General features: G+C 37.0%; 1 pseudogene; it reads left to right on the plus strand.

Annotated features, from left to right (window-relative positions):
• The first annotated feature begins 35,796 nt into the window (after window positions 1–35,796).
• On the plus strand, window positions 35,797–36,892 carry LOC106831817 (proline-rich protein 11 pseudogene; annotated as a pseudogene).
• The last annotated feature ends 35,197 nt before the right edge of the window (window positions 36,893–72,089 follow it).

Genomic DNA, 72,089 nt, shown 5'->3' on the forward strand with positions numbered 1-72,089 from the left:
CCATGCTGAGGTGGCATCCTGCGTGCCACAACTAGAAGGACCCACAACTAAAAATGCACAGCTACGTACCAGGGGTCTTTGGGGAGAAAAAGGAAAAATAAAATCTTTAAAAAAAAGAAAGAAAGAAAGTAAGCATGTGTGTGTGCGATTTGCCATCCTGGTGATTGTTTATTTGATTTTATACTACCTCATCTTGAGGCAGTAAATAACCTTGAATTATACTCTAGGTACCAGAACTGTTAATATCCCTTACAAACTTTATCTTGCATCCTTCAGTCTCATTACACACAGTCATCAGGGTGAGTTACAATTAAAGGAGCATGATATTCTTAACTATACATTTTTTACAAAACTAGATGTAATTAATTTTTCCATTTGTTGGACAATGGCTAGTATTATAATGTACATAATAATGTATATGATAATATATATGAATAAACCTCTACTATAATGTCTAATTTTATAATTTAGTTTAAACGTGTTTTTAAACCTGAATTATTGGTATGCTTTCATTGACCATAATATAAAAACTTTATAATATATTTCTATCTGCTGTGGTTCCCAGGAAATTAGAACTTTAATGTTCATTGAAAAGTAAAAAGGAGAGATTTAAACTAATTATATTTTATAATCAGTCATTAAATAATCCTTCAAATAAGTATGTGAATTTAAGTTTTTTTGTAAAAAATCAGTATAAAAGCCCTATTACATATGTATATTTACTTATATACGTTTATATATTTATATGTACTAATACATATAAAAACCCACATATATATTACAGCATGGCAAAAGAAGGCCAGAAACTTGAGACCTAGATGATTTTATTCTTTTGTCAATCAGAAGAAAGAAAAGCTATAGGAAGCTACAGGGAAAAAGTAAATGTTATACAAGAATATGTTTAAAGAGAGAGAAAATTACAGCTTGTGACATAATTTTAATATGGAATATAAAAGAATCCTATTGAACATTCTCCTTTTCTTGGCCCATTTGTTTATTTATTCAAAAAGAAACAAGATTATAAACATGAAAGGTGCAATTCTTGTTTCTTGTGTCCTGTGCCAGGTGGATACCAAGAGATATTCAAGGTCACTCAGAAGCTTCTCTGCTGGGAGGGCCATGGGCTAGCCTGCAAGAGCTGAGTTTCTCCTAAAAGGGTTTTCACCATGAGCCCTTTTCTGAGTTGGTGGAATGTAACAGGAGGCTTTAAAGCTCTTCTCTGGTACAGCAATTCTCTCCTCCTATAAAACTGACAACAGTAATTTGAAGGAAGCCCAACAAACTATAGTATGTATCTAGAATGGAAGCCAGGGCGCATAGAAATTTAGGTTATGAAAGCTGGTGTCTGAAAGGAGTTTTATTTATTTATTTATTTAGATATTTTTTTTTCTGCTTTATCTCCCCAAACCCCCCCTGTACACAGTTGTATATATTAGTTGCGGGTCCTTCTAGTTGTGGGATGTGGGACGCCACCTCAACGTGGCCTGATGAGCAGTGCCATGTCCGTGCCCAGGATGCGAACCCTGGGCCGCCACAGCGGAGCACGCGAACTTAACCACTCAGCCACAGAGCCGGACCCTGAAAGGAGTTTTATTAACAGAGAAAGAAGAACTTACACAGAGCAGGATTTTCCCTCCTGGGACAATATTCATCTCAGATACTCCTCCTTTTCCCCAGACTCTAAGGCTTCATATCTGAACATAGATACCAATAGAGTGAGCAGATGTAAAGGTTATGCACTTATAATATTTAGGAGAAAAATATAAGGTGAGATGTTATCTCTTCATTAGAGAAAAAAGTAACAAGAGACTTATTAAAACTACTCTACAATATAAAAAAAAGACAAAGCATTTAAAAAGTGGATAAAGAGCACAGTTTCTAAAATCATATTAAACAAGAAATAAAAGTAAAAGGCAGAATCTGTTTTTTGCTCTAAGGAAATAAAGATACACATGATTTCCATGAAAAAGATTAAAATGCTTTGATATGACAATAAAAAGGGGGTTGGAAAAATTCAAGAAAGAAATGGGAAAATGTCATAGCAGAATTTTAAATTATATTAGAAATAGCACTGAAAGAATCAACCATGATAAAAACTGAAATCTGTGATGTAGGAAGTATATTTAAGAAGCTTTTCTGAGATGCAGAATAAAGGGTCACAGAAATGATAGAAGATCTGAGAGAATGTGATAATGAAGCTATGAAAGACATCCAACACCCAGATGGTCTATATTCCTGAAGAAAATACAGAACTAATGGAAACAAGCTAATAGTCAAGACGGAATAGAATAAAAAGTTCCTGGACACATAAGAGACGTGAGAATGCAAGTCAAGGAAGCGTAACAAGTGCTAGAGAAAATTAAGTTAAAGACAATATCAGCTCTAGGTCTGATAAAAGCAGAACTACCAGGCTTCTTTCAGGGCTGGTTTAGTCACAGTAGGATCGTTGTAGAGTTATGATAACAAATACCAACCACTGGGTGAAATACATTAATTGCATTTGAAACATCTTCATAATAGATTGTGCTAAAGATAGTCGACAAGAAAGAATGTACCACACAAAGCCATTTTTACAAATTATGTGTGCTAATAAGAGAACGCTATACAGTGAAAACATTAATAGTGATTTTCTATGGTAATGAGTAATGAGAGTACATTTTGCTTATTTCGTTTTTGGCTATATTTATTAAGTGTATAACAAAATACATATTTCATTTGTAGTGAGAGAAAAAATAGCTTATCTTAAAATAAATTGTCAGTCTGTGCAAAACTACTGCATCCAGGGAAGGACTATTTCAATCCAGATGAAGACGGATCTGTAGGAAAGTGAAAAGAGTTAGAAATGTGCTTGGGTTAGAAATGTGGTTTTGTCACTGTTACTAAGAGGAAACCATCACATGGCTGCAGCCAGTGTCTCTTGGACGTGAGTCTGTTATTTTTTCTGCAATTTGTTGTTTTTGCTGTCTGTATCTCATCTGATAAAAGAAAAGTGAAGAGTATTATTAGTTAAATAAAAGAAAATTAAATTAAGTATAATAATTTATTTTACTAAATCCTTTGATTTATTGCAAAAAGTTCTTGGCCTATAAAACAAAGTGCTTGAAGTATATGTAAACATAAATTAGTGTGCAACCAAACATGCACTATTTAACATAGACCAACAAACTTAACCTTGTTCATGAGGTTCATCAGTTACTTGCCTTGAGATTTTAAAATGAAATCGTTTTACACGATTTTTACTCGGAAGATAGAAATTTATATTTATAGGATTTTGCACATATCATCCCAAAACATTTATATCGTACCACATCTTATTTGCCTTGCTATTTTTCTTTTAGATGCAAGGAACATTCGAACACTTGGCAAGCTAATATAGCACAGGAAACTTTAAAGCTGGGGTGTAAAAAGAGATGTTTGCCAAATCTATGGATAACCCAAACGGTCACTGCAGCCACAGTAACACAGCTCCAAAATCTTTCTTTTTGCGAGTTTGATCTGTGCCGTCATAACTGGATAAAGTCAATGTCAAAATAAATTCAGTATTTATTGTAAGCTCACAAACTCAAGAAGAGATTCTAGGAAGCAAAAGATGAAATTAAATCTCAAATTTTGAAGTTTTCCAATGTGACAAAGACATAGAATAAGAATCCTAAGCTCCTTATTTGCTTATTTCTTGGAGCAAATTCAATTATTAAGGTGACTGACACATTGAGCAGTCCCTGAAAGAGTTGTTTAATTTGGAAATGCAATGAAAGTTTTAGCGAGGATCTGGAGGATTTCATTTATTCCAATATTAAACATTCATTTTTTTTTAATCAGGTGCCTTTTCATTGCCAGAATCCAAGACATTTATCTGAAAAAGTCCTTTCTCATTTGTTCTGAGAGCCTAGGAAAGCTTTCACTTTCTTTTTTGAGTGTTTCTTTTCCCCTTTACCCATTAAATTGTCATTGAGAACTAATTTGGTAAATGAGGAAAAACAATTTTCTAACTCAGAAGTTATGGACTCAGTTATAGTTTACATAATTCATTCATCACTTTGGAATGAGCAGGCATTCTGGGTTTTAAGTGAAATAGAGTCTAGTTATTCAACATTCATATTTCAAATTTAGCTGTGAAACTGAAAATAAGTAGAGAACTCACTGTGCAATCCTTAAATCATTGAACTTATTTTATTTTGTCAACAAATATTTGATAAACCACCTGGTAATAGCTGATATCACATTTGGTCTGGTCTGCAGCATGGTTGAATTTTGCCGGATTGTTCTGCGTGTATCCAAAAAGATTATTAAAATGCACAGAGGGAATAAACCATTGGCATTATGTTATTACAAAAAATATGTTATCTAAAGCCAAAGGTAAAAAACATGTTTCTCAGGCAATTATTCTATATTCTTTGGCTTTCTTAGTCTTCTGAGGCAGTCACTTCTTGCAGACATATCAACAGGGAGAAGGGGGAGGAGGCAATGCAACGTGGATCTGCTACCACTGATATAATCACACTCCTTAGCGACTAGGTCAGTGGTAAATGCAAGTCAACACCAGCAGACCTCAGGTATCCATGCATGCACTTACATAATTATAGAAAACCTCAAACCTCTTCTTTCTTTATTCTTTTGATCGATACGGGCATTACTAATAACTCAGACTGAAGTCAACTGGGCTTCTAGGTTCAGACATATTGCATCAAGTAATATAAGGGAAAAAAGTGGATGATATTCACATCTAACTTCAAGCACGATCGAGTAAATTAAGAATCTAAAACATCTTAAAAGCTGTCATAATTTAGAAAAAAAAGGATTTCATATTTACATAAGCCTAAAGACCTCAGAAAAAAAGCAGGTTAGATTCCAGCAGCAAATTTTGAAAAATAAAATGAATCAGCAACATATGATTATGTCCAGAGACATTTGCCAGATAAAATAAAACAATGCACATAGAAATACTGTGCAAATATGCAATATCATTTCTATGTCACCCTACTGTTCAAGAACTATATGACAATTCGTCTCATCTCTTGACTATACTTACTGAGTAGTAGTAATATTTTAAAGTGCATGGAACTTCCAAAACTGTACTTGAATTGGGAATCTGAAATACAAGTCTGCTAAGAGTTGTCATAATTAATGGCTAAGTGAATAATAATACTAGTGACATGCATGTCTCTTTGAGACTGTGTTCACATATGTCACAGAACAGCTATAGCAGGTGTGGCCTTTGATCTCTACTAAGTGGGAACACATTTAGCCCGGCCTGTAAGTTAAAACAAGCTTGAGATTTTGATGAGGCAATTTAAAATAGCAGCAAGACAGTCGGTTATTTATTTACCACCAAAAATGTGCCAGGTAGGGTTTTGTGCCAAAGAGCCCGCATCGAACAAGAAAGAAGGTAGCTGCCCTTCAAGAAATTAGATTTTACTTGGGGAGAGAAGCAGCCAATAACAACAAAAGTGGTAATAAATGTCGACAGTTTTAAATAGTGACTGGTTCTCTGAAGAAAGAAAATTAGAGTAATGATGAAGCGTGATTCGAGGAAGGGGAATCTTTATGGTTGTCGGTTGTGGTGTGTGAGCTGAAACTGAGACTCAGACTAGCTTTTCTCTGCTATGCACCTTATATTTTAAAAATATTCCTAACACGTGTAAGAGAACTCTCATTGTTTGAGAATCTCAGTAGAATCTTCTGCTGGAACTGTCTTCTTTCTTGAGCATGGTAAATGAATAAAATGAAATGATATATGATAGTAATTCTGCACACACTCCAAGCTAAGTGTTTTGTAAGGTCCTTTGTATACATTTTGTCTAATCTTTACAGAGTCACATGAGATAGATCTTATTATCATTGTTTCCCAGAAGACAAAACAGAGACGAGAGGCGTAGTGACCTGCCGGGGGTAACACAGGCAAAATTGGGATTTGAATTGGTTGTCTGGCTCTAAACTTGAGCTCTTTCTCATATTCCACATTAATCATTCTATTCCACATGAGTCATTATCCACAATACTTTGGAGAATGGGTCTGCATTTATTTTCTGAGGTCACACTGCTGTTAGCCTATCCAGGTCCCTCTCCTGGGCCCGTGCACCCACCCCACGGTTGCTCTGAGTGATGACCGCTAATTTCGTGTAAATGTACCCCTCTCCAGAGACTTGCTGAACAGACCTAGCTGTCTTGCTTGGGAATGTCTGGGATTTTTTTATGATCCCCCTTTTCCCAGGAGGCCCACAGCTAATAATGGAATAATGTAGGGTACAGAAGGCCAACCCTCTTGCCTCAAGAGAGAACAACTCTGGGGCGTCCCTCAGACTCCAGAGCTACCCCGGGATCAGCCAAGGCAAGACCTCAGCTGGTCACATATTTGCTCAGTTCCTTTCCCTGCTTCCTATCCTACTTCCCTCGCTTACTCACAGTTTCTCCAGAGAGCTCTCCCTCAATAAATCATTGAGAAAGAATTTCCTTCTCAGGCTCAGCTTCTAAGGAACCCGATCTAAGACATTTATTCAACAAATATTTATTGAATACCTACTTTGTGTCAGGTTTTGGGCTAAACTCCAGGGATTCAGAAATCAATATACTATAATTCTTTCTTTCTGGGAATAGGTTTGTGGGAGGGACCGTGTGTAGACAGCTAATGAAATATGAAAAAGACCATAGTAGAGGTGCTTTATCAAAAAGTAACGCCACAGGATCAAAGAAAAGAGCAAAGCTATCTCTGCTTGGAATGGACAGAACGGTGAGCAATAATGAACGACTTCGCAAAGCAGATCAGAAATGACAAATACGAATTCTTCAAGTTGATAAGTGTAGGAAGAGTTTAATAGGAAGAGAGACAGTCTTGTGAAAAGATGCAATGAAATGAGAGAACAAGGCAAGATTGAAAGAATTTCAAGACATTTTGTATGACTATATAGGTAAAATACTGTTTTACATGAGACAGTAATGGTTATCTGACAATCCATTACAAAAGATATGACGTGCTAAAGAGTTTGGACTGCTCACACTAAAAATTATTAAAGGTACAAAGGAAAAGGCAAAAATTATTGCAGGGGACCAGAATTTGCCACCCCAAAATATGTATCTTTGGTTTGATTTTTAAAAACAAAAGACTCAGGAAGAAATTTTGACCTTCCTCCTAATTACCTAAAAGAATTTAAGATGGAAGGCCTATTTCAAGAAGGAGCTCATATTATAGATAATTATAGTAGAATACAAACTAGGTGTGGTAGACAGGGAGGCATCTAGTCAGGCCCTCTCCATGTCTCATTGTCTTTGAAGGCACGGCAAACATTTTTTCACTAAACATTTGCTTTTCCATCTCCATGTGAACTGCTTTCCTCCCCTTTAAAGTCCCAAATCACTATCCCCAACGTCTTCCTTTGTCTTTAGCTGAAAATGGTATTTAAGGTGGTGGCTTTGGCCATTTTGGTGAGTCACTCAGTTTTCCTGGGTTTCTCTCATGTAATACATATTATTAAACTTTGGTTTTCTCCTGTTATTCTGTCTCATATTGATTTAATTCTTACACCACCCAGAAGAACCTAGAGAGTAGAGCAATATTTCTTCCTCCTCTATACTATAAAGCTGACATGCATGCAATATGTCTTATGAATATTAGATCTTCCACTTGTGTGAATTCTGTTGCTAACTTAAGATATAACAGTATTTTATAAAGTATAATTGATTAATAAAGTAGATTTACATTTCCCAACTCTGTAGTGAGACCAGAATTCTATTAATCAGAGGCCTTCGAACTTTCCCCTTTATTGTTGAGTAGACTGCATTTTCTGAGTGTTCTAGTTGAGGACTGAGCCTGCTACTTCTTCAACATCTGTGTAGAAGTTTGCCATTGTAGGTCTACAGTAAGATGCTTTTATGGAGTCAGCACAAAATCATGCAGTTGCTAACTGGGCACAGTTCGAATGATCTGTCATGTTCAGTTATTTTTATAGTCAAGTGTGCGTGATTTGACCATATGAATCAGGCAGTGATTTGATTCGCTCATTACAAAGGCTAAAAATAACCTGTCTGATCTGCAGTGAACCATTTACCTTAGTCATTAAATTATGACCATTGTTTCATTGCTGGTTTTCATTTTGTATATAAAGCAAGGTCAGGACTGGGAAAAAGAAATGTTAAGTATGCAATATCCTCCCTCTCCTCCCCGCCTCCAGTAATCTTTAACCAGGCAGCTAGTTGTTCCGAAATTTTTCATTTCCCTCTACTTTCATCCAAATACCATGCCCAAGCTTCATGAGCAGACAAGGAAAACCTGTCAGACTGACACCAATGTGTGAAGGACTGATAAGCCGGGAGGTTGTCCTCCCAGGGATAGGTGGGATGGGTGTGGTACAGTGTGCCTCAGAGTGCTCTGGGGTAGGAAGAAATTGAAGCTGCTTCACATTCGGAGACCACAAGGAAAATTCCACATTTACTCGTGGTAAGGCCATGGGTGCTCTTTGATAAGTGTGTTGCATTTAGTTGACAAAAATCTTGCAAAATGCAAAGCCCACACAACAAAAGGCAAAAAGCAGGGATGGTAAAAAGGTTGAGAAAAACTTGTATAATAGAAAGATTGTTAATCCAGTAGCCTGAAGAATGGGTGTCTTATCCCAGCTAAGTCACTTATCAGATCCATGACTTTAGGTAAATCACATAATGTCCCCACACCTCATTTTTGCCCCTTATTGGTAACATGAAGACAGTAGCACTCATCTAACCTGTCCCATTGAGTTATTCTAAGGACTAAATGAACTGAAGTGCATGTATTTTGTATACTGAAAATCTCAGGGAAATTATGATCCGTCCAAGGTCGTAACTTTGCCTGCAGTTCTCACTTAAAGAAGACCCTTTGTGCCTGTGACAGAGTTCACTGCAGTCCAGTCTGCACCCTGCCCACCGTGTCTTAGGTGACTACATAAGCCACCAAAGTCATAGGTTAGCCCTGCTGGAGGTTTATGAGGATCAATGTTTAAGTTGTTTAAAAACTCTTGCCCATATGTACAAGGAGACATTATATTAAAAAAATTCAATGGGAATATGCATCCAAATTTTCTTTTATCCAACATTTATTTAAAGTAACAGTTCTGTATAATTCATATAAACATCCTTTTTGGCAAAAAGGTGAGTACATTTGAATATTCCATTGTTTTGCTCTATTATTTTATCAGTATACCCAGAGGAACAATGATAAGTAAAGCCTGACCATATACAATTCTTAAAACAGAAAATGAATATTTTTTTTGAGGTTAATTTCAAGCATAAGTGTCTGAATGAACCTCATGCGATTAATCTCCACAAGTGTCAGATATTGGAAGATTTTAACACATCTCTCCTTCCCTTGGGTCTGTTTTATGTGATTTCAGATATCCTCCTGACTTTTTGTGTTGCTTTGACAAGAGGAATAAAATGCACTTTATGACCAAATCCATGTATGTTTTGGAGTGCTTCACTCAGAGATGCTTGGGGGAACTTAATCAAGAGAGCTTTCATAGAGTTTAATATAGAAAATAAAGCTGAGAAAGTAAGCATGGAAAATAAATTACCTTGAAAATGGAGTAAATCCTTTTTATCTGTCTGTCTATATTTAATTTCTCTCATTTTCACATGAAAGAGGATGTTGCTTTGTAGAAAGGGATTGTATCTCAAGGTTTAACATATTTATTCTGATTTCCCAAGCACTGGGTTAATGTCATTGCTGCCATCATTATGGTCTTTTATTATTCGCCACCCGAATCATTACTTCTGCCTTAGTTATTTTTAAATGTTTGCTGTAGAATTGCTCATATTTTCAGTAAATTGCCAATATTTATGAACCACACCATCTAGGTTGTGTGCACAAATTAGAATATGTAGACAAAAAAAGTCAGTTGGAGTGTCTGGTATTCACAAATAGGTTACCAAATGCTTGGCTCTGAGAACTAAATCTAAGAAGAAAGCCATGATGGTGATAGAATTTGAAAGCAATAAGCCAAAAAGGAAACTAGCCACAGCCTTTGTTTTTCTAGAAATAATTCCAAAAAATTTCAAACCTACTTCTTCCCAGATATGTTACTTTTATTCTTCTTATCTTTGAGCAAAAACTACAGCTATTGTTAAAGTTCTGAAAATCCAGAGCAACTTTTAATCTTTGTCCTTCTTTTAGAAAAGAAGGACTGTTTCATAGAACCATCATCAAATTAGGGCTCAGACTCCCAGTACAGCTCCACCTGGGTTTGGAAATAAAGCATTGCCACACTGTAGGATTTTGTACAGTTTTAGCTCATTTGGTACTGTAAAGTTCCTCGATAGTTCCTTTTATCTCTATAGCCGGGGTCTGCAGCTTTGGGTCCACTTCTCTTTCCCTACCAACACTTTCAGTCCTAGCTGATTCCCAGACTCTTAAACACTCACCAGAGGAGGCAGCATGGCAGCATTTAGATGAGAAGCACTTCCTTGACTTTGAGGCAGGTGCTTAATAAATTTCAAGCCACATAAAATGGCAAAGGAGGTAATTCAAGAAACCAGCTCTTCCCCAAAACGAGCTTCATCAGGGAATAGTTCAGCACTGTTGTTGTAATTTACACCCCTGTCTTTACAAATCCCTTCTATATCATTTTCTGTTTAGTTTAAAGGCCTAATGTGAGTTCTGTTGAATTAGACCTGAATCCCTGGGCCATGGTGTTCTGCTCACATCTGCCCTGAGCATTGCACTGGAAAGCAGCTGCCACTAACGTCAATAGAGTCCTATAAAGATTAATGGGGCACCTGAAAAGTAACAAGGACTTTGAGTGATTTCAGGGATTTCAGACTCCAGAAATCAATTTCCCTGAAAGTGTCCTTGCTAATTTAACTGATAGTATTTGACACCCCTTGTGCATCCTATACAAGCTGTAAATAAGCATGAGAATGAAGACTTTATTTTGACCGAGGGTATAAATTAATAAACACAGGCAGATATATATGTTCCAACAAACAGATATGTGAGTGCCTATATATGAACCGATGTGGAAATTGATCATAAGTTTTCTCAAAATCAACCGTGCCATTCTCTAAAAGTATTTAAAGAATAGCCTCAATCCTTACAGGGATGGAGTCATTCAGATTAGACAAAATTAAAGGAAAGTTACTGCTTTGCATAGCTTATTGGCATATGGCGTGAACCATGCTCTGCTACATTCTTAATATTTTGACCTCTATTACATTGCTGAAGCAAAACAACTTTGAATCCCAATGGAAAGGATGGTGTTACAGTTTCACAACATATTGATAAAGGCCTAAGTCATATTGAAAACAAAATCGGAGAGAAAAATCACAAAATGGAGTATCTTATGGAAATTTTTTGAAGTATTTAGTAGTGTTTATATAAACCGTTTTAAATGTTCTAAGTACATTTTACAATTATTTGAGAATAATTGTTGTCGTTTCATCTACATAAAACCAAGATGATGTGATTTTACATGGAATTCTTCAAAAGGTCTTTTTTAAAAAGGTGTATTTAGGAAAATTTTAGGTTGACTTCATCCTAGCACTTGGGTTTAGTAACTGTCTCTTCTAATATTGGTGAAAACTTTGTGAAAAGATAGCCTGAAACGAAAAAATTGAGAAAAACAGAGGAAGTAAGGTAAAGCTTTTGAAGCCTTGTGGCCTTGCGTGCCACTGCCAACTCTTAATAAGAGTATGTTTTGAAGTCTCATTGATCCTTGATTTGAGTGCCCAGGTTTAGTAATAAAATATGACATGATTTTTCACTCTGGTGCAGGGCAATTTACTACAAAAGAAAATGCAAAGTCTTGCCTAGTGTAGGGTTCTGACCTATTCAGAGAATTCATGAAGTTCATCAAACCTGCCTATTATAACTCAGAACTCCCCATTTTCAATTTCGTTATGACATGAAACTAACAGAGTGTGATTTAAGTGGCTCACGGTCCTGGAGAAGTAATGCAGTTGACTACTGAAGCAAGTCTGTGGAAGTGAAGGATGCAACTTTATAGGACCCGGTGCCTGCCTCTCTCTCTCTCTCTCACACAGACACACATTACATGTACACTCACAGGGCAGTTTTCTCCTCGTTCCTCTTAACAGCACGGCTTCTATGTTCAATTACACTTCACATATCGCGGTGGTCTACAGCCCAGTGCGTAAAGCTTGCCAAGCAGCAAATGTAACAGAGTTCTTTGGCTTTTTTGCTTCTTCTAAGGCTCACATGACTTGACTCTACTGATAAAAAGTAAATGGAAATATTTTAAAGGGAGGAAGAAGTAAAACACTTCGGTGTAGCTAGTCTTAGTAACCGTTGTAACACAAGAAAAAGATGCCAAAGGACTGATTGTTTGAAAGGCAGAGAACAATAAAGAAAACCTCCATATGAACTGAAGGAGCGATGGTGATGTTCACAGCCACGTGTGTGAGATTTCTCAAGGTATTCGCTGTTGTGATAGATGAAAACTAGCTGTTGCTTTGGTACTAACACATCTTTGCTGGGTCTTCCCAGTCATATCCTCTTAGCTCACTGACCTGAGCAATAGAGTTGTTGAGATCAGCTCTGTCAACACGACTTGGGGAGGAAAAGGCCCACTGCATGCTACTCTGCCTGCATCATTACCAAACTAATTGTCAGACAAGGAGACAAGGTTGTTATTATTCGATATCCTTCTCATCAGTGATGGCTCCCATTGAGTTTTAAACTCTTTTCTGTCCTTCCTCAGAGCCCCAGGCCACAGCTAACTCTTCAGGCTTAATTCAGAAATAGAGCTATCACAAAATCATATCACACATTTCTAGACAAGCCAACTCAAAAAGAGAATTGATGGCAATAAAATATTTTGGCTCACTAAGATGTTTCCAGAATATACTTAACCTTTGTGAAAAACAAAGGAGCCAATGAATGTCTGGCATTGAACTATTCTGATACCACCCAGATTTCTATTCTGTCAAACAAATGTATTTATTTTTCTTAACTCATTCACAAGCAACTTTGTATTAGAGTGATTTATGAATTCAAATTGGACATCACATAACTTATACCTAACCATTTTTGCTCTGACACTTAACAAGTAGAATTTTTTGTTTTTGCCCTTTCTTTCTAGGAAATCTAGAATGAAATATAAGTTAGAGAAGGAGCAAAAGTAAGACTTTATTAAATATTCACTATTCCTTCTGAAATTGCATCATCTTTTCAAGTGACAAGAATACAGGTTCTTTTTCAGTCCTCTGCTTTGCTGGCAGCTTTCCTGAGGCAGAGGCCAGCTGATTCAAAGGAGACCTCCTATGAATGAAATATAATCGTCCTCAACCCCTGGGAGAAATGATCACTTATTAAATGGAAGTACAGGAAATGTACTCCTGCAGATAGAGAAGCTTCTGATTTACTATAACATATTTTTCTTGTTTTCTTTACTAATACAGACATTGTCCTAACACTGAGGCGTTTTGTATACATCATTGCTGCTTCCATTCTTGCCTGTACACAACCACAACCAGCTGCATGCATGGACGACTCCGTGTAGATTCGGCAGCACAAATAGACTCCGAAATATATGTTATTTGAGAAGTTATAACTTTAAGCAGTGTTAGATGGCTAGGGGTCTCCTCTCTACTCCATCCCTCTCATAACGTGCCATCGTGCTTTTTGATTCCCTCATCCTTTTCCCAGTCTCCTCTTCACTATCTCAAATACATCACTTTAAGGTATCAAAGTCTTTCTCAGAAAGGAGGTAAAAGCAGGAAAATAAAGGTGATCAAGAGGACGGATAGGAACACAGAGGTGGCCAAAGGCTTCCCTTATTTTTAACTGCTCCTGGAAGCCTTGTCTTGTGTGATAATGGCATCAGTGTGGACAAAGGTTTTGTTCTGACCTGTCACTTGAGTTAATTATTTTTGTCCTTCACAAGACACATAAGGGATAAAACACCCTCTTATCAGTAACGTGGCTTTCTACCAGTGACCTTCGCGGGGTTGAAGAGGCTTGTAGAGTTGAAGCATGTGAAGTTTGGGAATTTGGCCCAAGCAAGCACATCCCACATCTGGATAGAATCCCTGAATATAATGCTTATGTATTTGACATGGATAACATTCTTTGCTCTCATTTTACTTGTTTTTCCCCTTACTTCACATTAAAATATTACAACTCAATATAAAAATTACAATGCAATGCTTTAAGAATAAAAAAATGATAAAAAATATTGTAAAGAAACCAGTAACATAGATAACTTTGTTATTTCTTTAGGAAAACTTTTCAAGTGTGTGAGTTAAAGGGTAAAAATAGTTTTCCAAAAGATGTCTACACAGTTAAACTTGTCATCATCTCTCTATATAAGTACATATATGTATGTGTTTGTATATTAAATATACATATTTTAACATAACCTAGTAATTGGACATTGGTAATTTAAAAATATGTATAAATGAATATTTATTACTAGTGCCTCCTTAGGACTTAATTTGTATTAATACACACCTAAAATTCATGAATCTTCTTAACATGTTTATATGTCTTTGTCTATGAGTTATTTGCTCATCTCTTTCATTTATTTGCTTCTTTGTGCTTATTTCCACCTTATTGTAAGAAAATTTTCCACTATTTTTCACTCTTCTACACCAAAACTAAATAAAGTATTTCATGGTAGCAACTTGTAGAGCCAGGAAAAATATTGCAAAAATTACAGAAAATTTTGCAACACATTTCCCTGAAGTTCAATTGTTAATATTGTATGAAAGGTATATAATACCATTAGTTTTCAAAATACACAGACCCACAGAAGCTAATTAATAACATCTATCACTATACTTATTAGTACTATACTGGCCAAGAGGAGTTAAATACCCTTTTAGGGATCCCCAGCAAGTAATTTGGATACTGGTGTAATTAAAATAATTATGTATTTATACACAGTGGGATCTTTGGTAAGCAATAAAATAAATTCAAAGTATTTTATATAAAATCATTTGGATGGCTTTTGCTACAAACTCACAGTGAAAGTTTTCTACTGAAATTCTAATAGCTAAACCCCTGAACAATGTCAAAGCTTAGGCACTCCCACTGAGTACTCTGCTGTAGCTCTGTAGCAAGACATACCATATTAATTTTTGAAATTCATCTATCGTCTGTGGTGACAACCAAATATAAATTTTTTTAAAACCATTTTTCCTTACTTTACTTCCTGTCCTTACTGATTCTCAATATGTTTGAACTGATGTATTTGAAATTTGCATCTCAAATCACAGAAAATAATATGCATATATAAATGCATATATTTGCATGGCTATACAATTATTACATAACGAATTTGTAAATACTAGCACTATTTTCAATATCAAAACCTAAAACAATTTTAACCGTTTCTTAACCTAGAAGGATGTAATAATATTATACATATTTGCTGTCTAATTTCCACAGATCTGCTCCCAAACTGACATTCAAATGGTATGTATGAACACATTTTGCTCCCACTAGGATTTGGTTTGAGCTTTTTTAATAATTAGTATACCTCCACTGGTGACGATTACTATCTATTTCATACATTTCACACAGGGTTATAGCATTTGAAGATTAAATGCAGGTTGAAAATACAAAAGCATATCCTCTGAATTTTTTTAAAAAACAACCATGCCTTAAATATCAAATTTAAATCTGCTTTAAAGAAAAAAGTTAAACACTCACTGTAGACTGTGAGAAAATCCATTTCTAGTGGTGACTTTATATTGGTCCACAGGGAACACTATCAAGACACAGCTGACTAATGACTATCATTTTCAACTGATTTCATTAGTATTTAAGTTATAGTGTAAAGTACATTCCCTTTGGTGGTCTGAAAATCAGTGATTTACATACATTTAGAGTGAAGATTTTGCTTTGGATAATAAAAAGCTGATCTAATAGCTAAGTGAAGATTTTTCCTTTTGGCTTACCTAAATCCACTTATTCAAAAATAAAAATAAGTATTAACTTTTAATAAAATAGCATCTAATGCATTATTGACACCCATTAAAATAAAACATACGATGCTGTGAACTGACCATGTTCACATTGGGATAATACACTATTTACAGCCTTCTTTTTGTCTGAAGTATTTGACCGTTTTTGATTGAGAGTGTGATTTTTATGAACGAATGATATGCACTTTACTTATACAGTAAGCTACTTGGATGATAAGGACCCGCAGATTAGTGAAAGCAATTGATATGCAAAGGGAGATAGATACCCTACTTAAACGTATGATATAAAAGAACATTTTTTATCCTCTGGGTTTTACAACAAACAAAAAAATAAGTGCTGCTTGGAATTTTGGTCTCAAATGTGGTTCTATCTTTGTAATGTGTGTTTTTTGATTCTAAGAGATATTAAAGGTGAAAAAAGCAAGTTGTGGAATCTACTGCACACTAGATACCGTTCTGTGTGATGAGGGCTCGAGAGAAATAACGACCTTGTTCTTGACATCAAGGAGGGGGCCAGATAAAACACGAGCATTTCCATGGATCGTAATACAAGCCTGCTTATGCCACGGGCCAGACAAGGAGCATAATCAATAAGCGTTATGGATTGGAGGATGGGGAGAAAACGTTGTGCCTACTCCTAGAAGAAAATCAAAAGCATAAAAAGCTGATATCATATATTTAAAAATGTTCAGACATCTCACTCAATGGTTTGAATGTAAGTATTCATATTTGCAGAATCATATTGCAATGATTAAATGAGACACATTTTGAATTTGCTTTGAAAATCATAAAGTTCTATCTTCTAAGACTAAATTCAAAGGAAAGCATCAGTAAGCTTCATTTTCTGAGTAACTGATATTTTTACCATGTTGTTTACTCTGGTGGAGAGGTTTTTTTTTTTTGGTACAATTCTTTACAAACTAAAATAAATTTATTAAAAAAGCCATTAGAAATGCTAAAGCAAGAGAAATAGAATTGGAGAAATTTCTTTTGTTTTAAATAGATCACCCTCACTATGTTTTCAACATAGAATAGGGACTAGACGAGAACCCAAAGGATAATGCATTAAAAAATAGTTCTTTGTCGATGTCGGCTGGTGGTGCAGAGGTTGAGTTCGTGTGCTCCTCTTAGGCTGTGCCAGGTTCGCCAGTTTGGCCCCAGGTGCCCACATAGGCATCAATTATCTAGCCATGCTGTGGCAAGCGTCTCATGTATAAAGCAGAGGAAGATGGGCACAGATGTTAGTTCGGGGCCAGTCTTCCTCAGCAAAAAGAGGAGGATTGGTGGCAGATGTTAGTTAGTTCAGGGTTAATCTTCCTCAAAAAAAAAAAAAAAAGTTCCTCAAACCAGACCCATTAAGCACTGAAAGCTGGTCACTATGTTTTCACTCCCATATAAATAAAGTGATTGGTTTGGCCCAATCTGCTTGTCTTTTCATCTTTGATTTCAACACACACTCACACAACCAGATGTTGTGGGATGCATTCAGTTAAGTTTTCTAACTCATTCATGAAATGGAGCTGAAACTTTACTGACCTTCTCCCACCACAGCGTGGTTACATTCTGATTCTCTGATTTATGTGCTTTACAGGACTGGCATTTATTATATCTGTGCTTGTTTACAGCTTCTAATCAGATCCCTGGAGTAAAGGAGTATTTCTGTGGGAATTATTCATCAAGGAAAACAAGCAAATGCTTTGAATGGAGACAAAATTTACTTTAAAATTTAGGATATTGATGTTTTATCAAGAATTTGCCTTAAGATATTTATGTGGAGCTGCAAAGAATCTCTTAACTTCTTCCAATTAGCCATCAATCAAAGTTTTATGAAATAATATAATTCAAATACTCATTTCAAGCTACTCCTTGAACATGCCCCCATACACATTCTCATAATGTCCCCCAAATTATTTCCAAATAACACCTGCATCTCAAGTCACTCTGGTTATGCTTCCACTTGGGAGGTGTTGGAATATAATGAAGGGAGCACCTGCAACAAGTTGCAAAAACTGGTTTCTATAGCTTTAAAACAGCCATGGTAGAGTGAAGCCCTATCTTTTACACTGTTATGTTACCTGTTAAATCCTAACCAGGGCAAGCTAGAGTTGTGGAACTGTTTGTTTAATTTGAACTGCCTTTCCTCTGAAGTACAGACAAATGTGCCTACAGGAGAGCAATTTTCTATCTTCTTTGCATATAAGATCGATTGACTCCAGGCTGATTGAATTCTGCTTTAAAGGGAAGCTTATTGATACCAGAGAGAATATTGATGAAGGTTTATTCACATCCCACTTTGTCATTTAGTCCAAATATACTTCCAGGCATCAATTGACAGGTAGCTTTATTTCTGTCTCATTAATGTAGCAGAAGAAACAAAGAAATTCTGACTGAGCCTCTGATGGAATTGAGGTGTAAACTGGAAAAGAAATGTTACTTGGCATGACTGTGAAATGAACTGGTGTTCAAATATCACAAACTAAAAATCAATCATATAGTTTTAAGATCTAATGGTTTTCCTGTAAAAATTAATACATTCTATTTTTTTCTTTTGTTCCTTGTGCTTTTGATGTCCAATAAGAATCCACTGAAAAATCTGAGGTCATAAAGATTTAATTATTTTTTAAGAGCTTTATCATTTTAGCTCTCATATTTAGTTCATTGACCCATTTTAAGTTAATTTTTGTATATGGTGTGAGGTAGGGGATGGAGTGAACACAAAGAAGAAGAATCAGGAGGAAGAGATGACAAAGGGCAAGGAGGAAATTTCTGGGTATGTACAGAGTTCATTGGGCTCCCCACCTTCCAAGGACACTGGACCTGGACCCTATGTGAAGGAAGGTGTCTGAGCTTGGGGCCAAAGATGGCCATTCGGCCCTTACTCTAAGGCACAAGTTAAAAAGAATATGCCCTGTGTCATGTTCCTTACCTGACTGGACTTTAGAAACATCCCATCCATGGGAACAAGAAGAAATAACTCAACCTATCCAAATGTCTGAAACCCTGAGTTAGAACCTAGAGAAATCTTAGAATAAAAGAGAGTCACAAGAATAGAACAATTGGAAGTCTCACTAAGGAAAGGATGCTTTGCCTCAGACCTGGACAATCGGCACTTCCACCCACCGTACAAACTATTGGGACTTCCCCGGCTGATTGCGGTGTGGATGTTGTGAGTGCCGATTTGTTGTTCCCCTTTATCCTTGTTCCTTGTTCTGTTCCCCTTTATTAATAAACTCTGATTGCTTAAAATACCAAGTAGCCTTGGCAGTACCTGCCATTCCTTGCCCTTTGCAGCTGCAGACAACAGGGTATAATAATAATGTTCATTATCTTGACTGTGGTATTGGCTTTACAGTTGTATACATAAGCTAAAACTTACAACATTTTGCACTTTAAATATGTGCATTTATTTTATGTTAATGAATGTCAATGAACCTGTTAAACAGAAAAAGTCATGGAAGAAGAAATACAAACCTGTAATTTTAAAGCCAGCTACCATAATGGTCCAAGAAATTCAGTTGAATATAAAGATATTTTAAAAATTACTTCTGAACATAGATTGATCTGTAGTGTGAGATCAGAGGGCATGGTAACCCACTCATAAAAGTGTTCACTACAGTTGCACCATTTGAAGTTCTGTTCTGACCATGTTTCTGTGCTTAACTTTTCAGCCTAAGTGTGCACGCATCTCTCTTTACCTATTCATACTCAAGTGTGACCAACATTTATTGACTGCATTCTGTGTAATGAACAGTGCCAGCACCTGAAAGTGCCAGGCATTAGTAGGTATTTGATAAATCATTATTAATTGACTGAGTGAAGGAAGGAATTGATAATAAGCATTGTTTGGGCACTTCAGACACAGAGGTTAGAAAGATAGTCATGTTTTCTGGTATCTTGGAACGAAAATCAAAAATTATCACCTGACAGAGCAGGTAGTAATTTAGAAATTTTCTTATGTTTGCTTTTTTTAATGTTCACTTAAAGCTTACTGAATCTTTCACATTAGGTGTTTGAATCTGTTATTACCATTTGAATCTATGCCATACTTTTGTAGCATTTTAAGAAAATATCTACTACTGAGAAATTTAAAACATAAATTCCTTCTCTTTACTGAACACAATCCTCTTCTGACAACTAGAAAAAGGGCCTCTTTAAGCAATACATTGTTCTCTTAAATATTTGCAATACCGCTGAGTGCCTTTGTTCATCACCATAAAAAGAAGTTTCAAAAATAAATTGCAGTGTTTGAGAGACAGAGAGATGAGTTAGAAAATAAAAAGACTATATGCCATAAACACCTAATTGTGTATGCCTTTTAAAAAGTGAGGTCCATAAATCACATTATTAAATATTCAAAATAAATGTGTCCTGGTTTCCTGTCTTATATGGATAGGCCAATCTGCACTTAACATCTCCTAATTTAATATATTAAATAAATCTCAAAAATAAACTATAATAATGATTAATTCAATAATTCAGAATTGTTATGTAGAGCTGATTTGTTATGGTGTGGAGCCCAACCACGGTTTCTACTACACTGTCTTAATTGTTGTAGCTTAACAGAAAGTGTTGAAGTCTACAGAGTAAATCCTCCAATTTTGTTCTTTTCTTGTCGAGATTGTTTTATCTGTTCGAAATGCTCTGTATTTCCATATACATTTTAGAATCAGTTTGTCAATTGCTATGGTAAAAAAAGAGACTTCTGGGATTTTTATTGAGTTTGTGTTGACCCTATAGATCATTTTGTTAGAACAGAGAAAAAGTTCAAACATAAAACTGAAAATAAAGAATTGGAAATATTTTAGAAAAGTTGAACATTAACTGAAAATATATTCATTTCCACTTGAAGTATATTCGAATTTTTATTGAGGTGTAATTCACACAGAGTGAGATGCACAGAGTTATGTGTACAGTTAAATGAGTTTTGACAAATGCGTGTATCTGCCTCTCTAACCACACCCCATTAAGAAATAGAACATTTCCGTCATCCTTGAAATTTCCCTTCTACCCTCACCGAGGCAATTCTACCACACCCTCCAATCACAGACAATCGTTCTACTGACTTCCATCAGGATATTTTGACTGTTTAAGAATTTCATGTAAATGGGCTCATACAGTGTGTTTGTCTGTGTCTTAGTCTGTTCATGCTGCCATAACAAAATATCATAGACTAGGAGGCTTAAACAACAGAAATTAATTTTCTCATAGTTCTGGAGGCTGGAAGTCCAAGATCAGAATGCCAGCATCTTGGAGTTCTGGGAAGGGCTCTATTTCTGGTTTACAGATGGCTGCCTTCTCACTGTGTGCTCACATGGCTTTTCCTTGACACATGCGTGAGGAGAGAGAGAAAGAAAGAGAGAGCAAGCGAGCTCTGGTGTCTATTCTTATAATCCCATCATAAAGGGCTTCCCTCATGACTTCATCCAACTATATTACCTCCCAAAGACCTCATCTGCAAATGGCATCACACTAAGGGTTAGGGCTTCAATATATTAATGGGGAGGGTGGGGATCACACAAATATTCAGTCCATAACAGTCTGTTTCATTTCTTTCTCTCTTTCTTTTCTTTCCTTCCTTCCTTTCTTCCTTCCCTCTTTCCTCTCTTTCTCTCTCTCTCCCTCTCTTTTCTTAGCGTATCTTTGAGATTTATCCATGTTGTTGTGTGTATCTGTAGTTTGTTAATTTTTATTGCTGACTGGTATTTCTCTGCATAAAGATCCCATGATTTCTTGATCTCTTTTCCTACTGATGAACGTTTTGTTTTCTACCAGTTTGGGGCTATAGTGAATAAAGTTCCTATGAATGATCTTCTGTAAGTCTTTTTGTGTGGAAAAATATTTTCATTTCTTTTGAGAAAACATCTAAGATTTGTTGTTAGGAGACAATTCTCCATGGACTCTCCCATTTCTGCATGTATGTGAGCAGAGGGATGTACTGCTTCTGGTCTCTACTATCTTTTTAAGGATGTTTGTATAGTCAACAGCCATGGAAGCCAAAGATAGTGTCATTCTCCTAGGCAGAGGGCAGACTATTTGTTGTTCAGCATAATAAAGATAATATCTCCCTCCAGGGTGAAGACTGAGCAGATTTGCCTGAAGCTTGTTTAAAAGCTTGGAATTTTCTTAGCTCAGGTTTCCTCATTTGTAACACAAACCTGCCTGGTGCTCAGCACCCATGTGGGCCGTTCTGAATCACCTGGGGAAAAGGAGGAGCAAGCAGAACCCTTGCAAACAAATTCGTGGGGCCTGCTATGCCAGGAGTAATAAAGTCCTTTGTCTCTGAACTAGGAATCGCCTGTCTCCTGCCATCCATTAAATCATGGCAAGCTAATTTGTTTGCTAGGGAATAATGTAAACTCTCTGACTCTTAACTTTTCTTGATGTTCAGGTCCTTTGGGAAAGTCAACACTGAAACAGAGCAAGTGCAAGAAATTTACTTGGGAGTAATGCCTGTGAAAGCTAAACTGGAAAGAAGCAGTTTTAGGCAGAAAATGTCTTCAAACTGTGAGACAGAGTTAACACCTGTGAAAGAAGAGGCAGGAAGAAGCATAAGGAGGCAGCGAGAGCCTCAGACTGCAATGCAGATCTGACAAAGTCTCAGCCAAACAATTGAGATCTTCAGAACAAAGACTGCCCACCAGAAGACTCTCCCTTTGCAGATAAATGGCCAGGAGATGCACAGCGTTGGAAGCAGCACCCCAGAGCGTGGCTTCAGCTTGAAGACTAGGGTGGATCCTGAAGATGATGTAGCTGGATGCCGTCAGCTAAGTGCACTACTCACAGATGAAATGTGAGCTCTCTTATGAAGGGGGATCAGAATGGCACAACTCCATGGCTGCCTCAAAAGGTTAAGTAAATATTTCGCTCTGGAGAAACTGCCAAACAGTTTTCCATTGCAGAAGAGATTTGGTTGTCATACAACATTTGTTGTTGTCAATCTTTTAAAATTGTGTACATTCTAATGGATGTGGAGTGGTGTCTCATTGTGGTTTTAATTTGCCTCTCCTTGATTTATTTCATGCATTATATATGCTTATTTTTTATTATCTACTTCTCTTATGAACTGACTCAAGTCTTCTGCCCAGTTTTTTAAAAGTAGACTGCCTTTTTAGTGTTGAAATATAGTAGAGTTTTATATATTCTTTGTACAAATCCTTTATCAAATGTTTAGCAAATATTTTTTTTCCCAGTCTGTGGCTTGCCTATTTACTTTCTTAGTAGGCCATTTGGCAAGCAGAAGTTTGATGAACATCAAATAATCAATTCTTTTCTTTTATCATTTTTTGTATTGTTAGTGATTTCTGCGTTTTAGGGAAAATATGCCTATCTATAAGACATAGGGATTTTCTCCTGTATTTTATTTTTTCTAGAAATTATATAATTTGAACTTGCATTGCTAGTTTGATGATTCTTCATGAATTAATTTTAGTGTCTGTTGTGTGACATATTATTCCCTTTACATATGGATGGCTTCAACTTGCTAATATTTCATCTGTATTCATCTGCAATTTCCTTTTCTTCTGATGCCCTTGTCAGGTTTTTGTATCAAAGTTTTATTCTAGCTTCCTAAACTGAGTTAGGGAGTGTTTTCTGTTTCTCTATTTTCTGATAGAATTTGTGTAAGTTTAGGTCTATTTTTTTATGTATATGTAGGATAAAATTCAGCAGTGACACTGTCTTGGACCCAAATTTACTTGGAGGAAAAGCTTTGATAACAGTTCCATTTCTTTAACAGGTATGCGGTTCTTAAGATTTTCTATTTTTCATAGGATCAGTTTTGGTAGATTGTGTTCTTTTAAAGAATTTTCCTTTTACCTTAGCTATAGAATTTACTGACATAAAGTTCCTTGTGTTATTCACTTAATATTCTTTTAATGTCTCTGGAATCTCTAAAACTATTCTTTATTTCAGATATTACATTTTTTTCTCCCTCCTTTTCTTTCCTGATCAGTCTTGCTAACAATTTCATCAATTTCTTTCAAAACAAACTTTGGCTTTGTTAATAACCTCTACTTGTCTGTTTTCTATTTTACTTTATCCTGCTCTTATTGTTATTATAGCCTTCTTCAACTTGCTTAATATTTATTTTGCTCTCTTTTTTCTAGTTTCATAATGTAGAAGCACAGAGAATTTATTTTCAACCATTCTTTTTTCTTGATATATGTCATAAGCACTATAAATGTTTTTATTTCTAAACACTGCTTTGGTTGCATCCCATGAATTCTATTCCTATTTGTTTTTATCATTTAGCTCAAAATATTTTCTAATTTCTGTGGTATATTTTTAATTTGAATCATGTGAGATTTATAAGTAGGTGGCTCAATTTATAAATATTTGGGCCTTTACCAGATATTCTTTTGATACTGATTTCTAATTTAGTTTTGTTCTGGTCGGAGAATATTCTCTGAGTTATTTCAATGCTTTGAGAGTTATTGAAAATTATTTATGGCACAACATATGGTGCACCATGGTGAATGCTCCATGTGAAAATAATGTGGCCTCTATGAGTCATCGGGTGAGGCATTCTATAAATGTGAAGTAGGTTAACTGTGTTCATGGTTTTCTCAACTGAAATCTTGAAACCTTAAAATCTAATTGTTTTTGTCTATTTCTCCTTATGCTTTTGTCAGTGTTTGCTTTATATATTTCAAAGCTCAGTTATATGTTGTTTACACGTTTGATGTGTTATGTGTTATGTGTCCTTGAAGTACTGTCTCTTTTGTCATTATGGAATATTTCTATTCTTCTCTGATTATATGCCTTGTCTTGAAGTCTATTTTGTCTGACATTAATAGAGACAATCCAACTTTCATATGATTAGTCTTTGCCTGGTCTATCTTTTTCAGTCCTTTTACATAAAAACAGTCCTTGTCATCATATTTTAATTGTATTTCTGATAAACAATATAAAGTGGATCTTGCTTTTTTTTTTTTAAATCCAAGATGAAAATCTCTTTCTTTTCATTGGACTGCATTGATTATTTACATTTACTATAAATATTGGTATGGTTGAATTTCAGTCTACTATCTTGCCACTTGTTTTCTTCTTGTCCCATTTAGTATTTGTTTCCCTTTTTCTTCTTTCGTATCATCTTTGGGGATAATTAAGGGTCATTAGTGTTTAATTATGTCTTCATTTGATTTTTAGCTATACCTCTTTATTTTATTCTTATAGTGGCTGCTCTAGGGATTATGATATTCATCCTCACATCATTGCATTCAATAGTAAAGTAATATGGTACCACTTCACATGTAACATACTAATCTTACAATAAAGTATTTCCATCTATTCCCTCCCACATTTGGTGCTATTTTTGTCATATATATTTCTTAAATATGTTATAACCCACAAATACATTGATATAAGTTTAATTTTTAGCAATCACTTATCTTTTAAATAAATTAAGATATAAGGAAAAACTTAAAATATATGTTTATGCACATATTTAGAATTTCTAGTGGTCTTTGTTCCTTTGTATGACTCAAAGTTTCTATCTAGTGTTATTTTCTTTAAGATGAAGAACTTTCTTTAGTGTTTATTGTAGTACAAATCTCCTGCTGATCAGCTGTTGCTCATCTGAAGATGCTTTCATTTCAATGAAATTTTTGAAGGATACTTTTGCAGGATTTTTGCACAGTAGCTGAAGGGTATTTTGCACTACATTTATGAAGGCTATAGAATTCTAGATTGACTGTATTTTTATTCCCCCATGCAACATTTAAGAAATATGATATCATTGTCCCTTCACTTGCATTGTTTCAGAAAACTAGTCAGAAATTTTCATTGTAATTTCCCCATAAGTAATGTACTTTTAAACCCAGATTGCTTTTAAGATATTTTTCTTTACTTTTGGTTTTTAACAATTGACTATCATATTTCTGGGTGTGGTTTTCCTATTTTTTCTTTCTTTTTTTTTTTTTTTGAGGAAGATTAGCCCTGAGATAACATCCACTGCCAATTCTCCTTTTTTTTTTTTTTTTTTTTGCTGAGGAAGATAGGTCCTGAGCTAACATCCATGCCCATTTTCCTCTGCTTCATATTTGGGATGACTGCTACAGCATGGCTCGATAAGCGGTGGGTAGGTCCATGCCTGGGATCTGAAGTGGTGAACCCCAAACCACCAAAGCAGAGTGTGCAAACTTAACCACTGTGCCACTAGGCCAAGCCCTTGATCAATTTTTCTTGTTTTTCTGGGTCATAGGCCACATTTTCTTAATTCTATATATTTTAATTTTTAAAAATATGACATGCATATTGTGTGTGCTACATTGTAGAGCAGGTGGATTTTTAACTTCCCATAAAAAGTGTTGCATTTTCTTCTGACAGGCTGTAAATTTCCTAGTAGACCTGTTTTATCTTGTGGAGAGTTGTTTTCAGACTGTAGAGGGGTACATCTAGAAAAGATCTTTTCTCTAAAAGCTAAGTGTGGCTCTTCTAGACACTCAACTGAATACCTAGAATATTCAGCCTCATCTCCCTACTCTAAAATATTGGGAATCTCATGTCTTCTAGTACGATAAGAAGTCAGGAGTCTTCTTTCAGTCCACAGGGCCCCCAGTAGTTGTCCTCCACCAAAGTCTATGGATTCTCACCCTACCAATGTGCAGGTGAGTATTTGACCAAAACTTCAAAGGGGCCTCTAAGGATATTTTTGGATATTCTTCTCTAGGCTGTACCCGCCTTTCAAATATCCTATCTTGGAAATTCCAGTCACCTCAACAATTCTGATCGTTAATATCTCTTCCTTCTGCTCAGCAAAACTGTTGCTCTCTATTTGATTCCCCTTCCCTGGGCTGAAGTGTACAAAGCGCCTCAGGCACAAAGTTGGGAGGAAGTGAGCTTACGTCATGTTTCTTCCTTTCCTCAAGGATCACAGCCAGGTACTACTTGTGGATAATGCCTGAAAATAGATACCTCATACATTTTTCTCAATTTAAAACCTATTTACAATGGAACAATGTCTTATACCAGTTACTTAATTATGCCTGGGACTGAAATTCTTTCATTGATTTTTTTTTATTTTCACTCTCCAAAGTGTTTCAGCACTGTTTCTATTGGAGAAAAAATTCAGATACAGAAAGTTACATTCATTTGTTTTCACTCTTTGCTTTATTAAAGCACTACATCTTGTCAATGTAGAAGTAATTAATTAAAAGTGCTAAATGAAATCCTAAGCCTTGAAGTGAAAATTATTTTCTCCAATAGTTTTCATTCCATAACTGAAAATTATGCATCTATTTGTTTTATCTTTGACTTCCTTAAAATTTTTTTATTGCAAATATCCAGAGAAGCAGAATTGGCATCATAAATAATAATCAATCTGTATACTTAATATTCTAACATTCATATATTGTAATGCTTTAATAGCATACAGAGTGAAAAATGATGAGATAACATATAGTATGAATGGGCAACCAAAGTCAAGTCAATTTTTTTTTTTTTTTAAAGATTTTATTTTTTCCTTTTTCTCCCCAAAGCCCCCCCGGTACATAGTTGTGTATTCTTCGTTGTGGGTTCCTCTAGTTGTGGCATGTGGGACGCTGCCTCAGCATGGTCTGACGAGCAGTGCCATGTCCGCGCCCAGGATTCGAACCGACGAAACACTGGGCCGCCTGCAGCGGAGCGCGCGAACTTAACCACTCGGCCACGGGGCCAGCCCCAGTCAAGTCAATTTTTTAAGTGATGGAAAAGTTGAATAAGTAACTGCCACAATTCCCATGTCAGGTTGACTCTGTGACACACGGAAATGCATAAAGACTTTGCTGTATTAACTGGCTCCTTCTTGAGTAACCACAGCCAAAAAGGTCTCGTCAAGGGTAGGCAAAATAGCTCTGTTACTATCATTACTGACTTAATTTTTATGGTGCAATAGCTTTGGGGTCATTGAAAATTCTGGTTTAATGAGAGAGTCTATCTCTCTTGTGACACATATTTTCACCCCCCAGAGAAGTTAAAGTTTTTGAGAATTTTAGAAAGTCCTGAAGGCAATTCCTAAAAAGACCGATAGCATTGGACCTTGGCAGCTCTGGCAGTGAAGTATATGGCTTTTGTACAATGCTTTATATTTCTAGGGCAAAATAACTATGTAATTATTTTGTAATTATAAAGCAATCATTTACTGGCATCTAGAAGTTTTTCATTTTTTATGGTAATTTCAAATATAACTACCATATAATTTGTAAGAAAGAAATAGCTGTGCAATTACTCTGTATTAACACAGTAATTACCAAATATGTCCAGGCTTATTTGTGTCCTATGAAATAGAGACTCCCACACCTGCAGACTGCAAATTACACAGCAACTATGCCTGCTTTCTTCACGTGATCTGTCAGAAAACAAAAGGCAGTGGGGTTGGCTTTTGTTTCATCATATCATTGTATTGGGTTATCAATTGAACGTAGTATTTTGTCACAGCTGTGTCTCTGTGGTTGCAGTTGAATTGCTCCCTCAGAGAAAAGTAGAAATAATTTCATAGCTGCAAGAAAAAGACCAGTGCAGTGGAAAGAGTAAGAGTTTTGAAGTCAGATATGTGTTCGAAGTCCACCTTGCCTACTTTCTCACAGAGTAATTTGGATAAATTCCTTTACCTAATTTTCCTCATCTATACAATAAGATTTATAAATTTCCAAATTTCAGGGATGTTAGGCTAGAGAAGTAGTATGTATAAATGGTCTATCATTACGACTGGCTCATTCAGCCAACAATTCATTTCCCAAATATCTGTGTGCCGGGCACTCTACAGGCACTGGGAAAACAATGATGAGAAAAACAGACATAATTCCTGTCCCCATGGAGATAAGGTCCGGTAGGACACATTAACTGCAATCGAATCATCATAATGTGCAAACGTAAAATTACAACTGTGATAAGTGCCATGAAGAAAAGGATATAATGCAATGAAAGCATACCTTCCCTGAGATAAATCTTAACTAGAAGAGGTAAGAGTGATCACGCAGAAACCTAAACACGAACAGTCACAGCAGCTTTATTGTAAAAGCCAAAAACTAGAACAGCCTAGACATCCTGCAACAGGTGAAGCTTAAACAGATAGTAGTACAGATGTATCACTCGGCAATAAATACAACTTGGCAATAAAAAGGAACAAATTGTTCGAAATGTGTCACAACTTGGGTGAATCTCCAAAGAATTGTGGTGAGTGAAAAAGACAATCCCAAAAGGTTATGTACTGTATAATTCTGTTTATATAGTCTTAAAATGACAAAATTTTGGAAATTAGAGACATTTTGTGGTTGCCAGTGGATAGGAGGGAGGTGGGTGTGTTATAAAACGGCAGCACAAAGCATCCTTGTGGTGACAGAAATAAGCAGTATTTTGTATGTGGTGATGGATACATAAACCTACACATGTAATAAAATTGTATAGAATTAAATACACATACACAAATGAGTACAAGTAAAACTGGGGAAATATTAATATGACAGGTGGACTTATCAATGTCAATCCTGGTTGTGATATTGTGCCATCGTTTGCAAAATGTTACAGTTGGGGAAAGTAGATAAAGGGCATGTGTTATTTCTCACAACTGCATGTAAATCTACACTTATGTCAATAAAAATTTCAATTAAAAAACAGCCTTGCATTTCTACAATCCCTCCCTCCTCAAAAAAAATCCCATAATAATTTAAAGATGGAAAGAGCTAAGAAGAGTGATCTTCCAAGAGAATGAGGTCTGTGGGAAAAGGAGCATGAAATATTAAGGAACCAGAAAAGAAGCTCATCTCCTTCAAAAGTGCTGAGACCACAACTTCCACCTTCTTTCATAATTTCAGTTCCAAGACAGGTGTTCCATCTCAACTTACGGTCACCAGGTGTGAAATTCAAGGTGAGGGAGAGGGGGAAAAAAAGAGAAAATGGAATAACAAGGAGGAAAATAAGAAGGTTAATTCAAACCAACTTAAAAGAAAGAGAAGTAAAGGATTAGGATTAACATTATTAAAGTAAGACCAAATGTGTAAAACTTGTTCTTCCTTCCCCTAGCACAATAACTAGTGGACTTGCTGGGTTTATTGTAAGTTTGAAAAAATCACAATTTAAAGCTCTCATTGGAAACAATTGTTGGAATCAGCAACAGATATTTAAAAAATCAAAAAATTTGTATTAGGCATCTATGACACATAGGGAATCTGTACATACTTGGCTGTGTGGCTTTCACTGGTGGTCCAGACTTCACATCTGAATGGAACTCCCTTTCCCTCTCCAAGTGTCTGGTTTGGATGATAAATTATATGATCACCATCACTATGAATAAAGTCCCTTCTAAAACCATCTAAAATAGACATGATACTGAGAGACGAGCCCTCAACTTCGAGCAAATTGTAATGTTTTATTGGCCAGAGAACAAGTCCGGATGTGGACAATGATAAATTATTGCCAACGATCAACCTAACAGGTTCTAGCAACTTCCATGTGTTAAATGATTTTAAAAAGAAAATGTATATCTTCAAATTTTGAATAAACTCAGTTTCAAGGACTTTATAAAAAGATAAACCTTATCATAACAGAGTTTTAAAAAATGTTTATTCAATTCTCCTCCCTACATAGAACAATTGAATAGGGAAAAAAAAAGGACAAATATTTAAATTTTAGAGATGCATTTTTAATGCTCCCTCTGTTGCCTTTTTATTGAGGTGTCAAGTATTTTTTTGCATAACTGGCAGAACGAAGGTTCTCATAATTTATTGAAATTCACTTAACGCTCTGTCAGCCATCACGATTTATTGCAGTATTGTCCAGACAAGCCAGAATACAATAATAGGATACAAGATTATACATTACAGAATGAGCCAAGAAAGAGGAAGAGCCTCAGTGAGACAGGAAAATGAGATTGTTTTCAGGAATTAAAACTAAAAGTGTGTCTATACTTCATAATTTCTCAACCGAAAGCAACCTGGAATTTTCAAGGAAAAAAGAAAAGAATAGAATAGATTCTTTAAACTATTACATAATTAGGAGACTGTTGCCATCTCCTCCAATAAGTCTAGAGTGATAAATGTTCAAATCTGATTAATTGATAGGTAGCAAGTGTCAATACTCGCTAGAGGTAATCTCTACAAAAATACAGCCATTCCAACAGTACCCATCACTATCAGCTTAGCTTGTTACCCAAACTAGTTGAAAAGTGATGATCTTTCTCCTAAAGCATCTGAAAAGTGTCTGTGTAACCATAACTAGCATATTCTGGTATCTAAAACTTTCTCTCTCTTTTTTTGGGGGGATGGTGGTGAGGAAGATTCGCCCTGAGCTAACATCTGTGGCCAACCTTCCTCATTTTGCTTGAGGAAGATTGGCCCTGAGCTAACATCCATGCCTATCTTCCTCTATTTTGTATGTGGGACACTGCCACAGCATGGCTTCATGAGCAGTGTGTAGGTCCACTCCTGGGATCCAAACCCATGAACTCCGGGCCACTGAAGCAGAGTGCGTGACCTTAACTACTATGCCACAGGGCTGGCCCCACTCTCTCTCTTCTTTAATGTGAATTATAATCAGAAAAGGAGAACTCTGCTAGCTAGGAAAAGTTAACTCATTCCAAAAATAAAAGGAAGTTATATTTCTATAGTTCATTCAAAGGACACCTAAAGGCAGTATCATGATACACATAAAGATCTTCCATTAGAGGTAATCCTGTGTTACAAGATGTTCCCAGCCTAAAGAAAATTCAATTATCTGGATTTTCTTTCCTTCTAACTTGTTCTTTGCCCTGAATTTGATGAGTCACACATTTCAAACAATAAGAGGTACAAAAGAAAATATAAAGAGGAAAATATATGTCAATGACTTAAAATTTTGAGGGCTCATCCAATAAATAATAATGATATTGTGACAATATTTTGTATACTCTTCACTAAGCGGTTCAAGGAGGCTGAGTATGTCTGAATTTGTTTATTTACATAATGACAAGTCCCCAGTCTCCATTTTGAGTGACACCTTCAGAGTGGTACTAAATTCATGAATTTCTGAAAAAGTCCTTACATGGGACTTTACTATAAATCATACTGTATCATTTTCAAATGAACTGATTTCCTGAATAAAAATATCTGTACTGATAGTATGAAAAACAGAATTTTTCATTATTTTGGATCTGGATGTCAGATGCCATTTTATAAAGCGACAATAGAATATTAGTTTTAGAGAAGAGTAAATTAATTTGAATACTTTAAAACGTCAATCTGGGACCGTGAAGTACTGAATTCTGGAACAAGAGTCAGAGAAAGGCATTTCACAGGAAATGGTCTATTCATTGCAGGTTTTCATCTCAACTTCTGCCTATATCTTCTCAGAAAAAGAAAAAATATTTCCCACCCTTCCAAAATGTACATTTTCCTGATAAAAGCAACGTTAAGTTTTGTCTCCCCACTCCCACCCCATCTGCAGTGGGGTGACATGGCTCTCTGGTCATCTCTGTGCCTTAGCATTTTTGTCGTCCTCTGCACACAGCAGGTGCAGGATACAATTCAACTGTCTTTTCCTTGCTACTCAGTTCAGAATGGGCATGCGAACCATATCATACCTCTGACAGAGATTGTATTGACTAAAATGCTAACAAACATTTCCATTTTGTGACTAAAGCTTTGAATAGCTTAATCAACATATGGAGGGGGAGACTGGTGTGCACATTACCTTTTCCTACATTGCTTAGGTCCTATTTGTCTGTTAGCACAATTTCAGATTGCTAGGAGCTGAGAATAATGCACACTGGCAATGTAAAATGCAGTTATTTGCAGATATTGCTGCAAATTTTGGTGTCATTTCTTGCAGTGAATTTTAAATATATTCAAACTTGCTTGATGAATATAAAAACCTGTTTCCACATGTTCTTGGATATTAGACTTGGGTAGAAAGAAACTTTGTATAAAGCATTTCTTTTTCCAATGTGGGAGTACTAATAACATTCATTGTTTTTCTATACCATGGAGCTTACCAAGGGGAGAGTCCAGCAATGCAAATACAGGGACCAAAAAAGAAGAGTGGGTAATAGGAACAGAGAATCAGGAAAAAAATGCTGACAAATGGAATCACTTTATTAAGTAGTTTTAACACATTGTGATAGAAACACTAAAGAGGTTCTTCTTCCCCTAATTGCTGCTTTACACATATTTCTTTTCTTTTCACTAAATGATATCATGGGCAGATTCCATAGTTTTACAATCACTTTTGGTTCCTAAGGTCAGCCCAATTTAAAATTTTCACCACAAGGTTTGTTATAATAATCTCCTGTCTTGCCTTCTCTCAGTCAAACTGCTGTGGTCCTGACCTCTCGGTGAAGAGGGGAGGGAATTTCTTTAATCTGGAGTAACAGAGAGGAAAGAGTGGTAGTTTTAGACACGCAGCAGGGATCCTAAATCCCATAGGAAGAATGGGACTAAGATTTTGGGATTCTGGGTCTTGAACAAATGTTCAGTGTGTTTGTGGGCTGTACACATTTGGTCCCACTTGCCTTGTCTCGAACAATGTGAATTTCAGGCACAGTTGCCTTGTTCTCCTGATTTTTGGAACAGCGTTTTTTAAATTGCAGGTCAGTTTTGCAGTGTTTCTCAATGTTTTCAATTAGCCCATATTTGTCCTAACATCCCAGCCCCATGAAATGTTAATACCGCAGACATGCTGTACGCCTATTGATGTACTCTGACCCTTTGGAGGGCTGCAAATCATTATGCTATGTAAGTTTTCTTTGCTCCCAAGAAGCCATTTTTACCCCATGGGGTCAATATCACTCCCATTAAGAGTGGTTGGTTTAGAGGATTGTTCTTAGCATTTTTTTCACAAGAGCCTGAAAAAGAATAAAAAATATCTGTGTGTATCACAAGCAGTATAATAGTAAGTATTATTTTGTGAAAATGCTTTTCCAAAATTATATAATTGTGTGTATGTGTGTTTATATACAGTCACAATATAAAATGCACTTCTTACTTTAGGCTTTGGTCAAAAGTTGAAAGTCAGTGTTGTAGCAGATAAGTACTGGGACAAGAACATACAATACACACACACACACACACAAAGCTAAACCAATAAGTAGGAAAAACAGTTTGCCAGCTTAATTTTCAAAATATTGCTCTGGGTTGGGTCACTATAGGGTGATACTGTAGCGCTACGTAGAGTAGCAGTTAATTCTGATCTTTTATCTCCTCAATTCCAAATCGTTCCTCTGTGGGCCTTGCTGGGAAAAAGAAAGGGGTCCATCCCTCAGCCAAGTTCTTCTTAGTAGCCGCGACTTTACCCTCATAAGTGGTCACTGTTAGCGAGGACTCCATTAAATTCTCAGTCTCTTTTTTCTCCTTAATATTTTTTTTATCAGAAAGGGTGATTAATTATTCTTCTTATTTTAATAATGGACATGAATATTAGGTAACATCTTTTTATCATAGTTATATTGTCAGATGTTATACGACTTATTATATAGTTGTTGTTGATCATAGTTCTATAATGATTGAGTTGCAGTATTGTTTTGGAAAATGAGAAAAATTCATGCAGACTGTGTTGGTCGTTGTCTCTCCTATTAATTAGAAGTAAGGAGAAGGGAGCAATCAGAGCCTTATCATCAGCTCCACGTCCTAGAGAAGAACCAAAGGACTGGAGGTGCTCAGGATGAAAAGGAATTGTGATGTTTTGTTGGTTGGTTTCTTTTGTTTGGGTGTTTTGTTTGGGGAAGGGGCAATTACTGCAATGAGGATACAACTAAGAAAAAAGCCAGTTTCCAATGGTCTGGAAGAGTTTCAAATAGCAAATGCTACAGAGGGCAGGCCAATAATATGAAGAAGCAGGCTGGCTGGGTTGGAGACACCATCAGTGGTGATGCAGACTTTGGCAAACTGGAGGGGACATGCCCAGTCTAAAGGGGGGGCTCAGATCTCTAGAAAGGGATGTAGTTTTGCCAAATTTTTAAATAGAATCCAAATATCTAGATTTTTACATTTGGCTAACACTGTGCAGATCCAAGATGAGTGAGCTGAACACAACCTGAAGCTTGTCAGTTTGCAAGTTCTGGAGTAGTAGAAACTTCATCTTTTGATAGGGTTGCTCTTGGAGAGGAAAATAGCTAACTAGGCCCACCCCAAAATTGGTTGGTCCAATTGTTGGTACAATTGAAAGCCCACATACCATACCATATGTCTAAATAAGTGTAAGATATAAATTAAGCTAACAGACTCTTAAATTAAATACATTCTTTAAGGTAGTCTTGATAAATATACTTTTGACCAAGAAAAATTTTTAAATTTGTCTAAAACTGTGGTTTCTTTATGGCTAAAAAGAAAGTATGGAAAGACCAAATTTAATCACTATTATCATGTTTGTGTGCTCTGTTGATGGATCATACTGTTTTGATAAGTAATGACATAAATACGTAATTAATAAATAATTTACACTGATTTAATAAAATGCAAGCAAAATTACTAATATATTATTATTATAAGATTTTTCACATAATTTTTATCCATTATCAAAATGACCTAAAGCAATGGTCAGCAAACTAAGGTTAGTAGGCTGGCTGCCTATTTTTGTAAATAAAGTTTTATTGGAACATAGCCCTGTCCATTCATTTACATGTTGTCTCTGCTCCTTTTGTGATATAGTGGCAGGGCTGAGTAGTTGTAACAAAGACTGTCCGGCTTGCAATCCTAAAATAGTTAACATCTGGCCCTTTACAGAAAAATTTGGCAAACCTTGATCTAAAGAATTAAAAATTAAAATGTGATTTTATTAAAGACTACCAATTTAAATATACTCTTCATCGAAATGTTAAGTAAATGTTAAAGATTGAAACAGTAATATTATTTTCAAAATCTTTTTCTTCTAAAATACTTAAAATTGGTGACGAGGAAAAGGCCACTGCTGGACTCCATCTAATCCCCGGGTTCTTAGACTAAAATTATGCCCAAGCTCAAGAAAGGAAGAAGAAAGCTGAAAGTCAAAGAGAAAAGATTATTCAAAAAGGGAGACGCCTCTCACTCCTGTCCAAGCTAATTACACCTCCCCTTCCACCACTCTCTCCAGAAAGAGTGGTTATGCCTTCAACAGATGCCCTCCTTAGCAGGAATACAAGCCAGATCTTAGGAGGCTACGCTCATCCTGGAACTTCAAATTTCCCAATATCAAAGATGCAGTAAAACTTTGGAAAATTGAGTGTGGTCTATATACAACTGGTGCCAAAACTGGGTGACCCAGACTTTAGAAGTGTTAAAAGACACCATCTTTCCATCAGTTTCTGCCGCTGAGAACTTTACAGTCTAAAACCACCGTTTTGCATTTTGGAAAGGGACTTCTGCAGGCTCCAGGAAGCAGTGAAGACCGTCTCAGAAAATTCTTCCTGTCCAAGCCGTGGTCAAACACATGAGTGATAAACTTACGGTTTTTTACCATGTGCCCCCATGTGCTCTAACCACCCCTGTAGAATCCGGAGCTGTACTTCCCCCCATGCTATCACAGCCAGCCAACCAGCCATCTTCCCCATCCTCCACGTCCGCCTCCACCCCCTCCACCTCTTCTGCCTCTGCCTCCTCCACCACCGGTAGCGCCTTTGCTGCTCAGAAAATCCAATCTCAGTAAAGCACTTCAGGCTGGACCATTAAAACAAGATGGACCCATGCAGATAACAATTAAAGATCTGCTGACCGTGAAATTAAAGAAGATGCAAAGTTTTAATGAAAGGAGGAAGATTGTACCATCACCTAAGGCAAGAATTCATGGTTACTGTCTCCGACCTGAAGTGTGTTACCCTGAAACCCAGTCCAAAGTGTTAACTCAAGTTACAAAAGTCTTCATTACTCCTGGTAAAAAGCCAGATAGATCTACGGAAACTACTTAGAAAAGTCGATGTAGAGAGGAGTCCAGGAGGAACCCCACTTACTAATAAAGAAAATATGGAAACAGGAACTGGGCTGACCCCAGAAAGTTTCAGCTGGCTCACCCTAGAAGCCCATCTCAAATTCTGGCACTTTCTACAAGCAGCTTTGATGAACAAAACTGATGCCAACCCTGCCAGACTCCATGTTATGATCCACAAAATATACAGATAAAACCACTCCGATACATTTTTTAATATAGTAGGGTATGTATAAATAATTATACTAATATATAATTTCATTTGAAGAATTAAGTATGTATGGAGCCCATTCATACTGGGGTGTAAAGTGGGTATTTGGATATTTTCTAGTTTGTATGTTTAGTAGAACATTTGGGAAAATGCAATCTCCAACATGATTTTAACCTGGAATTACCCAATTTAGGTTGGAGAAGTTGTTCAAATTTAGCTGGATAACTATAGCTTGTACTCCATAGGTGCCATTCTGACATGAAGAAAATAACTGAGTTCCTCTTCATCTTGGGTATTCTCAGGTAATTGCAAAGTATTTTAGTCTGTAAAGCTCATGCATTCATATAAGTCTTACAAACTTAATCAATAAAAAAGACCCTCTGGATTTGATTTCTATTTACTATAAACAATTAGGAGCTAAGACCAGCCCCCATCCAAACCCAACTATTTTCCAAAAGGATTTGAAGAAAAAGATCCAACGGGACCCTAAAAATTAGAATGTATCATTTCTAGCATCTTAGGTAGGTAGTTATATCTGGTTCACTGAAGTCTGAGATAGTCCTTACTTTTATATTTGCTGTCCACATTCATGCAGTTAAATATAAATTTCATGAAGACCTCAACACGAACCTTGTTTTTTCCACAGTGCCCTGCCAAGGATTCTCTGAGGTTCATAGTGGGTTTGCTGTGAGACCTGATTTCCTGTCCTCAACAACCTGTCGATTCAATGACAGTAATAATGCAGACCTCACTGGATTTTGTTCTTTCCTGCCAGTCCAGGTGGCCAGATTTAGCAAATATAAATACATGACACCCAATCAAATTTGAATTTCAGGTGAACAACAGATAATTTCTAAGTATAAATATGTCTCATTAAACAATGTATCACTTTTTTAGTATAAGTAGGTCTCAAATATTGCCTGGGACATATTTATACTAAAAAAATGATTCATTGTTTATCTGAAATCAAGTTTTTCTGGACATCTTATATTTTATACAGGCCACTCTATCAGTCAGTTTCCTACAAAGCTGCCAAGGATTTCTGGGAGCCCCCAGTTTGCCAGACACATCTACTTAGTAGTGGGCACTCCTATAGCTTCAGCCAGGATCCCTGCCACTAATGTGCTAAGTACCATGGACGAAGGGGAGCTCTCATTAGGGTGAGTGTGATGAAGGAGCAGGATTCTGATGCTGAGACCCTCCACTGCAGTCCCAAGAATAAGGATAGCAGCTCATCACGGACAGAAACAAAGAGTTTCAGATCTTCACTGCACTTTCCAGCCTGATAGGAAGTAGATACATAGATGACATCCTTGAAATATTCCCTGATTAGCTTAGGCTAAAAGACATTTTGGCAATTTCCCAGAAATGCCTGTATTTCCACAGACAAACGTAGCTTTGAGATGCCCAATAGAGGGTTCTGGGAAGTCACCAAACTGTAAAGCAGACCCTGTATTTTTGTCTGTTTGTTTGTTTGTCTTGCTTTTTGGTGAGGAAGATTGGCCCTGAGCTAACATCTGTTGCCAATCTTCCTCTTTTTATTCTCCCCAAAATCCCAGTACATAGTTATGTATCTTAGTTGTAAGCCCTTCTAGTTCTTCTATGTGGGATGCCACCACAGCGTGGCTTGATGAGCGGTGTGTAGGTCCATGCCCAGCATCTGAACCAGCAAATCCCAGGCCACTGAGGCAGAGTGTGCAAACTTAACCACTACATCACTGGTCTGGCCCCCTGTTTTGTTTTCATGAGACCCATGTTTATGTTTACAACACATTTATAGATGAAAATTAAACAGATAATGTTGTTAAGAAACATATCGGCTTCTAGTAAAATTTTTTAAACCTGCTAGATACATTTGTATTAAGTAGGAATAAAGAGAATGATTACTAAGAATAAAGCAGTTGAGTATTTATATCAGAGTATTTTATGGGGCACTTCTAATGTTTATAATATTAATAAACCACCATGTACTATATCAATTTAATTTACATTATTTTATCATTCTTGTGGGTTAAAGGTTCATTAAAAAAATGCTATAGAAATCACATAGATAAACATTTGTAAAGCTGCTACTGTCATTGTACCAGTATTAAAATGTGTTCTACCTTGAATTATTTTACTACTTTTTATGAGTTTATTTATTTATTTATTTATGAGGAAGATTAGCCCTGAGCTAACATCTGCTGCCAATCCTCCTCTTTTTGCTGAGGAAGACTGGCCCTGAGCTAACATCCATGCCCATCTTCCTCTACTTTATATGTGGGATGCCTGCCACCAGCATGGCTTGCCAAGTAGTGCCACGTCTGCACCCAGGATCAGAACCAGCGAACCCTGGGACATTGAAGTGCTAACTTAACTTCTGTACCACCGGGCTGGCCCCCCAGATTTTATGTTGTACCTGTTTGAGAATCCTGTAAATGCTATGGCTTCATTAAACTATTGCTGATGATAAAAAAAAAAATCTTAAAATTATCTATTAAAATTAAAAAGAAACATCAGTTATAATAAATAAGTATCAAAATTTAAAGAAATACATAAATAAAGCTGAATTATTTATTTTAAAAGTTTCATTTAATTTTATTATATATTTTTATAAAATACACTTATTTGCAATTTCAGTTTTCAATGTCTATTTGCCAATGGCTTTAAGCACATTAATTCTAGACCTAGATAGATATAAATGGAAAAGAAATATGAATTATTTAGTATCACAACTGTTTCTTCTGCCACTTTGTGCAACTGTTGGGACCACATCACAGTAATTTATAATAAGTCCAGAACCACAAATTGGGGCAGGGAGAGAAAAAAGAAAACAGATACTGTGCACTACTAGGAGATGAAAAGTCATTATGCAAGAAATTGCTGCATTTATTTGAGAAAAACGATCTGATAACTTAGTTTTTCTTTTCATTTACCTGTGTACTTCCACCATTTGAATCCTTCCTGCGTCCTACAGGACTGTCTGTCTCCCACGTTAGCAGAAGCACAACTTCACACCATTAAAGGTTTGCACACAGGACTTTTTGTCTCCGAGCCATAGCAAAAATGTGGAGAAATATTTCCTTGGGGCTTAACATGGCTAGTCATGAAAACAGAAGTTTGGCAGCTCAGGCAGTGCCACACCAGCGCTGAGGGCTGGATGTCAAGTGACAGAGGCGCCTAGGTGTTTTTTGATGAATTCATTTTGGGGGGGCCCCTCTTGCCTGGGTCTGAGGGCATCTCTGCTGTTAACAAATAGCCTAGTTTTTATTAAGGGATAAGGAACTATGGGGGAACTGTAGATCTATTAACCGATATGTCTTCTAGGGTAACGCAATCCTACCCTTCTGTTTTAGTCAAGTTGCAGAAGCCGGCTCGAATGGGGAAGGTGAGGAGAGTTTTTCTAGTAAAGGAACTATGAGCAAGATTCAGAGAAACCAACAGGAGATGTGTTAGCACCCTCCTAGGGCTGATGACATTGGAAAACTGAAATAGTAGGAAAACAGGACTAGCAACAAGGAGAACATATTAGCAGCCCTTAGTCTAAACACGCAGGGGAGGAAATAGTTACCAAATCCCAGAGGGCGCCGTTACTGCCCTATATAGCCCAGGATGGAGGGAGTCAGGAACTGAATATCCCCATCTCATTCTCCTCCCATCCAGCTGTCTCCTCCCACTGCCTCTCATTGACCAATTGAGCCAAAGCCAGAGGGCAGAATCTTCTGATGCACTCCAAGTGGATGGGGTGGGGAGTGGATCCGGGGTTTGGGGCAGGCAGCTGATGGAGAATATTCTACACACTACACACACACACACATACAAAGTATTCCCCAGTTCTGCAGATAGAAAGAAGAAACTAAAACACTCTCAGTTTGGATACCATCCTACCTTTAATAGTCTATTTTACACATTTCAAAATACAGGAAATTGGCAATTCTGGTAGTGTTATTGTTATGCAATTGTAAATATCAATGATAATTATTTCTGAGAAGTTCTTCTATGTTCAAAATACTTTCTTCGTGGCTCTGCTTGCAATTCCCATGGTTGTCATAATCTGTGGATGTATGAACTACGCCGCATCCTTTCTCACAATGAAATGGGGTTGATTTGTCTGTCCAGATGATTGCCAGAAGTCAAGTCTCATCGTTCGATCAGATCTTATAATTTTTTTTTCTGAGACCTTATTTGAGAAATTCTACTCTGCCCATTCTTTAACAGCTGCTTACGTATCCTGCCCTCAACCGTGCTCTGAATCCGACTAGAGCAGCGGAGCAGGGCAGACCTACAGCAGGGAGAGAAGTTCATTGGAGATACAAAACTGTTATCAAATTTTGCTGCCTTAGTAATACACTTTCCAATTTGGAGTTGACAAAGCAGATCACAGATGGAAATGCAGGAGAGCAGATCAAGGCAGCCCATACACCCTTAAAAACCAGTGGGAAAGGAATAAGTAAACTAGTACTTGCTCCTAAAGGAGCTGAACTTGCCAATGGTATTTTAGCTTTTTTTGCCTATGGAGGAGTTTAGGTAAAAATAGTAATAGGTGTTGCAAAATAGTCACTTTGGAAGTAGAATTAGCTTATCCCAAAAGCCGATATTTAGTATCTTGTCGATGCAAACCTTGCGGCCGCGCTGTCCGCCTCCCGTAATGAATCGTGCCTCCCTCTCTCTCTCTGTCCTAGTACTTCAACGCTCTCCATGCACAATTCTTAAAAGACCTGTTTCTACCTCAGGGTTATTCATTATTATTTGTTTCATAATCAACTTTAAGAATTTTTATGGGATCCAGGAAAATAAAAATCTTTAATGCAGCTCTACCCAATTTTCCTTTTAAGTAACTGATGTGTCCATAGTCAGCGGTCTGCCCAGATCCCCTTAGACCGATTTCACTGTTTCTGTCAATTCCCCCAGTTTTGAAATACATTTGCTCCAACTCGTCTGTAAGACTCTGCTTCTAGGACTGTCCTCAGGCTACTGAGGCTGGCATTTCTCAGAGTTGGCAACCCTGGAGGGGCAGCCTGAGCAAGAGGTGAGGGAGTAGAAAGCCTGCCTCTCTGACCTCAAGGTTGGGGACTCTGAGGAGGAACTAACAAGCCAGAGTTAAAGACAGCACTGAGGCCACCTCAGGAGGACTTTGCTCGAAACTGCAACTTTGCTGGCTTCTTCCTTTTCCTTGTCCTGTTCCAGCCCCTCCCTAAGAGTGTCTCCAGGAAGAACTTCGTTAATGAATCTCTTCCACATGGGTCCTCATCTCGAGATCTGCTTCTAGGGATCCCTATCTAAGATGGCATCTTCTATAGTGAGATACAACGTCTCCAGTGAGAGCCACCACTAATTCCGCATGCACCATCTTGCCTTATCATTCATGAAAACTTAGGTAGAATCCAGCATGAGTAAAAAAAAGACAAATTCACAGTAACAACACAAACAAAAGAGCATATCTTTGGAGACAGGTCATGGGTATTATCTCCTTTTTAATGTGGTTAAGAAGAGGTGAAGTAGGAGAGAAACTGGAAAAATTAGTTCTAGCTACCCACAAGCTCCCAGTGTAAAATCTGACATTGATGTGTTTTCACCAGGGGGGCTTCTCAAGGTTGCCCCAGGCTGTTCTCTATCAGTGGTTAGCCAAGGGGACTATAGACAAAGGAAGGAAAATAACATTAATGCTCCAACCTCCCGCTTTGTGTGAAATTACTAGTAGTGAAGGCTGAGCTGTTAAGAGCTTTTAAAAGCATCTGTTCACCAAATCTTTTGAAAAGTTCTGTCGACTTCCAGCTCAGACCAGCAAATGTTCTCTCTTCTTTTCCACCCACTTCTAAAATAAAATCCTTTGTAGGACTGCAGAAGCTCCTCATTTCATACCAACTCAGAGAGAAAGATTTTGTCATCTCTGCCCTGACCATGGATTTATTTAACATCTTAATCCTAACAAATCTCACTTTTGATTGATTTCTGATTTCTTTTTTATTAAATCAAGACTTGCATATGGCTATATGCTTCCAGAAGTGAGTTAGCCACTTTCATCCAAAAGTAATGTACCCTTTAATTACAGGAAGCTCCGTCACTGCTTAGTAGATTTCATGGGCTCTAGGGAATTCCAAAATACCTCTTACTTCTCTTCAGAGAGAGAAGACAAATGAAGCATTCCCAGCTTTCACTTCCTCTTTAAACCCTTTCAGGATTGGAAGGGCAGTTAAAAAAATTAACTCTCAATCTCCTTCCTCATAATAGAACTTGCTTGCCTTCAGATATTATACATGCTTGTCTTAAGTAATGGGGGATGGTGAAAAGAATCCCAGACAATGAGTCAGAAGATTAAGGTTCAAGTTCCAGTTTTGTTATTTAATTGCTATGAGGAAAATTCTCAATTTCTTACCTATAAAATGAACATAAAAAGAACCAGTCCTATCTACTAAGAAAGGTTGTTTCAAGGATAAAAGGAAATATAAAATCAACTAACACAACTTAGTGAAAAGAAAATTTATACTATAATAACTACAGAAATATAAGGTATTATTGGGTGTCAATTTCAAAAGAATAACAAAGATTATATCCCTCCTCCCCAGATCCAGGAAGTAGTTGTATTGTTAATTAGAGCAAAGGAGTGTATTTCTAACTTAAATCTTGTAAATTTTACCCGCAAGATTTTAACCTTTTATGCCTTGATTTTGCTTGTTTGTTTGCTTTTCTTTTTCCTACAGGCAGAGAAAGAAAATTGCCTCACATGTTTACATAAGAATTGCCGAATTGCGGCCCCCATCCCCGCAAAAGGATTAAGAGCATTTTATACTGTTCATATATCTCGTTGAGTTTGTTGAATTCAGTGACGTGCATCTGCAGTGACTCTGATGGAACATTCAAAAGATAAAACGTGGAGTAGAAGCATTTGAATTTGATTCTTTTTTGTAACTTATGAGCTATCTAAATTTCTCAAATATCTAGGACATTTAGCCTTTCTGCATCTGGTTTCTCATCTAGAAATTCTCAATAACATTATCTATTTATCAGGTTTGTTCTGAAGATTATGTATAAACACTCAACATCTACTTAACACTATTATCAATGTCATTAATATTATTGTATCAATCAGGAGAGGCTTAAGGGATAATAATAAAAATTTTTTTTATCAAATATCTCTTTTCTACCCAATCAGCAATCCTCTTCTTTACATATTCTTCTGCTGGAGACGAGAAATTCCTTCCTTTAACTATTTTGAGTTCTTATGGCTGGACTAATAATAAAATTGATACAAGACCAGATTAACAAGAGAAAAACTAATTTAATATGTAGGTATGGGAGATCATAAAAATGATACTCGAGAGTGAACAACAAGCAGTTTACATGTCTTTTTACACAAAGAAAACAAACTTGTAAGGATTTGACAGTACAAAGAAATTTAGGCTTGTGGTATGTAATTTGCAAATAATTTGGGTAGAATTTAAGGTTCAGGTAGTAAATTAGTAAAAGTAACCAGGTTTCTTTATACAGGCTTTGTGGCTCTGAATTCCCTAGCTGTGGTGAGAAGGATGTCTCCATCTCCTAAAGCAGGAAGATATCTTTCATATGGGAGCTTTATTTCCTGCTTTCAGGGGGAACAGAGAGAAGATCAAAACTTTAAACAAAACAAGTAACTTTAATTCATAATAATCAATATACCATTGTGGGATATTTTGGGGTGGCCTGCCCTGGACCCCACCACTTCTTTCAGGGGTACCCACTGCTCCAATGTCTGCATTTAACAAGTCATAAAATCCTTTTGGTGCAATATTTTAGTTTCCTCCCACTTTCTTTTTATTTCCTTTACCCTGGCCAGCCCCTCATAGTTTCTATATTCTTTTCACATCCTTTTTGACTAAACTGTTGCAATAACCTCTATGTCTCTCCCTTAGTCATTCTCTTTGCCAGCTGTTTTCTTTATAATGCACAGAACTGATCATATTATTCCTTGCTTTATAATTCTTTTATTAATTTTTATTACCTACATGGTTAATTCCAAAACCCTTATAATGGCTTTCTAACCCTCTGTGTCCTACTTCCAACTTGTTTTTATTGCTGCATCTTTATAAGAACTTGACTTTTCAGGAGGCTGGAATTACTTTCCATTTCCCACACCATCCCCTTTCTTTTCTTTCTCTTCTTAAAGATTGGCACCTGAGCTAACATCTGCTGCCAATCTTCTTTTTTTTCTTCTTTTTTTCCTTTTTCTCCCCAAAGCCCCCAGTACATAGTTGTATATTCTAGTTGTAGGTCCTTCTGGCTCTTCTACATGGGATGCCACTTCAGCATAGCTTGATGAGCAGTGCCATATCTGCGCTCAAGATCCGAACTCGTGAAACCCGAGGACTGTGAAGCAGAGAGTGAGAACTTAAACACTCGGCCATGGGGCCAGCCCCACCATCCCCTTTCTTACATTCATATTTCCACTCCTGTCATCCCCTTTCCCAGAATTCCTTCTTCTCTTTTTCCTGCCTTTCGTGATCCTATTTACTCGTCAAGGCACAGCACAAATCCTCTGAACATGGTCCAGTTCCCACAAGAGAGGATTAATTTCTAATTCCTCTGTTCACACACCATACTTTACTTAAATCATTATGATTTCATTGCCAATATTTTCCTCATATTACATGCAGACACAAATGCACAGATGCATACAGCATACACACCTGCATATACATGTATATGCAGGTGTGTGTGTGCACATATATATATCTCCTTATATGTCTCCTCATCTCTCTAAAGACAGATAAAATAGATAAAATTATTTATTTTATCTTCCAACATTTCAGTGCCTTAGTAGAGTAGATAGTCATTAAATATGTATTGAAAGATGACAATTGCATAATTTTGATGCAAATAAAAGGAATGGGAGAAATTTTCTATCCCTTCAAAGACCTTTAGCTGAATTTGGCCTCCTTGCAAAGGATGTCATATCCCCAAGCCCTTCATTTCCTAATCAAAGCTTACTTGTGTTGGTGCCTCTTTGTAACACTGACAATCAAATAATTGAATAAACTGATTCATAGTGTTTTGATTGTGAATGCTAATAATTGAATAAAAATTAACACGTTGGAGTACAATGACCTCCTCAAAAGTGGGAACTCTAAGAGAAGACATCAACAAATGGAAGAGCTATCTGGAAAGGGAGGCCTTTATGACCCCCTTTTATCAGGTGATATTCAACTTTCTATTTTGACTCCACATAAAGTGTTCTGCTCTTCTGTACAATGCCAGAAGAATGAGTCTCTCACTGGAGAAGAACGGAGCTATTGGTTGCCAGTATTCAGAGAGACAAACATTATGTTCTAAGAGCCAGAATATCTCTCAGGAAACAGGTCAGTATTCTACCCAATCTAGTGATGGAACACCAAGACAAAGATGGTGATATGAAATTTGAATACAAAGATGAATTTTGATCTTGGGTTGACAAGACGGCACTTTATTTTTAGTCCAATAGCCACGCCTAAATTGAGTCTGTCAATAAGCTCCAACTCTTCCGTCCCAAATTTGCTGTTACAACAAGTGAGTTATCCTCCATCTAAAAGGTTGCCCTTCACAGATCTCACCAGTGAGCAAAGGTTATCAGCATTATTTAATAACATAAGACTCAACTGACCCTAGACGCAACATTTTTGACTCCTCACAAAATTGGATAGGAGTTGTTAAAATGAGTTTAAAGGCAGACTTGGATTCACACATTCAGTAATCCTTGATGTTCCTAGGGACTTTCTTCTAACTAGGGCCAACACGGCATTTAGATTTTCACATGTGCCTGCTGAGAAGGGACATTTTCCATAAATGCACCTGGGGCCAGTGGGAGGCTTTTGAAATGCTTCTGAGCCAAGTTGACAGGTTTATTGAGACCATATTATGTAGTAAGCTGCCATAGTCCTGCACTTTAAAACTCAACTATGTTTAGAGAATGCAAAGGCTGACAGAAGTCCTTTATAAAAACTGTTAGCAATCCCTGCTTGGAGGGCTCATCAAGCATGCTTCAAGTAGATGAAAGAAAGCCCACTATAAATAGACTTTGGACAGAAAACTTCAAAATGGAAATACTTTCCCATGGGCAAAATTATGCAGTATTATTATGTTGTGGTGAAGAGTACCAGTAGCAAAGAGGTAGTAATAATAGTAATAATCAACATCACAATAGGTCATCCCATGTGTGCAAAGATAAATTCCAAGTACCTTCGATATCTTTAGAGATTCAGTATCTCTAAAATCTCTCTTTTACTCATGAGTAAAGTGGGAATAATCATACTTTCCATTTCTTCTCCAGAGAACACTTGGATGAACATCATTAAAAGGCAGTTATTAAACTGGAGGTTATTGTATGAAGATTAGGTGATTATTAATATTACCTTCTTTTATAAGACAGCTTGCCTTTGGTGTAACCACAATTAGCAGATGCTGCGGAGACTTCAATGGCACCATATAGCCAAGACAAAAGGAAGCATGAACCAGGAATTAGACCTAACCTGAGTCTGCTTTATTTTTTATAGTTTTTACAATATGCAAATCACTTTTATTTTTAGATGGTAATAAAACTTTAAAATAAAATGAGTTTGACTTCTCGGTTCTTAAAGATGTCCTGGTAGCCTTAGGCCAGTTTTGGTCTAGGCAGTTATATAAAATCAACTTTTATGGTCCATGCAGAAGACAGCTGCACCAATGCTTTCCCATCTCTTCTCCTGGCATCTGCCTCTCTTCAGAAAATTGCCCTAACGAAATTCCCCAAAACCTAAGAATTGCAAGAATCTCTTGGATGATATTCTGTCTTTAGCCTATAGGAAACAAATGTCTTTATTTATCGTATGCATATATGCACACGCTTGACTAATGTCCAAAAAACCAAATAAAAATAATTCATATATATGTTATTTTCCCCATGTAATATTAACAACTATTGTAAGAGTTTGGTTTTTTTAATAACTAAAATGTCTGATTAAATAACTGACTTTTCTGAACTGACTCTGTGTTGGTTCATCAACCACGTCACCTCAAAATAACGTAAACACAAAAGGAAAACTGTAGCCCCTTTTTTTTCCTCCCCAAATTATATCTGAGTTTCCAAAGCCGTGGAGAAAGTGATCTGGGTAGTTTACCACGATTTTCAAACTAGAAGACTTGATGTACCACTTTAGAATGAGCTGTAGCCAGATGTGTTCCTGACAGGGTTTCCTTTATTCTCTCAGCTCCATGCTGGGAAAGCCTCTTTGTCATAATTCTATACATCCTGCCCTGATACTTCTGATTTCCTCCCTTAGAAAAATCAACCCAAATTTGATGGTCCTAGTTTTAAAAATAGCATAATACAAAGCCTTTGATGTCTTTTATTATCGTTGCTTTGGGCAGTTTGAATAACCCAATTTTTGAATTTGGTTAATAACTCTTCTAAGACTAAGCACTTCTAGAAGCTGCTCTAAAAGATGAAAATACAAACCATAAAAACTGAAAAAGTAAAAGTCCAATTGCAATGATTTAAAATGCATTAAACACAACATAGATGGCATTACCTTTTTGTTATGACTTCTTTTATTTAAACACTGTGTTTAAGAAACAGAAAAGAGATGAACAATTTATTTAATAAGTAAAATAAACACAAAACTATCAAAAGATATAAATATTTAACAGAAAATAAAATGTTTGAGAATATTACACATATTTGCTGATGCTGTACATATTTGCTTAGATTTTTTATTTAATATGTGACAAGATTTAATACTGTTCATATCCAGGTTAAATGCGTGACTTGAATCCTTATAAGCAAGGTGAAAATCTCCTAATTTATTTACAGTTGAAGGTTCCAGATCTGTCAGGCCATTATACTATGACAACTTTCATGCTGCTTTTCATTCCCTACTCTTGTCATTAAGGAGAATCATTGCAACGTAATTTTGGAAATACGCAACTTTTATTTTTCTCCTTCTGGTTGGGTACAGATGAATAGTGCCAAGAAAAACCTTCTATAGTAGTAATTCTGAAACAAAATTTATTAAATTTATGTACAATAAACCTAATTAAAGAACAGCCTAATTTAAGAATTTATGATTAATACAGAGCCATATGCCCTGCTTTTATAGTACAAAATATTGCAAATAATACCTTCCCTAAAAGTTTTACAAGCATAACAAATCTACTCTAATTTCAGTCTATTTTGTTAATCAATAGCTCAATAAAAAATTCTCTTCCTTTCATCTTCCTGGGAACATAATCAACTCTCAATCTATGTGTTCTGTCCATCGTTACACTTTTTTTCTAGATAATTCCTATTATTCTTTCAAATAGCAACTTAATTATTCTCTCCAGGAAGACTTCCTTAAAAACTCTCCCTATTCCAAAATTTCCTAGAGTTCTCCCTACGCCTCTCTTTTCCATTCCTTATTCAGTTTAGCAGCTAACTCTGTCGCTCTACCTTGAAGTTGTGTCCAGAATACAACCACTTTTCACCACCTACTATGTTGCCACCACTTTCTGAGCCACACTTACTGTGCTTGGAATACAAAATAGACTTTTTATTGGTCTCCCTGCTTCTACATTTGCTCCTTCCTGACGGAGTCAACCTTTTAAGACATATCAGACGATGCCGTGCCTCAAAGTACTCCAAAGCTTTCCATCTTCCCAGGGTAAAAGCCAGTGCCTTCAAATTGGCTCCAAGCCCGTCTTTATCCCCCCACCTCCACTCAGGCTCTCTCTGGCCACTTCTCCTGCATTAGTCACCACGCGGCTGCTTGATACACTCTTCCCTAGAATGAACCTATTTATTTTGTTTATAGGTCCTCTAAAATCAGAGATTTTCCTGTTTTATTCAATAAAAGCAGAGATTCTTGTCAATTTTCTTCAATACTATATAGTGCCTGAAAGGAGAAGGGGCACACATAGCAGGTCCTCAAAAAATGTTAAGTGGATAAATCCCCATGCTCTCTCTCAAGGCACCTGCACAGACAACACCATCCCCCACACCCCCAGTTAGTGTGATTATTTGTTTAAGGTTTGTTTTCCCAACACTCAGCGCTGACGTAAGCACCGGAGTTCAGAGACCATCTATGTTTTGTCTGCCTTATATCCTCAATGCCCAGCACATGCCAGACTCAAAATATGTATAACATATATTTATTTTTTAAATGAATGAATGAAAGGAAAATAGTAGGATGTCTTCTTTATTTTCTGTTGTGCTTATAATATATTATGTCAAAATTAAAATATTTCTGTAATTAGTAAGATACTGGCACTCACCATTGGATGTCTCTGTAATATCTCCATGAAGTAATCCAAATTTTGTTATCTGTCTTGCATAAACACCTTATTTAGAGACTCAGTACTTGCTTTTCTTTACAATAGTCAGGAATAGATTTAATTTGTTGTTTCTTTGCCTAGAATCGTAGCATAATTTTACAACTAACATTTTAATCCACAATGATAAACAAAGAAAATACATGTGACACCTTGTTATGTGGGTTCACATAAGCAGCAAAAATAAAATGAACATAAAATGATCAGGAAAAGAAACAGTGGCCATTTATAAATCGGGAAGGTCAATGCACATCAGATTTTGTCTAGGTCTGCTTCCTCATCACCAGGTTTCTTACTAGAAGCAATCAATTAAAAGGGAATATGCAATGTTTTGTTTTCCTGGCTGGAGGCAGACTCGCTCAAGAGTAGCTGGCCATGCCTGTGGTTGGGTGCACTAGGACTGGTTAACATCCTGCCCTGATGGCACAGCACAGCCACCTTTTCATCAACCACGTGTGGCTGAAGTATAGTTGAGGTTTCTGTTAAACAATACCAAAAAGCAAAGTGCAGGTGCAAGAGGAAGTGTAGTGATATCATAGAGGCATGAGGTTTCCAGACGTCTTCCGGAATGGGCCTTGGGCTACAGGCCTGACTGTGGCTGATGGCCAACGTGGACAGCTGTGTCAGTCACTTTCTGCTTGGCTTGAACTGGTTTGGGCAAAATGGGAAATTCGGTGAAGTCCTCATATACTGTGTAATTAAAACACAAATGTTATGTTTCAAATTTCTTTACACTTTCAGTTTTTGAATTTTGAAAGAAAATGTGTAATAGACCTCTACTTTTTGCGGATCATTAATTTGTTAAGAAATTCTAGGATTGTCATTGAAATTAAATTTAAAAAGCACTGTATGCGGCCCTGAGAGAAGCTAGAGGGAGACCCTAGCAGCACCTGCCTAATTATATCTTATCTCAAAGTTCTCATTCCTCACCCACGTACTTCTAATTGTTCAGAATTAATTAATGATCTTTCAAGTAAAAAGATATAGCAGTTTAACCTATGTATTTCTCACTGAGACAATTTACAAACAATCGTAAATTATCTAATTGCCAATATCATAGCCCTGGGCATGTGCACGGGTTATCTTCATTCCTATTATTCTTTCCCCTCAATTCTTTCATATTTCTTCTCCTCTAATGTCTTCTGATATAACACTTAATTATATTTGAGTGGAAAGATGATGGCTTTTAATAGGTGCTATTGCGTATGTCAGACTTTTAGTAAGCACGCCACAAAACATTTTGAATGCACGAATGGATGGATACAATTAATGGATACAAATGAATACATTTATAGCTGCCAAACCTGAAATATATAACTAAATATCTTTGCCCTCTGGAGCATAAATTCATTCAATACGTATTTTTGAAAATTAATCTAGGCTCTGAGAACAGAGCAGTGAACAAACAGACAAATTCCTTGCCCTGATGCAAATCACATTCCAGTAAGGAAGGAATAAAGAAATACTTGTTCGTTTACTAAAAATAAGAATGCCAATAATAACAGTAGGAATAATAATAACATGTACTGTTTCTGTAGCTCTATATGCAGAGCATGGTCTTAAGTACTACGCCTGTCTATCTACCTATCCATTCCTTTATTCCTCACCACAACCCTTTGTGGTAGAAGCTATGAGTATGCCATGTTTCAAATGTAAACACTGAGGCACAGAGAAGTTATGTAATTTTTCCAAGGTTTTATTCCCTATAAGTTCTACGACCGGAATTTGAATTAAGACACTCTAGTCTCAGACTCCACAGGCTTAACTTTACTTTATTGACTCTTCGAAGATATATCCTGAGTGTTAAGTGGCATAAAGATAAATAAAGCAGAGTAAGGCAATAGGTAGTTGTAGGAGGGGTGGCATGAGGAATATAGTTTTTATTATGGTGGTTTTAAAATATGTCCACAAATTCTTTGATACTCATCCCTTCAAGAGGTGGAGCCTAATTCCTTTCCCCTTGCTTGAGGGGTGGATGTAGTGTTCTAGCAATAGAATAACACGGAAGAGAAGGTGTGTTGACTTCCAAGATTAAGCTATAAATGGCATTGGGACTTCTTTGTTCTCTCTGTCTTGAACTACTCACTTTGGAGAACGCCAGTTGCCATGTTGCAAAGATACTCAACCATCTCCAGAAGATGTCCACACAGTGAGGAACCGAGGCCTCCTGCAGATAACTAGCATAAACTTGTCAGATCTGTGAGTTAGCGCCTGCAGAAGCGGGACGTCCAGCTCCCGTCAAGCCTTCAGATGACTACAGCCCTGGCTGACATGACTGAAACCTCTGAGTCAGAACCGTCAAGCCAAAATGCTTCCAGATTCTTGACCTAAATAAACTGTGTGAGACAACAAATATTTATTATTTTAAGCCACTACGTTTTGGGATACTTTTTATACAGCAATAGAAAACTGATAGGGTGGTCAAGAAAAAGGCCTCTAGTAAGGTGATATTTGACCAGAAACTTAAATCAAGTGAAGGAACAAACAAACAAATATTCAAGTGAAGGGAGTATTTGGGGGAAAAGATTTCAGGCAGTGAGAAAAGCAGGTACAAAAACCTTGGGTATGTTTCTTGTGTTCAAGGAACTGTGAGTGGCCTATTTAGCCAGAAGAGAGACAGAGAGGAGTGGCAGGAGCTGAGGTCAGAAATTCATGCCCTGCGATAGAAGGATTTGGATCTCACTCTATCTGTAATATGGATCTGTTGAATGGTTGTGAACAGGGAGCGGCTCTCTGAATTACTGTGAAAAGGATTACTGTGGCTGTTGGGTGGAGAAGAGACTGTAGCAGAGCCAGAGTAGACTCACAGAGGTCACTCAGGAAGCTATTTTAATAACCCAGATGAGATACAACAGTAGTTGTGGTGGAAGTGGTGGGAAAAGGTCAGATTCAAGAGTTGAAGATAGAGTCCATAGGATTCGCTGATGGATTTGCGGAGGAGGTACTCTATGGAACCCCAGTAAATAATAAATTCAAGGCCCTCTATTTCCACTGAAGAAAGTATTTTGGAAGACCTAAAAGTGGTAACTTTGGTTGAAATCTTTCGGTACCATCACTTCCTTGGGCTTACAAAGAAGAGAATTCAAATATAAGGATAAACGCTCATTTCATTTTCTTTTTCTTTTCTTTCCAAGAATATTGTACTATATCTTCTAGTGGGATAAATGAAATCTGTCACTCCAAGGCACATCCTCATGAGATGTGAAATTAAATGTGAAGAGAAGTGTTGTTAATAACCTAAGAGAGTCCTCTTGTGTTTGTCTTACTTGAGAACTCTGTGGAATTAGCTTACCCCTCCTTCAAAGTTAGAAACTATAATCCCAGCAAAGGGACAGCTTTTAGAGCTGGGGCAGACACTATCTCGTGTGGTGTGGCATTTGTTTGGGACAAAGTGCCTAGTAGGGGTGAATTCATCCCACAGTAGGGCCAGCTTTGCAAAGTGGCCATTGGAGAGTAAGACCGTGGCCACCACTTCATTCCACAGCCATTAATCACTGCACTAGTATATAATTAACTTAAAAAATTAACCAAAAAATCTAACTACTTTGACCAGAGTGAGAAGTGACGAGGGGTGGTGTGACACAAATATTGCCCGAGCAAGCCTTGTAGACATTTTTGGAGAGTCTTGAGTAGATTTGAGCAAGAAACATACATAGTCACCTGTCATCTGTTTTGTTTTTTAGGCAAATCTATTAGGTTTTCCTTCTTTCTTTATTTTCTTTTCTTTCTTTCTTTCTTTCTTTCTTTCTTTCTTTCTTTCTTTCTTTCTTTCTTTCTTTCTTTCTTTCTTTCTTTCTTTCTTTCTCTTTCTTTCTTTATTTCCTTCCTTCCTTTCTTCTTTCCTCCCTTCTTTCTTTCTTTTTTTTTTGGTGAGGAAGATTGACCCTGAGTTGACATCTGTTGCCAATTCTCCTCTTTTTGCTTGAGAAGGGTTGTCACTGAGCTAATGTCTGTACCAACCTTCCTCTACTTTGTATGTGGGACACAGCCATAGCACGGCTTGATGAACGATATGTAGGTCCATGCCCGGGATCTGAACCCACAAATCCTGGGCCACCAATGCAGAGCACTTGAACTTAACAACTACACCAGTAGGCCAGCTCCAAGTTTTAATTTTTAAAAATAACACATGCACCTTTCTGGAAGCTCAGAGTCCATAATATTTGTTCCTAATTCTGTCTCCTTGTTATTTTGCAGAGAAGAAAATATCCTTGATGGTCAAAACTCACCAACTAGCTTGAGTTCCAGGAAGATTTCCTAAGACAAGAAAGGATATCCATTAAATCAAGCAAGAGGAATCCAAGAGATCAAGTTGTGGGTGCTCCTCAGTTCTTAGCACTCACCAGCATATCTAAGACTCCTACATTTGTCCTTTTCCATTAGGACTGTTGATATATATTCTATTTCACGTCTTTTCAGTATGTGGTAATGTATTTCTCCATTCCCTTTGAAATTAGGCACAGTTAACGTGACTTACTTTGGTCAGTGAAAGGTAATCTGATGTGATATTTATTTCTTCCAGACAGAAGTTTTATAAGCCAGTGTGTAATTACCATATTCCCTTTTCCTCCCCCTGTTATTGTATTGCACATGTCAAGATAGATCTTCTTTTAGCCTGAGTCCCTAGGTGATTATGGTAAGCCAGAGCTCTTGATGGCCCATGTCCCTCTATGATGAAGAGGTGGCATGAGCAGAATATGGACTTTTGTTGGGTTTGTCCACTGGGACTTGAGGTTTGTTTGTTATTGCAGCATAACCCAGACTGTCCTGACTGATATAGTTCCCAAACTATATTAACATGCTTAAGACATGCGAAGATATAAAGGACACTAGAACTGGAGAAGGCTGCAGGTTCCAAAACACCCTAAAGTGAATCCCAGATGGCCCAGGGGCTCCAAGGAATAAGGAAACAATTTGCTTATCCTCATCTGACCACATTCATGCATTTAGCTCAAGAACAGCTGCCTGGTCCTGCTGGTTGCCAGAGCAGCCTCAGGAGAAGGCCTTGAGGAATGATTGTCCATACACTGAGGGTGAGTTTTAATGGAAACAACAGGACTCAGGCACCAGTTGCCAAAAGAAGTCTCCTGATTTTTCTGACATGCAGCAGGCCCTGTCACATTTAACAGAGGCAGACAGACCCTCCAAAGCATTTGCATTCGTCACTGTTAGAGTGATACCCTTTTTGTGCTGCTGACATGACTGGTTTCCGTCAACGTGTAAAGCATACCACTGTATGAACTACCTCACTCTCCTCCCTCAGAGATTTAATTAAGTAAATCGCATGCCATGGCCTCTTCTATCTGCTTGATTAGTGTGCAGAGAAAAATTTATTGTTGTCAAATCTCAGAGTGATTTATTTTTCTCCAGGGTCTACAGAGTGTACTATTTCCCCTTATTCCGTCTCTTTGCTGTTGGAGGTGGCCGTGCGTATTTTGTGGAAGTAGAACAAAGAACTCATAATGCTTAGTTATCCTAGTGATTGCTGTCTTGTTGAATGTCAGAATACCATTGTCTTATTCGTCATTAGCAATAAGGTACCACTGGGTTTTTTTATGCCAACTTTTTTTTTGTTTTTCCTTTATTCCAGAGAGAAAGAATGACATGATAATAAGCACACCAATTCTGAACTTCAGCTTCTAGCACTGCTACCTGCAAGCTGTGTAAATTTACACTGCCTAACCTTCCTGTGCCTCAGTTTCATTAGTTATGAAATAAAAGTAATGATAGCTCCTGTCTCGTAAGGTTGTTGTGAAGATTATATGTTAGCACATATAAAGTACCTAGTACAGTGCCTACAATATTGTAAGTACTTAATAAATGTTAAGTGCTATTTAATTTAATTTATTGTTTATATTTAATTTATTTTATATTTAATTTATTGTTCCCAAGGAGAAAATTTGTTAATCATATGTGTTAGCCCTCTGCTTAAGATAAAGTAGAAAAGGAAAAAGAGTAGTTTGAAAATACTAGTACCTGCATCTCATGTTTTTTTCAAAAACAAAATAAAATATATGCACTCTTTGATACTCTATGTTAATAGGTTCATATACTTATTTACATTATCATACTCCTTTGATGCTAATAAGAATAATACATACACGACATCAGGGACCATATTTTTTCATCTCACCATCTCCTGCTTCTACTTTATGCTGTATACATGGTAAAATAACTCTTCATTGAAAAAGAAAATGAATAAATGAATGAATGACTTCCTACCTTATATTTTATTTCTTAAATTCCCGTTACAACATGGGACCTTAGTGCCTTCACCTGTGTCTTAGATATATTTCCAAATTTAGCTGCTCATCATCTTGAGAACTTGATAAACATGCAGATTCCTTGGCCCTAGCCTGTCAGGATTTGATTTAGTGTAATGGGGATAGAACCCAGGAATGGATATATTTTATCAGCTTCCCATGAGATTCCAACCATTTGTCAGACTCAGAAACCATTCTTTTCAGTTCTCTTCCAACTCCAGCATTGTATGTATGGAGCTAGGCTTAGCTAAATCTCAACTCAAAAGCTGTGTTAACGTCTTAGAAATAGCTGGCCCAACTGATTAATATCATAATTAGAAATCTGTGCTGTCTTTTCTCTTCATAACTTCCTACTACAGTAGATTCTCACATCAAGTTGAGATAGGTAACTCCAGAAGTCCCTTAGGCATGATGTTTTTTTCCTTCAAAAAACCTTTTAAGGATAGAGCTATGTGTCCTGCCTTATGAGTCCTATATAAATTATTACCTGGCTAAAAATAGTTCTAAAAATTGAGCAACCTTGCTTACCGCAGAAAGTAGAACAGTTTGAGTAGTAAAATGGTTATTTAGATGACTCAAGTCACCAACAGTTTATTATGCCAATAAAAATAATAATAATAAACGCATAGATTCAGACATTTGCCAAGTTTCAGTATTTGAAAGGCTGAAACTTACAAAGCAGACATTTCCTTTGACATATGATTCATAACGAAATGTCATGAACCACAGCAATCTGAAACCAAATCCCTTGCTGCCCCAACTTTTCAATTATTTACCTTTCCAAGTCAAAATAATTAACCAAATTTGGACAGAATAGGAGGCAGAGTGGTATAAGTTACATTTCCATAACCAGCAATAAAAATAAGTCCTTGTAACCGAGTTATTAGATTTTTTGACCCAACAGAGATCATTTCAAGCCAAACAGCAAGTATGTCAGAATTGAAAGAAAAGGTGAAAACAAATATATATTATGAACTACTCTATACATAGAGCAATAGTCTCTTAAATCTATGCTATTCAGAAATAGTGACCTCTTGATAGCAGGTAGTAAATCAACAAGCTTATCTAAAATGTACCACCTTCTCTTTAGCCCCTTGTTGTTTCCTTTATGCAATTATTACAGCTTATAACTATTTTATTTATTTGTGTTTGTGTGTTTCCTAACTCCCCATTAGAAATGAGCTTCTTAAGGGTAGGGAGGACTTTCTTCATTGCTTTGACCCCAGCATTGAGCATAGTGCTTGGCACATGATGAGCAGTCAAGAAATATTTGTTGAAAGAATGTATACAAGTTTTATTTAAATGCAGCTACGTTCCTGACATGTACTAGGCTTGCAGAGATGGTTTACTATTCCAATGGGTCTTTGAAATAAGCGTTAGCTTTATTTTAGAGGAAAGGAAATTAAATTCAACTGAATCCTGTTATTGTCCAAGATCTCCTGACTTCCCATCCAGTATACTTCCCACTAAGCTCCCTCACCCAATGAGAAAACTTGCCATACAAGCTTTGTCTCAAAATCCCAAAGCACTTTTCAAAGCACTTGTGAATCCATCTCTAACCTAGCAATGAGCACTGTTTGAAGCCAACACCATACCATAAAACTTAAACTGAACCAGATACTGACATAGTTGGTTCTGTGTTACTGAATCACATAATAATAAAAAGTATCAATATAAAAACCACAGGAAGACAAGACTCTTTAGGTATTATTAACCAGGCAATTTTTTACATTAGTTTTGGAGTTCCCAGGTGAAGAGTTTAACAAGTCAATTGCCATATAAAAGTTTTGGTTTTCTGGGTGTGGGAAAGCAGAAGCCAGTTAGGGTCATGCTGCCCCTTGATCCCTGGCGAATCTCTTGATGACTCCCCCTCTCCCATGTCACACTGAGTGAAGCCCTTGACTCCTTGGCCCACCCCGAGATTTCTGCAAATTTCCTGGGCTATATTTGCTGTAGTCACTGTTGACTTGGTTTCTAATTTCAACTTGGAAAGTCAGCATGGGAAACCAATAACTTAAAATTGATTATTACTTTTTAATTATTCAAGGTTTCTCAACCATTTCTAGCAACTTTCTTTACTAGGGGTCCTCTCATTCCCTCTATTTTTCTCTACCCATAAATTCCTGATCAAGTCTCATTCAGAGTGTATACCTTTTGTGTGCTGTATTATTTCCTTCTCACTCTTTTTCCAGGCTCTAGAAACACCAACGACAATAGCAACAACAGTAAGAATATCTAATACTCATTGCACAATTATCTTGTGCCTGGCACTACGTTCAGTGCCTGAAATAAACGAATACTCTCAGTTGCTGTCCTCATGGTCTGTGAGTTGACTATTATTAACTCTATTTTATAGAGGACAAATCAGACACAAAGCATAGCTTTGCCAAGTAGGCTACCCCAATTGACGCTGTGTCTCGAGATAATGGCCTAAAGTAGGATGTTTCTACAAGAAAATCTGACAGCTAATAAAAATCATTATTGCCCATCCTACTCTGCCCACTACATTTTGCTAGGTAACCCTGACATGTCTTTTTTAGCCATGGGCCCAGCAGAGGAAAGATAACTGGCCATGTGCAACCCAGCCTAAGCTCACCTGGACAGCCTCAATCTCTCAGTGCACACAGGTAAACAGAGAGCCCTGTTCTCATAACCAGAGCCCCAGGGCCTGGCCTTTTCATCTGTAAAGTGAAGATTTCAAATATCCTCTTCCCTCTATGAGCCTGCATTCTTCAAGCACTCATTGTCCCAGCTACACAAAGCTATTGAACTCTTAGCAACATGCATATAAAATTCACAGTCGTGACTGCTCACATTATTCCTCCATCCTAGAATGTTTTTCACCCCTACTTCTACTGAAAGCTTACTTGACCCTTCAAAGTTTAACTTCCGTACCACCATATTTTCTTCCAAACCATTCTCAAATCCCCACAGTGCTAACTTATTATGCCTTCTTCTGCAGTGTTCTCCAATCCTATTATTTCATTCTATTGTGCAACACTGGCATTTGTCAATACTTATCTCAGTCTCGTCATGGAGATTGTAAGCACCTTGCAGACAGTGACAATGTTTTCCTCAGTTCTCTTTCCCACATATTACCAAACTCATGATTTGCACATAATTGTACCTCAAAAGGATTTGATTCATTAAGCAAACAAGCAGGCTGTCCAGAAGCATAATCTTTATTTTTCTGATCCTCACAACCTGTTATTCAGAAACTCCATTTAAGCTTCTCAAAGAAAATATTTGGCTCAAACAATCCTTCAATGACTTCAAATAAGCTACTATTCCAAGAAATTTTCTAGAAAACCTCAAGTTAAGGGCTGTGTCTATTAATTGAACAAATAAAATTCTCTTTTGCCAAAATGTGCCGACCACAGTTCACTAGTTCTGAAACAAATCCACTTTTAGTTATTTATGGTTACTTTTCTTCATTTGCTATTATATTTCATTTACTTAAGATAGAGCACAAATCAAGAAGTGTTTAATTTGAATGACCTTTTGAGAGGGCATAGCTGTAGGCTGTTTTTAAAAACTCTGTCCTGGGGCAGCCTGGTGGCTTAGTGGTTAAGTTTGCACTCTCCACTTAGGTGGCCCCAGGATCATGGGTTCAGATCCCAGACGTGGACCTATACACCTCTTGTCAAGCCATGCTGTGGTGGCATCCCACACACAAAATAGAGGAAGATTGACACAGATGTTATCTCAGGGACAAGCTCCCTTAAGAAAAAAAGAGGAATATTGGCAACGGATGTTAGCTTAGGGCTAATCTTCCTTACCAGAAAAAAAAAAACCCTATGTTCTAAATAAGATCTCAGAATGTGACATAAGTAATAGGGTGCACTCTACCACTCTGTTCATGGCAGAGAGATTAATCTGAGTTCACCATACAATTTCCTCTATTACCAGCACACAGGGAGACTGCATTTTCCATCCTCTCTTGTAATTGGCCTGGCGACATGTGACTGAGTTCTGGTCAGTGGCAGAGAGTGATGTCACCTCTTCCAAGACTGCTCTTTAAAAACATTCCAGGCAATTCCCCAGCATTCTTCTCCAGCTGCTACAACTTTGGAGGATGAAGGCCCATATGGTGTAGTTACAAATGGAGACGTGAACTTGTCCTCTCTGAGACTTGGTGTAATTGAGAAACTTTTATTGTGTTAACTCATTGAGATTTTGAAATTTATGTTGCAGAACAGCCAGGATTAGTGAGATTAACTGACTGATAACACAAACTTGTTCAAGGAGTGCCGTCCGTCCTTGGCGGATGCTGGCCTCCCTGGAGCAGTCGTGAGTTTAGCTATGAAGTAGCTCTGACACACAGCCCGTAAAATCCAAAATCGTTTCTGTGACTCACATGGTCTCTGATGATCCAGTTCTCTGTCTCAGATGGCTCTTTGCCTTTCATTACTGAAATAGTTCTTAAGAATCCTGGGAGACTCAGTTCAGGTGTTGGGGGTCCGGGGGAAATTTTCTTGACCTTCTTTTCTGAATTAGATGCCCTCCTTATGAGTCTCTAGTGTGGATGTGCTTCCCCTCACTATAAAATTTATTTCATGCCATTATTATTGTCTATTTATTTGTCCCCCCTCTCCTAGAATAAGAGCTCCTTGAAGATAGATAATGTGGTTTTATTCCTTTTTGTTTTCCCAATGCCTAGCACAATGCTTATTGTATAGTGTTCGATAAGCCTTTGTGGAAGGAAGAAAAGAAAGGAGAAAATATGCTTAAGCAAAATATCCAAACACAAAGATGCTTTTCCAAGCAGACCTATAGGGAGTGATTCCCTCTACCCAACTGTGTTTGGTAATAATAAAGCCCATATCTCCCCATGCAGGGAAGGAGAATCTGATTCGTTATCTTCCTGTTTCCACCTCTTACATCATTGTCTTAGTATGCGGGTGTGGAGGAGTGTGGGGGACTCACCAGACGGTACATAATGCAGCTCCCAGAGACCACTGACACCCACACATAGGAAGGAGCGTGAGCACAATCACTGCACAGTATTCTAGTTCCTGCCATTTCTAAAACAAAAGTAGAGACAATTGACTGTGGATAAGTAAAGCATGCGGGCAGTTTTTAGCATCACTTGAGTTTGCCCACCATTTTTAATTTTTCTTTTTTTTGTAAGATTAGCCCTGAGCTAACATCTGCTGCCAATCCTCCTCTTTTTGCTGAGGAAGACTGGCCCTGAGCTAACATCTGTGCCCATCTTCCTCTACTTTATATGTGGGACGCCTGCCACAGCATGATTTGACAAGCGGCACGTAGGTCTGCACCTGGGATCCAAACTGGCAAACCCCGCGCCACCGACGCAGAGCGCCCGCCCGAACCTAACTGCTGCGCCACCAGGCTGGCCCCTGACCACTGGTTTTAAGACAGTAACAGTCATAAGTGGAGAGTGTAAAAAGTCCCAAAATGTAAAGTGAAATGAACATAGGATTTATAAGAGAGAAGATCTGGACTTTTAATCTCAGAGATTTAATCTCTCTGGACCTCAGTTTCTTCATCCACAAAATAAGAGAATTAGATCTCAAAACCTCCAAGACACTACAATTTTGTGAAATTTCATTAAAATATATTTATTTTGCATATAGGTCATATATATTTTTATAACAAAGAATTTCAAGAACTGCCATGGCTATATTTGTGATTATGTTTATAAATTTAAGCAGATTATACACATTTCCATAACAGGTCAAAACATCATTTTTCCTGTACTAAGCTGCCATTTGTCTTATAGTTTAGAAAGGTGAAATTGTTGTCAAAATCACATATTTAGTTAACTTAATTGACTCCAGTTTCAAACTGTGTCTGTTGAACATACAAGATTACAGACAATTAGGTCTTCAATTGACTATTTAGGATTCCTATACTTATCCAAAAAAAGAAAATAGCAAGTCAAAAATTCCAGGATTAGGGTGAATGCCTTGAAAATATGTAAGCTAACATACCCACAACCACAGAAACATACAAGATTTAGATAGATGACTGCTACTGAAAGAAAATTATCATTGAGGATGAGAAAATAGTGATAATACTGGAAAAAGGAGATTTAAAGATTTAAAAACACATTTGAAAGAAAGAAGACTATGATACAATTTAGAGTATAGCTCAAAATGGAGGCAAAATAGCTCTGATCTCTAGAGAGAGCACACTGTGAATTCGTGGGCTGGATTGGAAAGGGAACAGAGGAATTGGGGGTGAGGTGAGGTGGAGGTGGGGTCAAGGGTTCAGAAAAGAAGTACCTGAACAATAGTCTAGACTCAAGGGAAGTGAAATAAAAAATAATAATCAGATAGGAACAGTAACAAAGCTAGAAATTGGTATAAAGCTTAAAGAATAAAAAAAAGCCATAAAAGAGACAATATAAAGGGCAAATGTGTAATGACAATTGTGGTTGCTTCAAAGGATGTGGATGTGTGCAGCCAGCTGCTCACTCACACTGTTGACATGGAAAATTGTTCAGATGGCACTGGATAGTGAGAGATTGTGGGCTGGCCAGAAACCAAAATGTGTGATTGGCCCTCAAGACTGTGGCAGATCCTGCTCTTAGACAGTCTAAGATAAAACCCTTGACGGAGTATATTGTCACTTATGCTTGTGTAGGCTTTAAGAGTGAGTATTATTGGTTTGGTATGCTAGAGTTTCTGTGATTTCATTGCAACCATTAATTGTTCCCTGGAGATTTGGGCCTGTGTCTGGAATTCTACTGATTACCAGCAAAGGCTTATATTAAATTTCTCAGTTAAGAATGCTATAAGGGTGATTTATACCACCATCTGTCAGTACTCTCCACGTGACAGAGTAATTTCACTTACATAATAGGTCTAATATCTCTTTTCTGATATAGCATTTCCTGCAGCTCTCTGTCACAAAGTTTTAATTTAATGCTAACAAGGAAAATTCATATTTCCATTCTTTCTAGGTAACTACTGGCAGATTTCCTTTTCCTGTCTATAGATACTTAAAAGGTAGCAGGTGACAGATGACGTGTTTTTCCCTGACTTAAAATGGCCATCCTGAAAAAGAATCCCATTTTCAGGTGCCTCCTTTCTTCACATGTATGTTTAAGTTCTTCTTTCATTCCTTTATCCTTTCCAGATATATTTCTTGAGTGTCCACACTCGCAGACAGAGACCTAGGCACTGAGAACACTATGGTGGCCAAGTTCCCCTGGAGCTGATTTCATAGGACAAATACCAAACAATTAAACAAATAAACAAGATGATGTCAGATAGTGACAAGCGCTAGGAAGGAAGGATATGGGAGAGAGAAGAATTAACTCTACTTGATAGAGAGGTCAGTGAAAAACCTCTGTGAGGGGGTGATTTTGAGCTGAAACCTGAAGGATGAGAGGGAGGCAGCAGGACCTTCTCATTTCTTTGGTCTTCTTTGCAATCTCTGTCAGCAAGGGGTATATAGCATCATAGACGAGGGACTGTGTTTTATTAGCAAGGCATGAAACCATAGACTTAATTCAGGACATTCATAGAAGATGTACAGAATTGACAATGTTGAGGGTGCTATAGTGTTTCATAGCAATACATGCCCCATAGATTTTTCTTAAGCATACAAGTATAATCATTAATTATAAGGCTGGGTAACAAAGAAATAAACTTACTCTTTGAAAAGCAATCATGGAATCAATAGAATAATGCAAGGTATGCTGGTTTCTGAAGAAAATATGGTATGAAAACATGCATTCACAGTTTTCTTCAATGGACCAACAACAAGAATATGCTCAGAACCAAATCTATTTCTTTGATCCTTAAACATGCTCTACCAGCTACGTTTTTTATTCTAGCATCTTCCATTTACTATCTACCATATAAACAGCCACCAATTGGCATCAATGCCCATTATTTCTTCTTTACATGACTTTAGTAGTATTCTAAGTGATATTCTGGTTGCTTTATTTTGTTTTGGCTGCTCCAGAATGTCTACACAGAAGGCAGTTGGAGTGGAAATCCCTTTGGAAGGGTGGGGCTTGGCAAACGTCTCCAGGCTGCACTTGTGTAAGAAGTAAAGTGTAACAGGCACCGGACTGTCTTGTTTGCTTGGCTCAGAGGCAGGTGATCACTCTTGGACAGGGGTTGTATTTAGCAACCACTGCTTCACCTTCTCCTTTTCTTGATCTATCTTCCCTGATGAAACCAGGTCATTTTTCTGAAAGGCAAACTGAATCTCTGTATTCACTGTGTAAAAACAGTTGATAACCATTTGTCCCCTTGTTTCCTAGAGAATGGTACTCAACCTCCTTAAATGGCCAAAAACCCTCGCGATCTGCCTCTAGTTTGCCTTCCAGCTTTTCCGTCCACCCCTTCCTCCCTGCATCCATCCTCTGCACCTTAGATGCTCCAGCCACACTAAATCCCCCGCGATTCCTGAATATTCCATGCTTTCTCTTACATCTTTTTATCTCTGCATGGTCTACTTTTCACTGGAGTACTTTTCACAGCCCTCAAACCTTGCAAACTACTAATCTTTCAAGATCTTTTTAATGGCTGCTTTCTTTGTGAAGCCACAACTAATTTCTACAGGCAGAGTTAATCACACCCAAACCCACATTCCCATAGTACCAGTATATACCTTTGAATAATACCTCTCACAGTGTTGTAATTACCTATACCTTTTTCCTACCCTTTTGACTCTAAACTCTTCAATGAAATGTGTCGTATTAATTTTTATATTTCTACCCACCTCTAAGTCTTTGTACTGCTTGTGGAACAAAATAAATGGTAAATTAAAACAGAAAGCTTAATAAGATAGAAATATTTAGAAATCTTAAATGTCAATCAATTGCCAAGTTTTAATTGTACCAATTTTTGTGAAGAGCTCTATAACACTAAATGAATATTTCTCACACAGTGAACACAAAATTAGGGGAAATTTGGCAGGCTACCTGTGTAGGGACCCTCTCATGTGCACAGGCTTACCTCCCCGACAGGTGCCATGCCCCTCCAACAGATGGGCTTCGCCAATGGTGGCCAAGAGAACATGCTGTCTATCAATCATTTTTTTCTTTAGAATCTCTGTTCATTTGTGATATCTTTGCAAGCTCTATTCATTTTAGGCTTTGGTGTCTGGGGTTAAGTGGTTAAATCTAGAAGTGTGATATGATAACAGTAAGTGTGGCTTGAGAAGAACTTAGCAGATGTTATAAAATGAATTTTGGAGTTATTAACAAATGTATTTAGGAGCAAAATGAGTTAAGAAAGGATGTGAATGATACCCCACGCATTTTATGCTCACACAAGTACCTTACATAGTTAAGGGAATATTTATTGCCCCCTCCCCCTTTTATTTAACCATCATATAGATTTAAACTTACTAAATGAGGCAAAAAGGAATAATAGACTAGCTATGAAACCATGATTCTTAAAATTTGAGTCATGGCCCTGTTTCTGACTGGGAGGAAATAAATTCTTTGCTTCATCGTTTGTATAATAAAAGATTGTAATTAAGAAATCCTAAAAATTGCATCCTACTCAAAAGAGAATTAAATATATAGTCTAAAGAAGGTGTGTGCATGTGTGTGTATACCTCAAACATTAAAGCGTAATATATATTATCTTATTCTACCCTAATCACTGCTTCTTGACTTCACGTTATAGTGTCACTAGACTGTGGGTCCCTTGAGGCAGACATTATGTCTTACACAACTTACTATTACATAGTTCACCCAACTCCACGCAATAGTGTAAAAGCTTTAAAAAATCACTAAGATGGTGCCTTGAAACATGCTTTGCAAAAAAGTTGTGCTTCATTAACAGCAGAACCAATGAAGTCATCAAAATTTATTTCTATGAAATATATTCAAGCCTCCCCATATCTGAGCCCCTCCCTTCTCTACCTTTACTCCTTTTCCTTCCTGTTCTGCTTCGCCTTCCCCTATTCTACTTGACAACCTGTTACTGACTTCACTTGGTCACAGTTTTGCTCCTGCTCCATTACCTTAGAAAACTTAATTTCAAAATTGAGCCCTTTGTGCAGACTGATTTTTTTGGCTTGACTCAGAGACCTGCCCTCAATAAGTCTCTGTTCGAATTCTGCTGCTGCCTGTATGAGCTCAGATTATTAAAAAATCTAATAAGTAAGCACTTAATTTGGTTATCAAATGAAACAATACAGTCACTCTTCTGTTTCAGGAAGCTTTCCATTAATGTTCATTGTGTGAATAAATACTTTCAGAGGAAGCCAGTGAATGGACCTCTGAATAACAAACCTTTTAGTGGATCTAAGTACTCATTTCTAGCAATTAAGGATTCTATGAATAATCAGAGGGACAGAAAAATGCACCTACTTTAACTTTCTAAAAAGTTTTGTAAGTAATGTATCATATACATTAATAAAATGAATGCCCAACTACCCATAATGTACATTAAGAAATAAACTTCTGAATCCCTTTGAAGCTTCTTTTGAATCTCCTGATCGCACACACTGTCTCTCCCAGCAAGAGAAAACGGCCCGAGGAATACGATCACACAGTCAATAGTTCCAACAAAAACACGCAAAGGAACCAAATACCATTCCCTATAAACAACAGAATAAGCTCTAAGATTTCAGATATTATGATGATCAGGTAAAATATATAATAAATACATTACATTTAAAGAAAAAGAGAAGGAATAAGAAGTATATGAGGGGCTGGCCCAGTGGTGCAGCCGTTATGTCTACACGTCCCCTCTTGGTGGCCCAGGGTTCGCCGGTTCGGATCCCCGGTGCAGACGTACACAATGCTTGTCAAGCCATCCTGTGGCAGGCATCCCACATAGAAAGTAGAAGAAGATGGGCACGATGTTAGCTCAGGGCCAGTCTTCCTTAGCAAAAAGAGGAGGATTGGCAGCAGATGTTAGCTCAGGGCTAATCTTACTCAAAAAAGAAAAAAAAAAAGTATATGAGAGATAACAGATTATAAAAATGAACACATAGATCTGAATAAAAACAAAAGATGGTGTTTTCACTAAAGAAAAATATAATAATGAAATTAGAAATTCAGCAGAGGGTTAGAAAGCAGATAAGACACAGATGAAGAAATTAATGTAAAGGAAAAATGATCTAAAGAAATTATACACGGTGCAGCACAAAGAAACAAAAAGATAGAAAATAGGAAGGAGGCTAAGAGAATGGAAGATGGAGCGAGAAGGTTTGGCATATATCTATTTAAACTTGCAAATAGAGACAAGAAGTACAATGGGAACGGTCAAGCCTGATTCCAAGAAGCCTTCTTTTTGTAATATCTAAAATCATGCACATGATTTCCTTAGGCAAGCAGCTACAAAATTTATGACACCATTTAAGCCTTGGTAGACTTTCTTCAATAAAAGCAGCACATCTGTAGCTATGTTGATGTTCTTCTTAAAGCTGAAATAGCCGGAGAACTTAGTAAAGCGTGAAATCCTTCTCTATCAAATCCAGCAGGGAAGCATTGCATTTTATACTAAATAGAACCTATCTGCTCAAATTATTAGTAAAGTAAGAATGTAGTGGTAGCAGCGATGCTATTATGAGGTCCGACCTGTAAGCTATATTAGCCTAGCATATACCCCCAAATATAAGGGAATAGCAATAGTTAGTGTGATTTCATTAGATTCATTCCTGTGAGTCACAAAATAGCCTCATAAAAATGTATACTACTAGTCTAGATATCAGCATCAAACCATTAACCATAGGTAATATAGACAAGACTGCTGATTATGGCCGCTAATTCCTTCCTCAAATGCTAATTTTTCTTTCCTGAGATTCTTAGCTTTAGAAGATTCCAGCGAAGTGTATTGTCCCACAGTGGACAATACCCAGAAGACACAAAAGGAAATATTAAATACAACCCCCAAAGGCAAACATCAGCATCCGTACCATGCAACTGTAGAATATCACAACGTCCTCAAATATGGATACGCACTATTCATCAAATCTTTTAAACACTCCTTGAAATTGAAAGATTGTTTACAGATTCTCTACTCTAGTCTCCCAGGATTTTATCACTCACAATTCTAGCTCCTATCACAGTACCTGGCCCAATGTAGGCAGCATATTATGTCTGTTGCACACGGGGCTCTGGAGGAAGACGTAGCTGGGATGGCTACGTAGCCCGACATCCCATAGCCATATGATGCTGGATGGGTTAATCAACATACCCAAGACTCAGTGTTTTCCTTCATAAAACTGTAATCTGTTAGTTCCTACCATATAGAGTTGCTGTGAGGATTAAATAAGATGATGAATATAAAGGATTTACCACAGGATCTGCCATAGATATATCACAAGATTGTTTCAATAATGGTCACCTCATCATTCCTGAATATTTACTGAATAACTGCATCAACTCTAGAGTGTCTACTTTCCTTTTGCAATTAAAGTTTAAAAAGTACATTCGTTTAACCTTATATTGAAAATCAGTCATCCTTGGGAACAAAAAAGACAATCTCAGAAATATCTTTTTGTCTTCTTTTTACGCATGTAAGGCAAAATGAATTTTATAGAGATGGTAAAGTATTCCCAAAGCACCTGTGCACAGCTCCAGGAAGCACATCACCTGTTGGATGTATCTCTGCCTGCTTCCTCCACCACTGTGGCCCCTCAAAGAGCAGGTCTCTGTCGCATGCACTGTCCTGCTCACATTGTGCACTAATCTTCCCTCTTCAATGAGCACTTTTCCCTGTTCCCACTTGGCAGTGTCAACTTGCCCTTCGTCAAATCACAGCTCAAGGATAACCCCTTTTAGGAAGTTTTTCCTCACTCTTCCACATTGTCTTCCTGGCTGGCCTCAGTGTCCTTCATCTATGCACCTATGGTATAATTTTCATGCCGCGGTCAAATTTCCATGCCACTGTCAAAGCTACCACATTGTCTCGTAGTCTCTTAGCATGTAGTTCAACCACTGTTTTCACAAGAGTTTTATTCTCCCTTGTATCCCCAGCGTTAAGTATAATGCCTATCACATAATAAATACTAAATATTGCACAGACAGATCAAAAACTTCTAGTAGACATTCAATTAACATTGGCTAGTTAGATAAAAGGAGGGATGAATAGATGGACAGAAGGATGGAAGGATGGAAAGATGCAGAGAAGAAAATATGCGTTCTCATGTCTCTTTTAATAAAAAATAAAAAAAGGAATAAGCATGTTACCATTAGACCAGAGTCTCATAGAAAGCTCACTTGCAACATGATTTAAAACAAGTTTTACTAATTCTCTTAGAGTAATAAAAATAGCAGTTGTTGTTCTTGAAGTTGAAATAATTAATGAAATTGTGGACTGAATTCTTCTCCTTCCCTTGCCAAAGTTACTCCCTGGTAGTACGTTAAAGTGTTTAGAAACGTGCACTGGCTTTTTCAAATCCTCATTTAGTTCTGCAGCTGGCTCAAGCCAGGTTCTGGCACAATCACTTTCATCTGAGAAGTAAAGCCATCTTTTAAATTAGAGGGTGCAGTGAACTGAGCACCATACCCAGAGGACACAAATGGAAATCATTTAGAGTTGCCTGATCTTTCATTTCACTCAAACCCAACACAAAACAAGCTAGTTCAGCAAATTGAGGCTATAAATAATATACAACACTTTGTCATTTCAGTTACCTCTTTGTACAGCATCCAAGATGCCTACAGGCCTGGATAAAGCAGCCTTATTAGAACACCAAGAGGATGGGGTTACCACTAGCTGGCTAATCACAATACTGTCAAATTGCTACATCAAACGAGTATAATTCACTGGATAGGGCAGTTATTAAAATTCCGAGCTCTCTGCATGATGTGACCAGAATGATAATGGCGATACAGTCAGGCTTCCTTGCAAACAATGAGAGACATTAGGAAAGGCATAGGTCCCACCATCTCCAATATCTATTCTGTGAAGGTTACCCTCCAATAAATGATAGCATGATGAGTTTTGTGCCTTCTGTGATGTGACAGCATTTGTGTAGAGGAAAATGTCCCAATTCCACTGAAAGCACCAAAGAAGTTAAGGTCTTAATGTTCTATAAATCACAGCACAGAAATCTGCACTAAAACCACCTTTCACAATTAAGAAAAGCAACAGCAAATTGGCTAATTAGCATAAGAATGTACAAACACCGTTGTCTCTTAAGTGCCGTTATTAAGCATCTAAATATAGTCATTTCAATTGTAAAATTTACGAACTATTTTCTCTTTTCTTATAATAAATCTTGGCACCCTTGTGACAAATACTATAATCCTCAGTAGGCAGAAAAGCCCTAAGCTAACATAAAATGAACTTTTTATGAAACCTATGAATCTAGAAAAGAAGCAATTGAATTAGTCTTGGTACCGACTTAAAACACACTTAGATTGGAAAATGACCAAATTTAACCCAGCGAAACTCAGTTATGTTTTAATTAAAAGCAGTTAAAACAAGTTTTAAATTAATCTTTCCTCCTGATCATGGAAAAATATACACTTATGGAAAACATAAAACTTTATAACAATGATTAGAAAATTGTTTTGTTCTGAAAACAAATTAGAATATTACTACTTGAAACCATAACTTGAAATTAGTTAATAATGATAAGCTTCTATTCTGCATAAGGAGGAAGATTGCAAAAGAAATATCAGAACACTGTGTTTATTCTGCACGGTTTCAGCTATGGAAAATGACATGCGTGAATCCTTGTTTGCTGAAAAAGTACTTAAACTAACAAAATTGAATGTCATTATAAAAGTGGTAGCTGAATTTTTTTTCTGAATTCTCCAATACTGATAGAGAAGATCTATAGGTGAAACATAAGTAGATATGATAATGGCATTAACTCCTAGATTTGGGAAGACATCTTTTAATGTATCAGTTTTGTCAAAGGTCAAACCTGACACACACTAGATTAAACTATCTCCGAATGGAGGGAAATCCCTCAAGGCCAGGCATCTAAACAAAGGTGAACAGGAACTCTGGACCTCACTCCTCTCACATCCCTGGATAAATCACAACCTGCCAAACAAAAACCAGATTCTTCTCTGATACAATGGTTTCCAACCATGGAATATGAACCACTGAGGGTCTTAGAGTTATTGCAAAGGGCCTGAAAACTCATTTGAGTTCCACCTAAATAAACTGTATTTTAATGGATTAAAAAGTGGTTATCTATTTGCATATTAATGTTCTTCAAAGGTTATTAAGAAAACATATTCATTTGCAAAGGAGAAGACAATTTACAGGTTGGAAGTTTCGACCCTGCAAAGGTGTCACTTCTACTCCAATTAATCCATAAACTTGATGCATTGCCAACCCAAATCCCAATAGACCTCTTTTTTGAGACAGCAAAAACCAGAGATGAACCAAATGACTCTAAAATTTATTTTGCAGAATAAATGAGAACAGCCAAGTAGGTTTTTTAACATGAAGACTAATGTGGAAGAGTTTGTCTTGAAGGAATTAAAATGCATTGTAAAGACGTAATAACTCAATAAATCTAATGCATGTCTAAAGCTCATATAGCTAGGCGTTTCCTTCCTCGGGTTTGTACTTTGAGCCTTGCTCCAGAAGGACTTCCCAAGTCAAGATTAAGAAAACAAAATCCCATGTATTATTTTATTCTATAGGTGTTTACTTTTTAATATTTGTTCCGTGTACAATTTATTA

This window comes from Equus asinus, chromosome 7, assembly GCF_041296235.1.
Source record: "Equus asinus isolate D_3611 breed Donkey chromosome 7, EquAss-T2T_v2, whole genome shotgun sequence".
Taxonomy (NCBI): Eukaryota; Metazoa; Chordata; class Mammalia; order Perissodactyla; family Equidae; genus Equus; species Equus asinus.